The sequence below is a fragment of the Vombatus ursinus genome, unplaced genomic scaffold, assembly GCF_900497805.2.
Source record: "Vombatus ursinus unplaced genomic scaffold, bare-nosed wombat genome assembly UNPS02014818.1, whole genome shotgun sequence".
Classification (NCBI taxonomy): Eukaryota; Metazoa; Chordata; class Mammalia; order Diprotodontia; family Vombatidae; genus Vombatus; species Vombatus ursinus.
The window spans coordinates 33,622,598-33,694,686 of NW_020954596.1; the positions used below are offsets into that span (position 1 = coordinate 33,622,598).

At 39.9% G+C, this 72,089-nt stretch overlaps 1 protein-coding gene across 1 annotated transcript; it reads right to left on the reverse strand.

The window, feature by feature from the left end:
* Positions 1-19,452: 19,452 nt before the first annotated feature.
* On the reverse strand, positions 19,453-56,425 carry LGI2 (leucine rich repeat LGI family member 2). Its single transcript, XM_027836646.1, has 8 exons — positions 56,226-56,425; positions 53,858-53,929; positions 50,355-50,426; positions 45,776-45,847; positions 37,495-37,566; positions 36,600-36,769; positions 29,605-29,769; positions 19,453-20,270 (listed from the first exon to the last, which is right to left on the reverse strand). The coding sequence occupies exons 1-8, from the start codon at positions 56,423-56,425 to the stop codon at positions 19,453-19,455; spliced, it is 1,641 nt and encodes a 546-aa protein (XP_027692447.1).
* Between the last annotated feature and the right edge of the window lie 15,664 nt (positions 56,426-72,089).

Genomic DNA, 72,089 nt, shown 5'->3' on the forward strand with positions numbered 1-72,089 from the left:
TTGCTGAGTACTGATGACAAATCTCCTCCTGTATCAGGAGGACCTTCTAGGTCCTTGGGTGTGGCCCTTTGACTGAATCCAAACTTCACAGAACAAATCCCCTTAATGAAAGGATTTGTTCTATAAAACTTAGACTCAGTCAAAGGGCCACACCCAAGGACCTAGAAGGCCACATGTGGCCTTGAGGCCACAGGTTCCCCGCCCCTGTCTAGACCTTCATATACTTACATTATACTTCATATGACCATCACATGGAAGAGTTCTTGTCTCCAAAGGGCAGAATGAGGAGTATTGGGTAGAAGTTACCAATATAGAGATTTCAGCTCCATATAAGAAAGAATCTCATTATAACTATATCTAACTTAAAGCTGGATGGGCTCTTGAGATATGGTTGGTCCCTCTTCACTAGAGCTCTTTACATACAAAAGTCTGGATAAACATTTATAGAGTATTCTGTAGAGGAGATTTTTGTTCTGGTCCACACTTGACTCAAAGGACTTTAAGGTCCCTTCTAACTCAGGTTCCGTGATTTGTGAATGAATGAAAAGACACAGACACAGAGCACATAGGATGAGAAGACATGCATGGGGTGTGGTCTATATTGGGGAGGAAGTATTACTTCCAAAAGAAATCACAAATCACCTGAAGAATCCACATACACATGGAGAAATAAATTATGACAAAAGGGTTGTAATGAATCCTACCCATCTTTTTACTACATGAATAATGTACTGCTTCTATTATCCTAAGGGTCCGATATTTCTCAGCATAATGAGTTGGAAAAAGAACATATATGTACCTTCATTCAACAGATATTTGAGTGCCTACTATATGAGGAACAGCTGTGGAAGGTACAAAAAATGAGTAGCACATAGTCTCTGCCCTCAAGGAGCTTACATTCTAGTTTTTAGGTTTTAGAGCTGAAAGGAACTTTAAAGATCATCTAAAACAACCATCTCATTTCATAGATGAAGAATCTGAGGCTCAAAGAAATTAAGTGGCTTAACCAAGGTCGTAGCACTAATAAACAACAGAGTCCTCTGACTCCAAATCTGGTAATCATTCCACTATATCATAGGGAGAGTTGTGACAGGCATATAGGAAAAGATAATGAGTAATATATGCTATCTATATCTAGTTGGGAAATGAGACCTTTATGTATGAAGATAACTAAGGTTATATGCTATCTCCAATCTCTAATTCTGAACCCTCACTTCTACCCCTCTCCTAACTGTTTACTCCCTCCACCAAGCTATTTCTCACAGCTTTTCTATTGACTAATCTAGACTTCTGGCAGTTTTTTGATTTTGTTTTGTTTTATTTACTTTCCCATCCCGTGCTTCTATGAAGTAAGGCCTTCTTTTTTCTGTGTCCTAGGTCAATCCATTGGTGCTAGATCCAAGCTGTCACCCACATTGAGCAATTCTCTTGGATTCTGTCCATCAGTTTCCCCTAAATTAGACCTTCCTTTTCTTGGTCCACAACCCAGTACAAACCTCTAACAGAGACTTCTTTGTTTCCTTTAATCTTCCTCTTTTTGTTTTCTGAACCCAATTTCTTTAGAAGTCTCCAACTCCATCAAAATTCCATCTTTACCACATGTTACCAACCCACTGGAGTGGTACAACATTCCCATTGCCTTTTCCAAATCTCCCCATGAGCAAGTCACTTAACTTCTCTGGGCCCAAATAAAAAGAACACTATTCCCCGTCCTGCACTCTACAATCCAGTCAAATGAGGAAATGAGACTAAATAATCTCTAAAGATACTTTTTACCTCTAATATTATGCATTTCTATATTTACAAATGTTAATATGATCAAATCTCCATCGCATTTAGATTATTTCAGCCTAGGCAGACTCAAGTTCCTCTTAATACACGTATATAAGAGAAAATTTGTTCTATTGTGATGGTAGTTATGGTTTTGCCACAGATAGATATATACAGGCAAGAATGTTATGCTTTGAAGTTGCAGATTTCTAGCTTGCCATTTTCTATACAATCGGTAAATTCAGGGGATTTCTGGGAAGGGTGATACCACTGGACTTGTTTACTGGGCTATTACATGGAGAGTCATGGTCAGTTGCATATCTGCTTCTGGGGAGTATTTTTAGTGGCAAAATGGAAGGGTTTGCAAAGAAACAAGCATTTGGAACCAATCCTGAAGAGGAGAGCTCCAGTGTGAGACCCACTGTCAAACTAGGTCAGCCTCGGGCACAACTACTTTTGACAATTTGCTCCCAAAGGTGACCTGCATGTGTGCAATACTTTGCCCACAAATAAGCCATCTGTGATTTTAGAATCACAGGGCTCAAAGGAACCTTGAGAGGTCATCTAGTCCATCCCCCTGCCTGCAGGTAGGCCCATATCCAATCTAACACAGAAGAATGAAAATCTCTCCACTTTTGTAAAGATCTCCTGTAAAAGAGATTCAATGTTTCTTATTATTCATTTCAGTATGGGCTGAATTCATTTTGAAGTACTAAGTTTGCTCATTCAAGGTGGTTATGTGGAGAAAAAATAAACCCAAGTGCCCCTGTTTCCACCCAGACTCCTAAATGGGGGTTCTGATTCCCTCGCCTTTAGGGCTTAGGGTATCTCTGATTATTTAGGACTTTGGTTCATTGCTAGTAGCCTTGCCCTTGCCACCTGGATCAAAGACCATGCCCACAGACTGTTCCCCCATCATTCTTCTGCCCCCACCCCACAGTCTCCCCTCCTCTGTTCTATCCTTCGCTACCATGAAGTTAGCAGCTGCTAATCTTTGTTGTGGGGTCAGCGTTGCCTATAAGACAAGATATTGCACAGAGAAAATGGGTTAAAGAACTGTTTCTCAAACTTTTTGGTCTCAGGACCCCTTTACACTCTTAAAAATTGTAGAGGACTCCAAAGAACTTTTGTCTCTGTGGATTATTTCTATTATTAGTTACCATATTAGAAATTAAAAGTCTTAGTAGTACCATGAAAATAGTTTTGACCTCACAGACCAGATTCCCTGAAAGGGTCTCAAGGAGACTTTGAGAATTGCTGGTTTGAATACATAGCAAATGGGATAGAGCGGAAGTCTTAAGAAAATCAGAGGAAACATCCAGCCCCTATTATGAGGGAAAATCATAAATCTAGGAGCCCTACTCAGTCAGCTCAAGGTGATAAGCAGAAGTAATAACCAGAGAAAGACTTGTAACTTAAAGCAGAATTTTTTAAAAAATTCCCTAGACTAGTCAAGAAGACAAGCCCCTTGGAAGAGATGTGAGCCAGCCCAGGATGAAGGGAAAGAAGGCTTTGTCTTCTGTGGGCACTGTGTGAATTTCATTTCGGATTCTTTTGTCAATGTATATATTGTTGCTCTCCCATATCTTTCTCCCATTTAAGCAGCTTTATAATTCATGAGAATATCTGCAGAGGAAAAGATTCCTCTCAATTTTTTCATTCATTCCCCACTATCCTTAACCTTAATCTTACTTAATTTTGGGGACTCCACTAATTTTCACTTAGCTATTTAAAAGTCTGTTCTAACCATAGGAGAAGAATACTCATATGAAAAGAATTCACATCCCTGCTTAGGGGGGATAGCCCCTGAGACTTTATGTCTCTGAGGAATTCAGAGAAGGAAGTGACCAAAAGAAAACTTCTGCCCAAAAGAATTGTGTCTTTAGACTGTTGGTTCTGATTTTTGTTTTAAATGCTCTAAGCACAAAATACTTAACCACGAAATTGACCCCATCCTCTCCTCCCAGAACTAAATTTAAGTGGACAGTGCCTTCTTATTTAATCCTCAGTAGGAGGCAAAGCTGGGGTTTGATGTGGAGGAGTGATGAGACACTGAATACATCCCCACAGATACAGCATTCACTTTTCCTATAGTTTACTTGGCTCTGTACTTTGGCACAGAATCATACACCTGAAAAGCAATCCAATGGGCAAATCAGTAGGTTTAGTTTTTCCTTTCTGGAATTCCTGGGCAATGTGAACTTGTGCCACACAGCACCATGCCCCTACCATGCAAACAGAATGGACTTTCAAATGGATTCTAGTAATCTTGTGTGGATGCAAAATCTAAGATTCCCCATACTGTTTGGTCTCCCCACCCATAACCAGAACTTTTAAAATCTCTGCTCTAAATCCAATGATCTCTTAGGATCACTGACTATGGCTTTCAGGCTTACACATAAGAATTGCTGGCTCACTGGCTCGTCATCTTCTTTCTTTAAAATTGAGGTGCAAAGGTGAAACAGGGTGATCTACTTTGTACAGAAAAATTTAAAAATTAAATTAATTACAGTATGATTTGTCAAACACTAACTTCTGATACATGAGCCTTTTAAGCTAAATGCAGACCTGACATTGTTTAGGATGTACTCAAATCTCCCTAGGAAAACAAAACAAAACAAAATAAATCTCTGTTTTGAACTTAACTGTTTATGGTTATTGCCCTATTGCTTACTATTTGTCCAAAATGTATTTGTTATTGCAAAGCATCTTACTTTGAAGGGTAAAAGAAATTGGTTTTTGTTTTTTGACACCTCAGTAGATAAAGGAAGAAGGAAATAGCCGTAGAATAAATAGGATCATAGGATTTTGCACTGGGGGGATCTTAGAGACCAGCTAGTCCAAGCTCCTTATTTTTCAAATGAGGACACTGAGTCCCAGAGCTGGGAAGGGACTTGCCAGAGGTCACAGAGATTTAGAAAGAGAAACATCTTTTGAAATTCACATCTTTTCAAATAATCTCTGGCTTTGGATAATAACCTCAGGGTGCCAGACAATTTTTGAGTTCTTCTCAATCCCAAGTGCAGAAGGAAACAGATAGAAATTTGAGAGTTCTCAAAGTCCTGGATATTTTCCATACTAGGGATATACCAGTTCCTTCTGACTACTGATCACCAGGGTTTTGCTTGGGGGGAAAAAATCAAAAAGCAGGCTATTCACTTATAGAAATAGCCACAAGAGGGAGCTGCCAGGGTCCCATGCACTACAAAGGGAAGAAGGGGAAAAAAACCCCACTATATACACAGTACATTGAAGCTGACAAAGAAAACTTGATTTACAAGGCCCACTATTGTTAGTGGTGCCTCTTATCTGACCCATCGAAACTTGCTTCTGCACCATTAACTTGAATTCCTCTCTGGAATTGGAATTTCAGGTCTATCAGAGTGAGCTCATTGGTTTTTAGCATCAGTTTATCTGGGGGAACAGCTCCCCATTTCCTAAGGCAAAGAGAAGAGATTCAGAATAAACAAAATTAGAAATTCAGAAAGTGTGTAAAGTTAACAGGAACCTCAGACCCTCCTAAATGGAGGTGGGGACCTGGATGGCAACTGATTATTTCAAAGCACCAATCCTCATTTCACAACTGTTTCCAGAGAATGCTGTTATCTGTGTATTCCATGACATATGTCTGGGTCTTTTCAAGCTATGTTTGAATTGCTTCTTCGTTTTTTTTTTCTCCAAACATTTTGCTAGGGACTTTGGATCATTATGAGATTGTGGGTAATGATAGACTATAATTAAGCTTAAAGCAGATTTTCTTTAGGAGTAAAAAAACTCTGATCTAGTTGAGAATCCAGATTTTTCAGGCTATAATTTGTGGCTCTGTCACAAAATGGGTACTTTTTCAGCATGGAGCCCAGTGATGAGGAAGGAAGCATATTGGAGGGATGCAGAGCTCTCCCTGCACACAGTATTCCTTCCATGGGAGTGGAATGGACTCTTAAATAGCTAAGTACAGCTTGGGCTGATTACAGGCCAGATACTGCTATTGTACATCATCAGTTATCATTGTCAAGGCTGCAATTTCATTGGGGTGTTTCTCTTTGTCGACTACTCACAGCTCATTTGAGTACAGTAGTAAAGCTGTATGATAAGCCCAGGGCTCCTTTCTGATAAGACCCATGTCCCTATCATATCACCCAATGAGCTTTCAACCAGTCTATGGATTTGGAAAGCTTTTGCCTCTAAAATGTTGTTTCATTCATAAATCTTAACTCTAAAAGCCTAAAGTGCTGGCACTGTACTGAAGTTCAGGATAAAACTGAAGGAAGACCCAGAGACAACTAGTCAACTAGAAAAGGGTACGCTGAATAAATGGGGAGTGCTAGGAAGAAAGCTGGATATTTAGCTTGTTGACCCCAAGGATGAGGAACAATCTTAGCCATAAGTGGAATATGTTGTTTACACAATGAAATCTAAGTGGTGCTGAAAGGCCTTATCTCCCAACTGACCTACCATAGTATCTGAAATGGCATCAAAAAGCATTCTAAAATATGAATTCTAACCATGGAATCCTAGAGTTAGAGAGAAATTTACATGTTATCTAGTCCAAGCTCTTTTTACAGATGAGGTAACTGAGGACCAGAGAGGTAGGTTATGCAAGTTTACAAAAATGGAATGGCCTTTTAGAGATATATCTGGAGGTAGCAGATGTTTTCAAGCACTAGCTACATTGGCTTCTTGGAAAGGTCATCCAGTTTCATTTCTTTAAGTGGCACTGAAATTGTCCTGAGCTTGAGACTGGGAAGACAGTTTGTTCTCAGTTTTTCAAGGTAAATTGAGTGAGCTGGGGTGAGGGGATAGGATGAAGGCTGGATAGGGAAGGCTGGGGGGAGGCTGTAGAACTGGCTAGTTGGGCAACTAGCCTTTTTTATATAAATAGTATTTTTTCCCAATTTCATGTAAAGATAGTTTTCAACATTCTTTTTTTTATATAAGATTTTGAATTCCAAAGTTTTCTCCCTCTGGTTCCCCCTCCCTGAGAGGGCAAGCAAATATAACTTATACGTGTGCAATCATGTTAAACATATTTTCACAGTAATCATGCTGTGAGAGAAGAAACAGAACAAAAAGAAAAAAAACACGAAATAAAAGAAAGTTAAAGTAGTATACTTTGATCTGCATTCAGACTGCATGGGTTCTTTCTTTGGATGTGGATAGCATCTTCCGTCATGAGTCTTTTGGAACTGTCTTAGATCATTGTGTTACTGAGAAAAGCTAAGTCTATCACAGTTGATCATTGCACAATGTTGCTGTTAGTGTGTATCTCCTGGTTCTGCTCACTTACTTCACTCAGCATCAGTTCATATAGGTCTTTTCAGGTTTTTCTGAAATTTGCCTGCTCATCATTTCTTATAGCACAACAACATTTATATACCACAACTTGCAATTGGCATTTTGAGTAGCTACCTGTACCATTGCTTCCACCTGTTGGAACCCTGATGGGTGTGGCTGAACTCTTCCTCCAAAACCTCAAAATGCCAGGCTTTCTCCCGCTTCAGGCAAATACATATGGAGATAACCTCAATGTTTTGATTTTTATTAATAGTTCTTATGAAGTCCCCAATAGCTAAGGAAAATTAAGCCACATTAATCTGGATCCAAAATAACACAATGACCTAGGGATAACAGATTTAAGTAGTGGGAGGAGGCTCAGTAAAAAGTTCGATGGGGCAGTGGATATAGTGTCAGACCTAGAGTCCAGAAGACCTGAGTTCTAATCTGGTCTCAGATACTTACTAGCTGTGTGATCTTGGGCAAGTCCCTTAAGCCCATTTGCCTCAGTTTCCTCATTTGTAAAATGAGCTGGAGAAAGAAATGGTACACCATTTCAGTATCTTTGCCAAGAAAACCACAAAAGGGGTCACAAAGAGTCTGAAACAACTGAAAACAACCAAACAACAAAAACAACCTCCGATCAAGAGAGGTTCAGTGGCTTGCCTAGGGTAACAAAATCATGACATAAACCATGGTCTTCTTTAAAACCTACTTTTTTACTAGCTCAGTGTGTAACCTTGGGCAAATCTCTTCCCTTTTATAGTCCCAAATTTCCTTATTTGTAAAATTTGGACTTTTGACTAGATGATTCCTACCAATGCTAATCATCTATGGTTCAATTATTAATATAAACTAAAACCACATTAGATTATTCATTTTTTCTGATTAGTTTACCCTTTTAAGAGACTCCTATTAAAATCTAAACATGCCCAGGATAGATCACACCTTCATCTGTTATAATGCAGCTGCCGAATTTATATTCCTAAGGCACAGATCTAACCATGGGACTGACTCTTCCATTCAAGAAACTTTGGTGACCCCACCCCCAACCCTCCCCAGTTACCTCTAGGATAAAACACAATCTCCTCTACCCAGCATTTAAAGTTCTTCATAATCTGCCTCCTTTGCACAGATTGTCCTCCATGCCTAGAATGTCTTCCTTCCTCACCTGCATCTCTCGTACCCCTTATCTCCCATCATGGCTCATTGCAAGTACCATCTCCTCCACACAATCTTTCCTGGTTCTCCTTTGTTGGTACTTCTAACCCCTCACCCCAACTCCCCCCAATCATTTTGCATTTATTTTGCATGTGTGTTGTATTTCCTTATCTGTGAACCTTCTGTAGCCCTCTTCCACAGTAGACCAAAATATAAACTCCTTGAGGGCAAGAGCTATCCTGTTTTTGTATTTGTATCCCCAATGCCTAGTACAAAGCAGGTGCTTCACAAGTGCTTATATTGTGGTATAACAGAAAGGTTATTGCACCAAGAACCAGGAAACTTACATAAGGTTGTTTTGAGGATAAAATGAAATAGTGCTTTACAAATATAAAGGTGGTGTTGATGGACTCACCCAATCATATCATCCCACCCCACTCAAAGTAAGTGATAAAATACCCAATTGAACACTATCAATCCTAGACTTTAGACTAAGTAAGAAAAGTACATGGAATTAGAGTTAAGTTGCCTAAGAAGAAGGGTTCAGATAGATCAAGGAAATCTGGTCACACTCCAGCTATCATCTATAAACAAACAAGCTGGTTTAGGACTGGAGTCATTCAAGAGGTTGGAACAATAAAACTTAAGGATGAGCCACCTGGAGGATGAATGAGAGGTCACTGCTTCAGCCTTGCCCTAGATCTCCTTCCCTGCCACCTCTATTGGCTGGAGGAGGACTGGACAAGCTTCAAAGAGTCTTGCCATCAGCATCCCTATTCTAGAAGCATTCCCAGACCAGCTAGTGACACTGTCTGCGTGGGGAGCCAAGGAAAGACTGGGGTATAAATTCATAAGGAGCCAACAAAGAAACTACCCCGTGCCTAAGGGGGAACATTGTGACTACCCCAAAAATGGGGGGAAAGGGCATCCAGCAACCAGGAGTTACCCTTTGCCATATGGGTTCTCTAAGCTTGACGCCGACTTTTCCCTGGACTCTGCGTGTATTTGTTGGAGTCCGTATCACAGACTTTTGGGAGTATGTTTTATACCAGCTTCTTACTGTACAACCTTAGCAAATACTTGTTTATGAAAACTACTTCAAGCTAGTTGGCTTATAATCTTGGGGAGAAGCACCCTGATGGGGTCTGAAGCCGATCGTGTTAGAGTCCTTGCACTCCTCGGGGGTATCCCTAGGACCCTAAGGGCCAGATGTAACTTTGCTCTGGGACCTGAGATTCACCTAGGAGAGTGGGAGTTGGGATAAGGATCTTCAGAGCTTACATGGGTTACATAAACTTTAAAGCACTACATAAATGTGAATGTTTATTAGTTTTTGTCCTCACGACCCTTTATCATCCAGATTGTGGAGGCAAGCAGGATTTTCAAGGCCAGCAAGAGATCCTGCTAACCCTGGCCAGGGCTCTGTGACACGAAGATGTCCTGGGGCTTCTGGGCTCCCTGTGGCATCAGCAGGCAGACTGTTCTCTCATCTCTGTGTTGTTCCTCATCCCTTGCTGCCAATGCCTGGTGTGATCATGTTCTCTCTCATCCCAGCCTTGCTCCTATTTGGTACTGCAGTGACCCACATTGAGTAGAATCCTGCCAATGGATCCTGACAGCAAGTACCTTAGAGCCATTTGTTAATGAGCCAAGCTGTCTTCTCAGATTGCTAGACCTCATCCCAGGATTGTTTTGGTCCTGTGATTGAGAACATCCTCATGGCAGTCTCCACCTATGGGGTCCTTGGGACCTGAGCTCCAGGCTCAGTTCTGCCACTCTGTGGGGAAGTCACCTCCTTTCCCAATGTCTTGGTTTCCTCAAGTGTAAGATGAGAAGATTTGGCAAAGTCATCTCAAAAATCCCTTCTGGTTTTAAAATTTTGTGATTCTCCAAGCCAGTGAACTAAAGCAATTGTGTTATTGGTAACAGTGGGAGTCTGGCTGTGATTACAAGAGTTTTCAAGAAGAGTCCTGGATTTGAAAGCAAAAGCCTTGGGTTTGAATCCTAACTATACTACTAATTTAACTTCCCTCCTCCCTTAACTATAAAATGAAGAAGTGGGGCTAGCTGATCACTAAGGTTTTCTAGCGCTAAATCTATGTTCCTAGAATTCCTCTGAGGAGGTAAGTGTATGGGGATAGCAGAGTTGGCATCAGGAACTCTTGTGTTCAAATCCCCTTTCAAACACTTACTTGCTGTGTAACCCCGGGCAATTAACTTAGCCTCTCTAGTTTCCTTATCTGAGCCAGGAGATTATGAGGCCCCAAGGAGAAGTGCCTCTCTCACTGTCTTGTTGTGAGATTCAAATGAAATAATGTATATAAAGTACTTTGCAAACCTTAAAATGTTATCTGACTGTCAGATATTATTATTTATGAAGGAATTGAGCTGCGAGCCCTTCAGAAGGCTGCTGCAGGGAAGAAGGGTTGGCTCAGGCCACCTGATGAATAGTCCATTCACTTAGCATTGTCCCCTCTGAGCCATATTGCTAATGTGCCTGTTTCCCCTGCTCCCCGGCTCCAGCTGGCTCCTGTGGCCAGTTAGAGGAGCCATGCTTAGCAATAGGAACAGCTTGGATCAATATTTGGAGACCTTGTTTTTGTTTTGTTTTTTAATTTATTATTTACTTCATCCCTCATTATTTACTTTACCCACATGCCATAATCCATATACTCATTCTCTCCCCTGACTTGTTAAAGACGCCGGGCTACTTACTGGTTCTATTTGTTGAGTCTGCAAGCTGGTGAGGATGTTGAATGTTCAGAATAGCTGTGAAGGCTCTAATCACTGTGGCAGACTGTCACTGACCTTGCATCGGGTCAGTCTCCTAGGTGTGAACCTGTTCTGACTATGCACTACCCCTTCCCCCTCCCATATTCCAAGAAATGCCTCAGGTTAGAGCAGAGCTCAAAGGATTGCAGAACTGGAAGGGATCTTGGAAATCATGTAGCCTGGGAGGGGAGGCTGGGCTGAAAAATCAAGAAGCTCTGAATTTAAATTCTGACCCTGACATTCTCCAGCTGTGTGGCCCTGGACAAGTCACTTAACCCTTTTTAGCCTCAGTTTTCCCATTTCTAAAATGAGGGGGTTGTATTACATAGCTTCTAAGGTTCTTTCCACCTCTAAATCTAAGATCCTATGATTCCCAAGATCACACTTGCACTTAGTAACAGATTTGTGATGCAAACCCAGGACAGGACCTCTGAGTCCAAATCTTGTACTAAGACACTGATTCCTGGTACTCCAGATAGGAAAGAAGAAAGGAAGGAAGGAAGGAAGGTAGGTAGGTAGGTTGGTTCTTATATACCTACCTGTCTTTTAGTGGTTCAAGTTACATTTCCCTACTAGATGTACTTACTTTCTGTACCATTCATTTAACAACTCATCATTCACCACTTTGTGACATCTTTTCTGTTGTTAGATTGAACTGTTCTTTATATATTTTCCTGTTGTTTAATTTTTGACATGTTCATGCCTGTTTCCCTGAACAAACTTAATATCCTTAAGGTGTCTAAGCCCTGTTTTTATCCCCCACAATGCCTAGCTTCTTCATTTGATCTCAGAGCACTCTTAATCAAGCCAATCCAACAAGCATTTCAGTGCTGATTGCCCAGTGAGAGACAATTTCTGCTTCCACACAGCTTCCTGGAGGATGAGGATGTGATCTTTGATATGATTCTCCTATGGCTAAAAGGACTAAGAAAGCCCAAGTCTTACCATGTTTGCCAGGTTAGACTTGTAAGTCACACAAGGTGTTCCAGTTTTAAGTATATATTAACATGTGCTTAAGAGTTTTTGTTTGTTTGTTCTAACATTTTAAACTTTTCTTTTGTGTTCTCCAGCCTCTATTTCCGTCTGGAACTGACAGTCCCACCCCTGCAATCCTGAGCTCTGATCGGTGACCATTTCACCTTAACTTGATTGGTCGAAGGCCCATCATGCCACTTTCCTCACATTTCCATGCCGTGCCAGTAAGGGCATGCCCTTTTCCTCCCCCTACCACCATCCTTCTCCCCGCCCAAAAAAACCCAACTCCCTACCATTCCTAGCAAGAACATCTCAATCAATTGCCCTATTAATTCAAACACCATTCTGATTCCTCTCTCCAATACTCCTCCCTGGCTACCACACTCCTACACGTGATGTCTTCCCTATGAGGATATGAGTTCTTTGTGGGCAAGAACTATGTTGTTTGCTTGTATTTGATCGTCCCCTCCCCCTTCCACATTTAGCAGAGTGCTTGGCACATAGTAGATTAGACAGTAGGCCTCTGATTTCATTTGCAAGGTGAGTGTTCCCATGCTGCACCAAAGAAAGTCAGTAGCTTCTCTTCTAGCATTAAAGAATTGCCTAGAACAGAGGTGTCAAACTCAGGGGCTACAAAACTGCTGTGAGGAGGGAACAATATTAAAATGTAACTGGAAAAATCTTGAACAAAATAAAGAAAAACACAACTTAGATAAGATTAATTTGTGGTTTTCCAAGTCAAAAATATCTACAGGGATCCATTTCTATTTGCATTTGACCCCACTGGGCTCTAGCAGTGAAAGGTTAAGTGATTTGTCCATGCAGGGTCACACAGCTCATATGTGTCAGAGATAGGCCTTAAATCCAGATACTCCTGCCTTGGAGGCCTGCTCTGTATCTACCATATCATGAGTTTCTTGGTGGTACATAATAAGTGCTTCAGCTTTTTCATTAATTTGAGAAGGAAAAAATAGCCAACCTACACCTGATAGCAACTACTTTGTACAGAATGCCTTTCTAGAAGAAACTCTGGAAAAGTTAACAACCTTTAAACTGGTTTCCTCATCTGTAAAATGGTGATTATTATTTGCACCACCAATTTTACGGCGTTGTTGGGAGGAAAGCACATAGTAAATCTTAAGTATGAGTTTGTTAACCAGATGATGGATAAATAATTGCTATGTATTTCCCAGACTTTCCTTCGGGTAACTGACAAAACTAACCAAAAAGTATGCTAGATGCTAGAGCCTGAGACTCTTTCTTAACGAAAGTCCTACACATTGAGCTCCTGCATTCTACTGAGAGATACGACTGCAGGCAGAATCAAACCATCCAAACTGACTTTGTGCCTGTGACCATCTGCCAAGTCTGGAGTTCTCTTGCTCAGGAGACTTGAGAACTTTGAAAGGCACCCTCTACAGACTCAGCTCAGGAACTGCTTTAATTTGAAAACTCTTCAATGAGTTGACTGAAAATGAGTATCTGTTTCAGATATTGGAAGGATACTGATATTTATATAATACTTTATATTTGTATAGCACTGCATAGGTATTATTGAGCACCATAACAACCCTATGAAATAGGTACTACCAGTATCATTATAATCCCCATTTTACAGAGGAGGAAACTGAGGTTCAGAGTGGCTGAATCATTTGCCTTTGGTCACACAACTAATATATATCAGAGACAGAATTTGAACTAAAGTCTTCTTAACTCCAACCGCAGCACCCCATCCACCACGGTTCTGTCCAACATTCACTGTCAAAGCTACAAAGGAATGTTGAGAGGAGAGGAAAGGAACCAGATTAAAATGTAATTGGGAAATATTTAACAAACTGAAATAATTATAGAATAACACATGCAACAGAACACAGATACTGTTAATATGTAGCTTTTTAATGCAGCCCAGACATCTTTACGTGCGGTTTAGCTAGTGGCTCCATTTCTAGGTGAATTTGACACTCCTGCACTATAGCGAGCTGCTCAAGGTGACTCTAAAGAGACTCACCTCCTGATAGAAGAATGGCTAGGCTTCAAAGGCTAATGGGCTCCTGGACCAGTTTCATCATCAGCTGTTTCACTTTGGACAAATCACTTACCCTCTCTGAGCCTCAATGTCCTCACGTGCAGAATGAGGAGGCTACATTCCATGACCTCTACTCTCTCTCCCCAGTCTACCCCAGTCAGCCCTTGCAGATGGGAGGTGGATTTCAGTGGAAAGGCTTCCTTTATGTGTCACATCATCTCAGGGTGGGTCTTCAGCTCTACATTCAATTAGACTAGTAAGCAAACCAGATTAATCATGTGCTGCTTTTTATTCATATTTTTAAGGGTACATGGATTTAAGAAGCAGATAATTCATTGAATCTATTTACCAAAAAGAGCTAAATTTATACAACCTTAAAATGCATTCATTGTAGCCTGCATACTGTAAAATGTACTTTCATATATAAACTACTGTTATTATACCCAAGTTATGCATTTAAAATACATAAAATACATAAAAACTGTACCAAATGGCATATTGGCCTATTTTATCACAGTCCTGATACATTCCTGATAGTCAAAGGACATTGATAGGGGATGCATAGTTTACTACTAGAAAAGAGTTAGATTATACTCTAACAAGCCATAGAAACAGAATGGGGTTATTCTCGTGGACAGAAGGAAAAAGCTAAACTTCCATTTGGATTAGGACCTTTACAATGGAATCCCCCTTTTAACACTGTATCTTCTTGTTCTCACTTAGGCTGTTTCTCTACATTAATAACTGGGATGCTACTTTCTTGCTCAGCTCTCTCCTAGGCGATTCTGACAGTCTCAGGCAAAGGAAAACCTTTCAGTCTCTAATGCTGTGTGTTCTCCCTCTTTTCCTCTACCTCCTACCTTCCCCAAGCTCCCAGAGCTCCTCCTATCCCTGTTCTCCTTAATGTCCTCCCACACTCTGCACCATCGGGCTCCTTCCATTAACACCTCCATCTTGCCTTTGTACTGTTTGCCTGAAATCTCCAGTCAGCCATCTTTTAATGGAGGAATCATCCCAGAAGCTGCCAGTGTGTGTGTGTGGGCGGGGGGGGGGTTGCTAATCTTGCAACAGAAGAGTCTATTTCCCTTGCTAACATGATTTTCTTCAGAGGGTATGTAAATAAACTCCCCTCCTACAGACCTTCATTTCTCTTTCGTGATACCCACAGTGGAAGAAATTTCCATCGTGACTGCTCATAGCAGCCAAATTTCTAGCATCCCACGCTGATTTCTTTCCTAAAAATAAACAGTCTCTCACTCTGCAGGAGAATACCACGGTGTCTTTTCTACTGCCCTATTCCCCAAGAGTGACGACAGCCTGGGAGTCATTTTCTAGCATCCTCGGTACTCCTGAGTTTTTTTCCATTTTCCCCCCCAGAAAGCCTTTCCCATCTGCCTTGCATTGAGTGCCCCACCAGCCTTGACACTTAGTACTTTCTCCCTCCCTTCTTCCCCCTTTCAAGAAGAAGAATGGGTTGGGTGAGGCAGGACTGTTCTTTAGAAAGTAGAAGGAACTTCTTGAAGAGTTTGTCACTGCTCACTGCTTGGTAACAGTTCCTTCCATAACAGGGGGCTTCGTTGGTATGGGGTCCAGGGGCCAATGCTGCCTCCATGATAGGAGAAAACAAACATACAAAACCAGTCTGCTACAGAGGAAGGAAAAAGCACTGGCAAGAACCCAGGGGACTAGTTCCAGTTTGTCACCTTTCTGGTTCTTTGTTTCCTAATCTTAAAAATGAAGGGATAGACTAGGTGATCTCCAAAGGCATAGGAGAGATGGGAAGATTATCTAGTCCAATCCCCTCATTTGACAAATGAGAAAAATCGAGACCTTAAGTGGGGAAGTATTTTGTCCAAGATCACAAATGTCCCTTTACATTCTGGACTTGGGAGTCAAAAGACCTGGGTTCAAATCCCACCTCAGACATTTAGTAGCAGTTTGACCTTGGGAAAGTCACTTAACTTCTTTGTCCCTCAGTTTCCTCATTTGTAAAATAAGTTGGTTGGACTTTCTAAGGCCCCTTCTAGCTCTAAACCTATGATCTTATGAATTTATGATTCTAAGTCATCCCCATTCTTTATGTTTTTTCATCTGCAAAAAAGAGACAACAATACCTGCTTCCACCTAAACTGGAAAAAAAAAACCCTATGATGAATATCAAAGGAGAGAAACCAGGTAAAAGAGCTCTGACTGAGCAGGAGGTATTGTTGTAAAGGCATTATTATTATTTGCAGCCCCAGAAAACAATGAGGAACTCAAATAAATGGTTTGTACCTGACATCCATCCTCTACCCTGTGAGATTTTAAAGTCCCTCTGGGCTTTAAGGTAGGTAGACCAGTATACCTAACTGCTCAGAGGGTCTCAAAATAAGAAGCCAGGACCAAGAGAAAATTAAGGGATTGGATGTGAGCAAAGAGAAATATCAGAGGTCTTGGCCTAAAGACAGGAACAGCCACTAATAATGCTAACCTCCAACAGGGGATGGGCTCAAATATTTCGCTGGTCTGTTGGTGCTCTATAAGTTGCTTACAGAGAGTTTCCTGTGGCAAAAGTCATCCACAGTATGAGGTCTTAACCAGTTGCTGCTAGAATGTTTCCTGCTTCTTTAAAGATAATGACTAGACAAATTATTTCCCCAAGGGGTTCAATATATCAGAGGTCCACAGGATCTTGCTATCTCTTAAAAACAAAAAAGAGAAAAAAAACCCTCTCCCCCCAAACCCAAATGAGTTGGAGCTAAAGGGGAGTTTGCTTTTTCTATCTTTGATCACATTCTTTTAAAACAAAGATGATAATAATAGCCAACATTTATAGAACACTTTTGGGTTTGCAAAGCACTTTACACATTAGCTTATCAGATCCTCACAACTCTGTGAGGTAGGTCCTCTTATTATCCCCATTTTACATATAAGGAAACTGAGCCTGAGAGGTTAAGTGACTGGCCCAGGGTTACACAGCTAGGATGTATCTTAGGCAGGATTTTGAACTCATCTTCCTCTTCTTGATTCCAAGTCCAGCACTCTATTCACTGTCCCACCTAGGTGACTTACAATTATTTTCCCTTAGTCACTAAAGCCCACCTGTTCTCAAGAAAATCAGCATTTCTGTGCTTCCTGGTGATCCCCATTGTGTGCAAAATTTACACCCCTATTTTCTGCTATCAGAAAAGGAACTGGGGAACCAGTCAGTTGAGAGCTGGCGTACAGAATACTGGAGTGAACTGGGCTGGGGCATGGAGTGGTTTTTTTTAAAAACTTTGCCTATGCTACTTGTCCAGTTTGCAACATGAGTTGGACAGAGTGGTGTCCAGAGTTAAGAAGTGTTCACTAGCCATCTTCACAGCTAGTGAGAGAGCTGTAGGGTGGTCCAGGTACTCCTACCTCCCAGCGTCAGGGGAGATGTGGAAGCCTCTGGGGCTTGCATCATCATTTCAAATAAAGCACAGAAAATAAACCCTAAGCAGGAAAAAAAAAAGAAATCTAAAATATGCTTGGGGAAAAAATGAAAGCGGACTTCATCTTGTGCATCAATTTAGCGCTAGACTGGAAATAAATGTCAAAGTGGTAACACTTCTGGTTATATGTGGGCTGGTTCATTAGATCCACTCATCTTCTGGGCTAGAAACTCTTTGCCTGCAGTCTCATAGTGCACCCAAGGGTGCTGCTAGAACATCATGGCATCACCCTCCTAAGGGCTGCTGCCTACAGATCGTTCTGTTTATAAGCAGTAAACACTCATATTTGTAGCTAGGTTGCTACCTACCCATGACTTGGCAAATGGACTTTAAAAAAACCTGATGCAATAATATTGTGCTAACTTCACTGCTGGAACAGAGGTGGTTGGTTTCCCTTTATATAGGCAGTCTTAAAAAATCTTGCCTGACATATTTCAAAGAAAACTAGAGTCATAAACACTGTTAACCATGCAAAGCATCCAGTGAGAATCCTCCACAAAACTGAGGCCAGAGGACAGAAAAGAAAAACTTCATTATGAGTCAAAAAAAAAAAAAAGGCTTATTTTGATCAGGGACAACTTGGTCCTATGAATCATGGAACAGGTCTCTGTGACTCAGCTCATCTGGCTCGATATGCAGTCACTTGTGATAAGCCTAAGGGCCCCATGCTCCCTTCCTCCCTCACTGATCTGGAGGTGGATCAACCTGTGGGCACTCGCTAGCCCCAGAAGTTAGTTGTTGTTGGGTTGTGATTGTTAAGCATTGCTGTTACTAAACCAGGAAAGAACTCTGCTCCTTGAGGGGATCCAGGACTTTCACAGTCTGGCACCTGCAGTACTTTATGTCAGGGGCCAGTGGGGGTGGAGAGAAGCAGAAGAGATGAGTCAGCAGCTCACTGTGTTGCTAATAGCGGCATTACCAAACTCCAGGCAGAACTACAGATAAGTGGCAGATACATGTGGGTATGCATACATATATTATATAGGTACATTGTCTGGTAGGGGGAGAGAGAAGCATGCAAAAACCAAAGGACTGCCTGTGGCTTTCTAAGCAAACTGTCTTTCATGAAGGATCCCCTATGACTTTACAGGATTCTCTAAGGACAAATCTCTTTTAGAAAAAAATCTACAGAATGATCAACAGCAGTAGACGGAGGTACCTGCCTCCCCAGGACTCATCTCTCTGAGGGCCAAGTATATGGCATCATTCAATCTTTGGTCTGTCAACTGGGTTACCCAACAAACTCAAGGGATGATTTGGGGTAAGCAGATACTAGGAATTCAACAATTTTAGCTCACACAAACTACCATTAAACACTTATGGTCTCTATGTAGGCCAATTTTGAAGCTCTAATGAAAGGCAGAAAGACCCTTAATGCTGCTGCCAAGACTAACATATCCAGGACTCTAAGATGTTTATCATTTTTTTTTCTTGAGTAGTGGACAAAAAAATTTCAAATACTGTAGAGTTAATATCCCTAGCATGTCACATCAGTGTGAATTAAAACAATATCCTTCATTTTATTCAAAGAAGGACAAAAGAAGGCTGGACATCAATTTCATGAAATCAAGATGGCCCAAAATAGCTTTGCTGAGTGTTGACATTATAAGATTTTATACTAATCATCAGCAAATGTTTTTTAGCTGACTTTTGCTTTAAGCATTCTTACTGAAACAATCACTAAGGTAGAATGGATAGTTCCTAAATTTTAGTTATCAGAGCTGTCCCATATGATCCAATTTTCTCTTCCTTTATTTAAAAAAAAAACACATTTCCTTTCTTGATGGTAAGAGCTAATGCTGATAGGCTTCAAGCTTTTCTCAATAATTACAGGCTTTCAAATGTCTCTTAAAATGAGAGTGAACATGTCATGCAGTTAGCCAAGTAAATGCAATCCCTGATTAAAATGTGAGTTCTAAAAGTTCTGAAAACTTCTAACAACTTTCCCAGTCAGAGCTGTGGCTCTGTTCTCCTTTTCTCTTAAGAGCCAATGTCACTGTAATTCATTCCTTAAGCCTTTCACAAGCTCAAATCCACAATTATATGTTCAAATATTTGTGTTTTTCCTTTGAAGCTGGAGGCAAAAAAAAAATCTCTTCTGTCTGTGGATACAGCTGTGAATGAACGAGGTGCCTGCACATAGATCTCTTTAAACTTTCTGAAGGTCTGCTTCTCCTTATCCCACTGGTATATCTGGGAGAAGGTATAGTCACTTCCCAGTGCTAGGTAGTGATTATCCTTAAAGGAAAAAGGCTGAAGGGTCATAGCGCCCCGGGATGGGAGAGCCTGGATCTCCACAAACTGCTTACTATTCCATTTCATGACTCTGGAGTCCCCAATGAACCGTGTAAGGGAAATGTATAGGCTGTTCTGCATTCTAAAGCTTTTCACGGCCAATACATCTTCCATATTGGGAATGTCACCATGTGGGACAAACTTCTTAGAACTTTTATTCCATTGCAGTATGATGGGGACCTGTGAGCGACTGGAGAGGATTAAATGGGATTTTCCATCTATGTCAACAAACTCAGCATCTGTGTCCCTGAACCATTCATGCAGAGATTGGTAAGAGTAGAATCCTTTGCTATTCCATTTATAAACGGTTGACAAACCAGCTTTAGAGCTATCTGCGATGACAAAGAACCTTTCATCGTCGATCTGAAACAGCTCTATATCGTTGGGCTTTGAAATCCGGGAAACTTCAATGTCCTGGAATTTGACAAATTTGGTCCAGCTCTCATCATACTTGTATATGTGTGAGCCACCAAAAAGCTGTGCCACCACCACAAAGACCTGGTCCTCGATCAGGATTGCCTTACATCCCACTATGGACTGACCTGTTCCCCAAGACAAAAAGGAAGGAAGGGTGTTAGTGCAGCTACAATCCAACTCCATCACCTAAGATAGCCAAAGAAATTCTTTTTCAAGTACTTTGAGGTCCCTCAGAGAAAAAGAGCTCGTTAGTAAAACTTAGCAATTAAAACAAAACAAAACAAAACAAAACAAGTGGTTTTCACGTTGTTCCTTTGTCTTCACTCATAAAAAACTGTGGCAGTGAAAGAAGTCCCAGCTATATTCACTATGGGATAGGAGGGGAAGCACAGGATTTGTTTTCTGTAAAGATGCAGAAAGGAAAACAAAAGAACCAATAGCTTTAGAGATATTAGAGTCCTCAGTATAAGTCTCACCAGTCAAAAAAAATCCAAGTGGAAAATTGTGTTAACTATCCTGATAAATGAAAAAAAAAATCCCTCTCCCTCTCACACCCTCCCAAAAGCTGCTCTTAATGCCTTTTATTTAAAACTACTTTGGTCTTGACCCTTTGGTGCCATGATTATTGAATAAATGGATTGATGGATGACAAGAGATGAGTTATCTAGCACCTGTTATAAATGTTATAGCTTACAAAGGACTTTAGATATGTTCTCTCATTTGTTCCTTTCCTAAACTGTGTGAGGTAATTATGACTGGAATTCTTATCCCCACTTTATAGATGAGAATGTTGAGGGTGGCAAGAGACGTTCATGACTTTTTTATGTGGTCAGGCATAGCATAGAAGTGTTAAAGGTGGGATTCAAACCCAGGCCTCTATTGTCTGAAAAGAGATCTGGCCTTCTTTCTAGTAATCATGAGTGAGTGAGTGAATGACTGACTGACTGAATGAATGAATGAATGAATGAACAAATTATCTGAATTATTTATATCAAACACTGACAATCTACAGTGCAGCAGGATGGAACATGAGATGATTTTCCAAGGCAGACTTGGTGGTTGCCACATATTCTGGGCCACCACCGCCTCCTAATCATACCCCTCCTTCCATCCCATGGTTACTTCCACTTCTAGACCTCTGTTCAGTAAGCAAAGAAGCAACTGTCTTCTGAAAAGTTTTGAATTGTGTTGCATCTAATTAGGAGTATATCCTCTGAAGCCAAGCCAATAGCCCTTTCCTGGTTTGTGTTCCCATTTTCCCAGCTGACTTTGTGATGTTTCTAGAGATACAAGGTCAATTAGGGCAGGCCAGGAGTCATTTCTTTTGTTATCTAACTACTCTAGACAATCTTGATTGACTCTAGTTGATTCTAGAAACATAGAGAAAGCAGTGAAGAGAGGCAGACATGGAGATATTCCAGGGGTTCCAAGACACATTAGGGGGTAAGGAATGCACCATACTGGATTAATCCCATACTCTTCTGTGTCTTCCATCTTGGAGAATATCAGCACCCACTGAGCTAAAAATCTAAAAGATTTTTTAGATCAAAAGACTTTTGATCTAGGAAATTCAATGAGTATGTTTTCCTCAATTCCCTAGGCAATTTGGACGAAAGTGATCTTTGTTCTTGGAAGTTGCAGAAACTCTTCCTTGACTTTTCCTTTTGGCTTTCTGTTGGAAGCCCAGGCCTAGTGCTGTTACTTCCTAGGAGCACTCCTTCAAAGTCTTTTCTTTTACTCTTCTGCTTTGCTTCACCTTAATTCAACAGCCCGCTTCACCTAGGTCCCCATAGTTCAGAAGCAGCAGAGAGAAATGCCAGGCTCAGCTGATCAGAAGGACAGCCTGAGCCAGCACTTAACCAAGTGGAAAGCTGCTTTCTCCAGCTTCTCCCAGGAAAACACTACTTTTGTGGAGTCATTAGCAATCCCAGCTACTTTCACTTTAAGGAAGGAGTTCTTAACCATGAACTTGGTTTTTTAAACATATATATTTTGATAATTGCATTTCAACATAATTGTTTTCTTTGTAATACTGAGCATTTTATTTTACGTGCTAAAAACATTATTCTGAGAAGGGGTCCATAGGCTTTGCCAAGTTGCCAAAAAGGGCCACAGTACACCCACAAAAAAAGCTAAGAACCCTGTTTTAAAGCATTAAATGGAAGAAGGAAAAGAAATAGAACAACCTACCATGAGAAATCAAAGAAGGTGGAAGTGTGCACAGATATAGGGAAGATGAACTGATTTTTTTTTTTAAATCAGGATAGTTACTCCATTTATCCACTTAGCTTTGCTTTAGTTGAAGGGATTTGGACTGAGAACTCAGTTAACTAAATCCTATAATCCTCATTAGTATTTTCCTCTCTGCTTTTCTTGAAGCCTCTCCTGCCAATGGAAAGTGCTGCTGTTTTTCTGCAGAGGCTGGTTGGGCTGGGGGCAGGGGAAGTCAATAACTAAGGTGAACTTGAACATCTCTTCAAAATAAATCATTTTAAAAACATGAACAAAACTGTCACCAACTCAATAGGCAGAAAATGTGGGCACCACACAGGCAGACAGAGTAATGAGGGCAGAGAATGCACCATAAGTGAATAATGTCTAGGAATAATGTGGACATTATAGGTAAATAAGGTCTGAGAAAGATGCAAATTTGCCCTGCTTCACTTGAGTCCTATACAAAAGGAACTGAGAATCCCATCGGAGTCATGGAAGCTCAGCTTCAGCTCCTGTTGTCAGCACATCAAGTTGGGGGGGGAGGGTTGGGGACTCCCCGACACAGCCAGGGATCAACCCATAGTCATCGAGGTGATAATCAGGACAAGCACCGCTCAGGGAGGAGAGACTGGCCCACTTTCACCTCCTTTGTTTTCAGCAACTTATTAGTTGCTCCTTTTCTTTATTCATTTCTCATTGTCATCACTACTGCTGTTCTGCATTTTATCAACTGCAGTTTCTCTCCAGGGATGGAAGGCCATACTCTTCACCATCCATCATGCTGTCCCTATGACGCAGGTGATCCTTGGGTTTATTTATAAAACATTTGAAGAGACGTAGATAAAATCATAGAAAAGTCCAGACTTCCCGTTTGCACTAGGGAAAGCAGGCAGGACCCAGGACGGGGTCCTCTTGTCCATTCCCAGATCCTTCTCTTGGTTTCTTGTCAGAGTTATGTGACTTCCAGAGTATTTTCTGTTCTTTTGAAAACCAAGGGAACATCACATGAGGAATTCAAACGTTAAGTATAATTCTGAAAAATAAGTTGAAGCACTATCCACCCTATGGTCTAATCCCAGATTCCCATGAACACATAATAGAAGGAAAACTTATGAAGGAGACACTAGGCAAAAATAGGTGGGAAACTGATTTCTGCCTCCTCAAATAGAGAACAGCTGCAATGGTACAAACTGTACAGATTTTGCTTCATCAGAGGTGGTAAAGAAGGGATGGGTAACAATCAAAGTAATTAATGCAAAATCCTCTGATCCCTGCATGTTTAACAGAATTGAAAACAGGGAGGTGACAAACTCTGGCCACTTGTCCCTACTGCCTCTCCTTTTTTTTTTTTTTTTTTTTTTTTGCTGTTTGCACTTTTAAAATTTATTAGGTAAAGTTCTTAGGACAGCCAGGCTCTCTCATTAGATTCACCTGCCCTAGAGTGTGCTGAATTTGCATTTCCAGAGTGGAGCCGTTGTTTCCAGGAATGTTAGTTCAGCACTAAGAGACCAGATGGCCTGACAACAAACATAGAAGCCTTATTTGAAATGGCATCTTCGGAGCATCAGGATGTGTCTCTCGCAGACCTCTCAATATTGTGAGATTAGGCTAATTAGCAGCCCTTCTTCCTGAGGGGGTGAAATGACATTCTCTGGGAGCCCTGATGTCCCTGCATTTACTAGGAAGCCAGTTCATTCCTGAGAAATTCCTAGGAGTCTCCTATGCTGAAATGCTAGCAAGAAGGGTCTCTAATTGTAACTCTAAGGTCTTGCTCCTAAAGAAATCTGTTAAATGAGAGTTGGACTAGACCATTTTATGTCTCTTTCAGCTCCAGACCCGTGCATCTCTAAGCACCAACATGACATCACCACCTGGATGTCACACCAACACCTCTATTTCAACATACTCCAAACTAAGTTTACTGTGTTTCTCTGTAAACCTTTTCCTCATCTGACTTCACTTTTTTCTGACTATAGTAACCACCATTCAGCCCAAATTTTGTTGTTATCTTTGAGTCTTATCTCTCCCTCACTGCTCCACTGGCTAAACTAGTCATTCAATAAATTATCGAGTCCTGGAGAGACTTCCTCTATAAAAGCTTTCCAATTCACCCCCTCTGTATTCCCATTGTCACCCCCCTGCTACAGTCGCATTATCCACCTGAACTACCAAATTCCTTTTATGAAATGAATATGATATTGATACCTAAACCAGGAAGAGTAAAAACAGAAAAAGAAAATTATGAATTGCAGAATCCTAAGAAGTTTTCCTGACTTTACTCTCTGTCTCTCTTTCCAATCAGTCCTTTCTATGTTGACAGAACCATCTTCCTAATTCATAGTTCTGTTCATATCACTCCTCTGCTTAAAAAAAAAGTTCGGCAGTTTCTTACTACCTACCAGGTAAAGTTCAAGATTTCTCTGCCTGCCATTCAAAGATATTCAAAATCTGGTCCCATCCTCATTTTCCAGTTTTATCTTATGCTACTTAATTCCTTTAATTTATTCTATGCTCCAACCAAACTCCTGAACATGCTCTAAACTTTTTTCATCTCGGTTATCTTCACTCACACAATTCCCTACACTTGAAATAGTCTTCTTTGGCTTATATAATCCCTACCCAGCCAGGGGCAATGAATAAAGCAGTAGCCCTAGAGCCAGGAAGATTTGAGTTCCAATCCAACCTCAGACTCTTCCAGCTGCATGACCCAGGGCAAATTACCTAACCTTTGTCTGCCTTGATTTCTTCTTTTGTAAAATAGGATTAGAATAGCACCTACCTTCCAGAGTTGTTGTGAAGATAAAATGTGGTGTCTGTAAATTGCTTTACAAATCTTAAAGCACTATATAAATGCTAGCTATTATTTTTACTACTCAGCCTTTAAAACTCAACTAAAATGCCAAGTCCCTTATAAAGCCATCCTGTTTCCCTCCAGTTATCTACCTTAAGGGGTTTTGATAAGGATAAAATGAGATATTTGTAAAGTGCTTAGTCCAGTACCTAGGACACACATAGTAGGTGCTATATTAATTCGAATTCTCTTCTTCTTCCCTTTCCTTGGCCCTCAGATAGCACTCTGGCTTTAATGCACTTAGAATATATTCTTTCAAATTACAGTTATCTGTGGTTTTGTCATTTCCCCCATAAAACTCTAAGCTTCATGAGGGCAAGGAACATCTTTCCTTGGAATTAGCACAGTGCTTTGTTCACAATGGGCACTTAAATGATTGTTGAATTAAATGGACATTCAGCTCTAAAAGTCTATGTTTTTTATGAAATTATCCTCATAGGAAAATAGCCCATGCTTCTTTGCCTCTTCATAACATTAATGTTAGTAACAGTTTTCTTACTAATCATCAAGAAAGCTCATAAAATACAGTGATTGGACACCATCTCACTAATAAGAAACAAGGAAAAAAAAAACCAAGAAGACTGCTGGATTTTAAGAGAAACAAGACATCAAGATCCCATTCGGAATACTGGAAGAGATAAACTAGCAAATCTGGCTCCAGGGGCCTGAATGTTGTGATCCCCTTATTCCTATCTTACAATAGGATGGTTCTGATAACATATGAAAATAACCCAAAAGGCAGTTGAGCTCAGCTGAACTGTTCTAAAGAATAGATGATTAAATGTGTATTATATATGTATATGCAAATATATGTATGTATGTGCATACACACATATACACACATGCATGTAGGTACCCTCTTGGTAGAGATGTAGGGTGACCACGAGCATGGAGTGCTGGGCATATCATCATATGGAGTTGCTTTATCAGCTTTGCTCAATTCTTTTCTTTGTGGCAAAAGCAGAGTCATAATGTGTGTGTGTGTGTGTGTGTGTGTGTTTGTGTTATAGGGAGGGAAGGGATACTGAGAAATGACTGATGTAAATGAAGGCATTAATAATAGTCCTTGCAGAAGCAGCCGACTGAATAGAACAATCCTGCCCAGTCTATTCTTTTTTACAGCAAATAGCCTCAAGGTATATTTATCTGCAATTAGATAATTAGGTGTTTTTTTAAAATATCCTGCTTCATAAACAGGGATCCAAAATAAAATTAATGTAGCTATGGAACTCAGTGCCATAATCATAATATTACAATAACCATAATAGAATCATAGTGTTGAAATGAACCTCAAAGACCATTTAGTCCAACTTTCTACATCATAATAGCTTTGGAAAGGGCTTCATATATATGTATGTTTATACATACATATAGATGCACATATGCATACATGTGTTTTGTGTGATCATATATAAATATATGTATGCATATATAAGTATTGTAAATATATTATATATATATAATCTCCTTTGGCTATTATTAGTCCCATTTTATGGATGAAGAATCTGAAGATGGGAGAAGTTAAGTCACATGGATAGTTATCTAAAGTAGGATTCACATTCAGGTCTTGCTAGGTTCAAGACCAACACTCTACTTGACAATCTAACACAATAAGCTTAAATACCCCATTTAGAAAAGTTGGACTCCATGGGATTCAAATGTGTTATAAATAAATCATGTCAATACTCCATTCATGACTAGGATTAGTTAGTTCATTTGGTTAGAAATCTGTGCTATGGACTCCAAGGTCATAGGTTCAATCCCTATGTGGGCTAGTTGATTTCATTCCATTATATGACCATAGCTATATACCCTTAGCCTGTGTTTTTCTCCCAAAATACTTTCCCTTGGACATAACAATGTGTGAAGAGGCCAATGCAAATCCATCACACAACTTAGATAACAACATTAAGATGCCCTATTGATGCGAGATCTCTAAAATTATCTTTACAAGAGAGAAACTTCTTAATGGCCCTCAAAACTCAAAATTATATGGATTCAGTTGCTTTAAAATACGGGGGGGGGGAGCATAAACTGTCTTGGGGAGTAGGGAGAATTAAGTTCAGCCACCTTAGGGAGACTGATGGTGTGAAGAAACCTGTTTTCTCATGACTGTTAAATGACTAACTTTACATATAACATATGTTGTTGCCTTTTCAAAATCACTGCGTCCTTTTAAGAAGCCAGCATGCCAAATCATTCATCCAGCTTTAACTTGAAGGGTCTAATTGAAATCAGCTGAGCACAGTGACATCGCCACAGGCAATGTGAAAAAGAAAAAGGGGAAAAAAAAGGCAGTTCCACAGAAACTTGTCTCAGCTCAGGAGAGGGAACTCCTGAGGACAGTGGTTCCAAACTGGTTCTTGTTGCCTAAACAAGAGTAAATCCCCATTGCACGGAACCACTCAACAGACTGCCAAGAAATTTCATGAAGTCCAATTTAGGTGCTTAGGTCAGGGTCAGGTAGCCTGGATGCTAAGGGAACTGGCTCTATTACTAGACAGCTTAGGTTAACTGTAAGTAAGGTGAATTTTAGTGTGTGTAAAGTGGATTTTTTATTATTCTTTCTTAGAGTTTTCTTCCCAGGATCCATAGCCATAACAATCTCTACTTCCCAGGTGTTAGATATGAGTTCTCACGATCATGGTTTGAAACAGTTTCTACCATGCTTTCATAGTAGATATAGGGATGAAGTGATATAAAATTGTGAGGCTATTGCTGGCAATGTGCCTTCTTTGTCTATTGCCCTATAAAGCAAGTGGGCACTAGTCAGTAACTGGGGATCCCCACAGGAGTGAATGTGCAGACTGAATGCTGTGCATACCTTGATCAGCCCCTATCAAGGCTTGGGAGGGGGAAATCTGTGTGTTTGCCTCAACTGGCCCCCATTGAGGCTTGAGGGGATTTAGGGGAGAGCACAAGTTGTGCTGGTCTCAACTGACCCCATTGAGACGAGGGGTAGTTGCCCTCCCCTTCACGAAGGATTGTTAGAGAATGCTGTAGGAGTTGGTGTTCCCAATATCAGCAAACTCTCTTTGAGAAGACCAGAATAAAGTAAGCTTATTTAACCTCTTACTATGACTCCATTCCTCTCTTCCTGTCTGACCGAATCAAAGTGAACCTGCTAGTGAGATAGGTGCTAGAAGACCTCCTGTGTCTCTTTCCTAAGAAATGGCATAGTCGGTGTGTTTATTTGTTCAACAGTAACCTTTCACAATTTTATTAGGGTAAAGAGGATCTCCATTTTTCCACAGAAAAAAAAAGCTATGGGGTAAAGTGGTAATCGAATCACATTTAGAATCAAAAGAAGTAGCCCTGCCATTCGCTGCTGAGTGATCTTTGTACAGTAGGGGGTTGGGGAGAAGGGGGAGGAATGCTGGACCTGGAGTCAGTGAACATCTGAGACTAGGTGTTCTCGAAGGTCCTTTTCACCTCTAGTATTCTACAACTACGAGGATGTCTGTGTGATGGCATAACCAAACCATCAATGTGGAAAAGGAGGTGGGTCTACATCAGGAGTTGGAAAAAGAAGAGTTTTAAGTGGGCTGATTTTTCCCAGAAGCAATAATACTAATAATACCAAAAAACAATGGCTACAGTTTAGATTAGCTATATGATCAGAAAACTGTGACTGCTGGAATAATAAAAGCTCAGTGGGTGCTGATATTCTCCAAGATGGAAGACACAGAAGAGTATGGGATTAATCCAGTATGGTGCATTCCTTACCCCCTAATGTGTCTTGGAACCCCTGGAATATCTCCATGTCTGCCTCTCTTCACTGCTTTCTCTATGTTTCTAGAATCAACTAGAGTCAATCAAGATTGTCTAGAGTAGTTAGATAACAAAAGAAATGACTCCTGGCCTGCCCTAATTGACCTTGTATCTCTAGAAACATCACAAAGTCAGCTGGGAAAATGGGGACACAAACCAGGAAAGGGCTATTGGCTTGGCTTCAGAGGATATACTCCTAATTAGATGCAACACAATTAGGCATTGCCCAGTTAGCCAAAACCTGGAACCAAAACTTCAAGGACAAGGAGGAAGATCAAGGCAAGAGACTTCGGATGATTTTATCACCTATTACTGCTCCTGGAAATTTAATTTAAACACATATCCTACCAATAGCAGTTGGTAATATTTTTTAAAATGATACATTTCCTTTTCTTCTCTCCCCAAGCTCATTTGATTAGAGTCACCAGAGAATATCTTCGTCATTCCAGGCAGAAAGGACAACATGAAGCAAAAGCAAGAGAGAAAATGTGTGCTGTGTGTACGCTAGGATGCACAGTCTAGCACCCAAGATGTCCCTTTATGACCGAGAACATTTCTTCTTTCATAGGCCTTAGACAATGCTGAATGTTGGTAGATAAAACCGATTAGGACCATAAACGTACCTGTAATGTTGTCATAGCTTCTGAAATTCATTTCAATGTGGTCCCACTCCAAGACCATACAGTTTTCCATACTGGGTTGTGCAATGGCCACAAAAACATCATTCTTAGAGTTGAATGTATCCACAGAAACAGACTGGTAGGGCAAAGTCTGATGCACCACAAAATCTAAAACCAGAAATTAAAAAAACAAATAAACAATGACCATAAAAATCACCAGCTGGAAATACCCACAGTCACTTATTTCCCGCCTCATTTATCAATAGTACTGCCAGAATGGGGGGAAAACAAGGGAAAGAGAACATGTTTAGACTCATTAAAAGCATCAAAATATAATTCACGGTAGGGGATCCTGGAAAGATCATGGTCTGCACAGGATTTGCAGCCTATATTACCCCTCCTATTAAGTTTCCCTCCAGGTGAGTGGCTTCAGAAGTAAGTTAAGGGATTTCAAATCTTTCTAATAAAATTGGCAGGAACAGCTTTTAAAGTTGTGGGAAAGAGGCTACATGCCACAGAGGCCGCACGTCAAAAAACTCAACTGGAGAAGCGGATGCAAACCTTGTGCCTTCAGATTTTGAAATGGAATCACGTCCTCAAGCCTCAGGTGTAGTCTATTGTTTTTGTTCAACAGATGAATTTCTGTGAAGTCAAGAACTAAGAAAGGCAGCCTGACATACCTGTTCTCTCAGATCCTGGGCTTCTGACGGGAAAACTGTGGCTAATTAGTGGAAAACAATAGTACAGAAAATACTGAAAAGGGAGGCTGTCAAGCTTAGGCTGCAAAACCTGACCTGTCTTATAAGAATCAGGCAATAGCAGTGACTATGGCATCTCAGAGGCATTTCTTTTCTATTTAGGCCTCTTCAAGAGCCATTCTAGTGACCTGCAGTTTAATCTATGATGAGGAGTGGGGAAATAACCTGAATTTGGTTACTAACTGACTCCCTGATTCTATAGAGAAGGTGGAGGGTTACTGTGGGATTTGGGTAGCCACAGATGATTATTTCTCATTAGCAAATTCTTAGTGCATTTGGTGGCAACTCAATCTTCCTCCTTATAGTCCTCTACAAAAGATACTTAGCATGGCACTGAAAAGCTGGCATGCCTGTCTAACTGTGTGAGGATTAAGTGAATATTTTCTAAGAAGTGATGCTGGATAGTAGTTATGTGACCTAGAGAAATCTGGGGCTGGGAGAATCTCCAAAAAGCTATCAAATAATAAATACTAGTGATTAGCCTACAAAATAAATGGACAAAATTTACCCAGATACTTTCAGGGGATAGGGATTATTTATTTTAATTATTTGTATTTATTTGTATATATAATATATAAAAATTATATATTTAATTATTAGAATAATTTCATTTATTTAGAAATTCCCAGGTAAAGAAACTCCCTCTACCAATGAAGATTGGTTTCTCTGCAACCTTTGGTCTTAGAGAACTATCTGGGGGCACTAGTGACTTGCCCAGTGTCAGGCAACCAGTTAGTATCAGAGATGGAACTTGAGCCCAGGACTTCTTGGATTTAAAGTCAATTCTCTATCCACTATGCCACACTGCCTTGCTGCTGTCAATAGGGCCCAGGTTAAATATTGGCTCACTTCTAAGCATTATAGATTGGTGGCATAATGGTAAGTGATTTATGCCAGGAATGGACCTCTTTCCTGTCTCCTATACTTCTCCATAAATCAGAATCATATTGATTTTTTAAGATCTGGCACAAGAACCGAATCTTCCACAAAGCTTTCTGTGACCACCGTAATCAAGCATTCTCTCACTTCAAAACTCCTGGAACTTACTGTCTGTACTACTTGTTGAGTGTGTATTATATACTCTCTTTGTTTTAAGCTATTACATCGGTTACTAATTTTTGTATGTTTATGCCTTATCTCCTCCAGTAGATAGGGAGATATTTGAAGGAATTACTCAGTTTTATGCTTTTATTCCCCTTACTGCTCTTGCATACAGTAGGCATTCAATAAAACACTTGTTAATTTTATTTTTGCTTGGATTGCCTCACTAAAGTCACTTCAGTTGATAAGGGACAAGTTGGAGGGAAGGAAGAGGAAGGTATTTAGGGAAGAGTTAGGGAAACTGGGAGGGAGATGGGGGGAGAGAGACAGAGAAAAACAGAGAGAGGCAGAGACAGAGAGAGACAGAGAGTGAGAGAGAGAGACAGAGAGAGAGATGAGACTGAGGGATTGCACCTGACGAAAAAAGGTAAAGGAAAGATGAAAGAAGTGGCATAGAAAATGAGGGAGAAGTTAACTAGATGAGAAAAGAAGTGTTGAAGAGGGCAGGAAATGGGAAATAAGCAGCTGAAGAGATATGGTTGGGCTGAGTAGAATAGGAGTTCCAGGCAAGGAGGCAGAGGTAAGGGATGAAAAGAGCAGGAGACTCTTCATCAAATGGAAAAAATGAAGGCATGAGTCTAAGAAAGGATGCTCACTTCACTTGTCACCCCCTTTGTTTCAGTCACAATTAAACTCACATTCTGCTGGTAGTGATAGTTTTAAAATGCTAGCCCTTTTTGCCAACCACACTTTTTTGAGTGTGTGGACAATACCTTCTTCCTTTCTACCCTCCATGCTCCTAGCACTAGGACCACAGGACATATTCAATAAATCAAGTTTCAGTCTCTTTGTGACACCATTTGGGGTTTTCTTGGTAGAGATACTGTGTGGTTTGCTGTTTCCTTCTTTTTACAGATGAGGAAACTGAGGCAAACTGGGTTAAGTGACTTGCCCCAGGGTCACACAGTTAGTAAGTGTCTGAGGCCAGATTTGAACTCAGGAAGATGACTCTTCCAGACTCCAAGCCCAGTGCTCTATGCACTATGGCGCCACCTAGTGGCCCACTCAATAAATTCTTGTTGGCTTAATGAGTGTTGACTCCTTATTGCATAGATTTCTCAGTAAAACTTGGGCATCTCAGAAAAAAAAAACAGTAGAGGCTCCTGTCATCACTTTAGTCCGTCGAAAGCTATCGCTGTCAATAGGCCCCAGGTGAATGAATTGATGCTGGCAGGGAAGAGAATGGCTGAAGCAGAAAGGATATTGCTTCAATCTATGATAGACAGGAGATGATTGTGATGGTCTAGGCACAGGAGGTGGGAAGAAACAAAAAAAAGGGATCAGGGTGATGGTAGAGTAAGTTGTCCATCAACAGAAAGGAAGACAACACTAATAAAATTTGGAATTGAGATAATTAGGCTTTGCTACAGCTACCCAGCAATGAGTAAAACCAGGCTTCCTCAACCTGGGTTGGTCTTGCTTTTGCTGACACTCATGAAAAAAGAAGAACAAGGCTTTGCCAATTTTCTTGTAAATATAAAGATGACAAATGAAAAAGGGGGAGGGAGGGGGAGTTGGTGACAGTTACATGTTCACTGTTATAAGGATGTGTAGAAGGATACAAAGAATGCAGCTGTGTTCTTCTAATTACAAAAGAGATGACTTTCAACTTTCTTTATTGGGTTTCCTGTTTTATAAGTATAACCCAAATCTGCCAAGAGTGTCAAACAAGTCCCATCTTACTCATAACTCACAACTCTTCCTAGTTCACATTAGTCTCCTAACTGCACCCTTAATTCTCAGATACATTAATGTTCCATTAAATATGTGACTCTTTTAAATTGTCAAGTTTTGTAATTCAGCAGCAGTTTTAGTCTTTAAAGAGTCATGAAATGAGCAGTTATAACTGCAAAAAGAGGAAGATAATTCAAAAAACAAATTCTAGAAACTCTATCCTTTACTGGTTCCATTAAGCCCTCCTGTTGCTGAATCCTTTTTGTAAAAGTGTTTGCATATACTTTATATATACTGAATATCTGGCATATCAAAATCAGTTAATGGCTGGAACCAGGAGTCTAATTCTTAATGGGAGACATTTAGACAAAAGGGAAGGATGAAAGGAAAAGGTGTGTGGGGGATTGAAGACATTTACATAAAATCCCTCATTTACCATTAAATAGCAGTTAGCAGAAGCATAATCATCCTGAAACCCTCTCAAAGACTGCATATATTGGCATGACATCAACGCGTAAGTGATAAAGTATTAATAGGATTCTCTGGAATCAGAGCTGCCACTTCTGTTCTTGTTGGATCAAGTTCATGATGTCAGTGGGGCTGTTGCAATTTAAATCTGACTCCCATTGGAATCAACAGAATTTCATGTGACTATTTATAGCACACTTACTAAATAAATTATACATGATACAAATCCTATTGGGAGAGAAACTGCACATTAATGCATCACTTCTGTTTGCATTTTCATTAGCCCCTGAAACAAGGGAGATAACGGGGCAATTATGATGCAAAATTCACTCCCGCAAGGAATCTGGTGACTTCACCTTACACAGGTAATACTATAAGATAGCTAAAATTAGGCTGAAGCTGGGGGAGGGAGAGGAAGGGGAAATGGAGCTGTGAGCTCAATATGCATGGGTGAAACTTCACAGCAGTGACTTGTGCTGTTAATGGCTTCTGTGGCTTTGCTATAGGACAGTAGAAACAACAGCCCACCTCTCCTCCATAGGGGCAAACAGGGATGGCATGCTTAAATGCTCCATTTCTGAAAGTGTGACTTGGGAGGAACATTACATACTACAAAAGAGATCCCTTTTCAAATACTTAGCATAGGCTCTAGCTTTGGGCTTTCTGTTTTTCTTGGTATTGTTCCTCAAGATAGCTTGAGCCTTTATTAAAGCAGCAGAGGGGACAAAGTAGGGTCTGAGCAAAAAAGGGAAAGCCAATAACTCATAATTTCTTGACCTAGTTTTTGCAATGCAGTGTTTCTATGGTCTAGGCAGGTCATAATTTTTCTGTGCCAATTTCATTGCAAGGGAAGAAACCGATGACTAGGTGGTTGGTTCCTGTTACAGGAGGGGAAAAAACAAAGCCGAAGATTGCTATTTTTTCCTTTTGTCAGGAAGTTTTATGACAACATGCTCCCAAAACCAGTCAAGTGCTGACTAATTCATGTTAACTAATGAAAAGCCACTGATTGTGCATGGTTTAAAATCCATTATCAGGCCTCAGTTACCCCATGCATTCCAGGTTTACAGCAGTTTTCAGGTGCTGACCACTTTGCATCAAGCCACTTCCTCATTCCCATGCCACTTCAATGATAATAGCTATCACTTATATAGTTTCTACTATGTGTCAGGCACTATGCTAAGTGCTATATAAATGTTATCTCATTTGAGTCTCAAAAAAGCCCTGAAAGGGAAGTGCTATTAATATCCCCATTTTATAGCTGAGGAAAATGAGGTAAACAGAAGTTAAGTGAGTTGCTCAAGATGACATGGCTAGTAAGTGTCTGAAGGCAGATTTGAATTCAGATCCTGTACTTTTTTAGGTGATGCTTCATGGGATTCTACTTCAGGAACATCCCCTAATATAGATTCTTTTCAGGCACCCAGATCTCCCCTCTGCCCCAAGGAGTCAGGAAGACATCATCCTTCCAGACCATTAGAACATTAGAACCCTAATGTTCTAAAGTTGACAAGTTGTTCATATTCCAGGACACACGGAGAGAAAAAGAAGTGAATAGGGAAGAAGGATGGGGTGCACCAGGCCAAGTTAATTACTCAGAGCATATCTCTCTACTGAAGAGCAGAGATGGGGAAAGGAGAGAGGATGAAAAACTGGAGGTCAGACAAAAGGTCCAGTGGAGGGGCGGGGGAATATTTGGCATAAATATCAATGGTTGATGGGTTTCTCATAGATAAAAATGCTAGTAGTTGGCAAAGGATTAAAGCACATTCACATTTAATCTCAAAGGATCTAGGCACACAAAGAAGTCCCTGTTCAGACATGAATAACAAGATGGGGACAGAATTTCAGGGTCTTCCTGAAATTCCAGGTTTTCCATTAGACCAAAACATTGCTTGCATGGCCACCTATTTACAAAGGTCAAATTCTAAAAAAAAAAATCATTTTCACCTTGTGGTTGGTTTGTTTTTTTTTTTTTTTTCATTGAATGGACCCTGAAATAACAAATGCCAGAATATGGTACAGTGGAAAAAGCTCTGACTGGGTATGAATCTAGAAAATGGGTCCGAGTACTGGCTCTGCCTCTCACTATGTGAATCTGGGCAAATCACCTTCCCTTTTCTGAGCCTCAGTCTCCTCCTGTGCATAATTTCCAGATGATCCCCAGGGAAGTCTCTAACATTCTGTTGTATGATTTTGGCTCTGACTACCTAGTTTCACTTTTTTTCCCCTTGAATTTGCATTCCTCATTCTCATGGCTTCTCCTTTAGCATGCCCTGGGGCTTTGGAGATATCAACTATCATTCTGAATGATTATTTTTACATATTTGGTAAGCAACTTTCATAGCATTCCTTTATTGATTCACTTTATCTTTAAAGCTTGCCTTAAAAGAGGCAAAAACTCAGATCTTTTCATCTTGAAGACATATAACTGATATTTTGTTGTGTTATTCCATGCAGTTAATATTTTAATTTTGTTATCTGACAGCCTTCAAAAAAACATAAACTGGAACCTTGAGGCTGTTCTCAGGATATTACTTTTGGGGAAAAAATCAAATTGTCATTTAAAAAAAAATTTCCCCCTGGATATACAAACATTCATTGTTGATCTACTTTCTATTTTAACACTCATTGCAATTTACCTAGCCATACCCTTTCACAAAGAGCTGCCTTATTGATTTATTGAGTTAAAGGGCTGACTAATGAAATAGGAATCATAGGGCAGATCATGATTAGACCTAGTGGAATTTTAATTCCCTGGCTCTTTTAATATTCTTTCAGAATAAAAATTCACCTCCAATTCTTTTTCCTTACCCTATTGTGTTAACTTCATCTAGAATTGTGAATTCTTCCTAAATAGTTTTAATAGAACGTCTCCCCTTTGAAGCTTCTCTTCCACTCCCCATAGACATTCTAGCAGAGAATAAAAAAAGAAATGGTTCTAAATATGAATCTTCAATCATTTATGGTGTGGTTAAAAAGATACATTCTGAATACCTGTAGTGGTGCATTCATAATCAAAACTGGCCACATCATTTAACTTCTTTTCCTGATATTCTGGTGGACCAATACATAGGACATCAGAAACAGTGGAATTTGTCATCTTTAACCACAAATACAACCACTTGGCTTTGCAGTCACACTCAAACTTATTGCCCCTTAAATCTCTAAAAAAACACACAGAAATAGACATGTTTGAAATGGTTGGTAGTAATGCAAAACAGTAGCACTGTTAGTACCCTAATATATTTAATTCCCCAAGACATTGGACCTGGTTTTTGAAATTTCCCAATCATTGCAACCTACTTCTTTTCACTTGTCACAACAATTTTATTTAAAGGTCTTCTGGGCTCAGGATTTTAGTTTTATGGTAAAGAGAGAGCACTTGTTGCTCACTGAAAAACTCAATCGGGATGATGTATCACTCTCTCTTCAAACACTGTTGAAATCGTCACTGTTCCATGCAAAACAAGTTTGGTATAAGAATCCTATTGACACAGGTTCTTACCCACTCAAACAGGACATAACAGGAAAATATTTCACAAGCACAACTGAAACATTGAGTTGTCTAAACCAAACCTGGCCAAAAACAAAAACTGACAAACACCATAAAATAGATAATAGCCAATAACCGTAGCGGTGGGGAGTTAGAGAAGAAGGGCCCACCTTTAGAGTCTAACTTAATCTTCATAAAAAATGCATTTGAAAACTACAAAAGCTAACACAATGTACACTGTACTCACAATATACATACGAGTAACACAATATACTCTAGTTTTATTACAGATTTCAGCAAGAATGCAAACAAAAGAGTAGAGGGGAAAACATTTAAAGTGCACAATTAAATGGACCATAATGGCAAGCAAATATAAATGTGGTTTGCATTACTTACAGTTCAATCAATGAATCTAAATCACTGAAGACATCCCTTGGAAGTGTTTTTATGTGGTTATTGGCCAAAGAACTGGAAGAAGAAAGTTACATTTCAATATGGTTATTAACTTTATTCTTCTTCATTCTAAAGTCACTTAAATAAAGCTAATGATGTAAAATAAAGACCTAATGCCTTCAACTCAGAAATATTCATCTTTGTCAGTGGATGCTGGGGTTAGGAAATTAGTTAGTTACACACAGACAAAGCACATACATACAGACCGTATTTTAGAGTCTGGATTCTTAGGACAATAATTCACAATTATATGATAATATATGACTGAAATCTTTAAGCAATATCAGACATCTGCCTCTTTCATTCAAGAACAATGTATAAAGTATTTCATCTGTTAAAAAAAATCTATAAAATGACAGACTGGAATACATAACCTCTAAGGTCCTTTCCAACACTAATATTCTATGATTATATGACATCATTCCATCCTTCAAGGAATTATACATGGTCCATCCATAATCATTTTAATACTTGAGAATAGATACAAGAAAGGACTTTGAGAAAGGACTCAGTAAGGTACCTGGTTGCAAAGTCAATTTTATGTCTTGGTTTCTAAGGTTTGCATGTGTAAAGAAACTAAATCTTAGTAGACACCCAATGACCTGGGCTCTTCAGAGAATGGCCTGTTGTAGGCAATTATTTTCTCATTAACCAAAAGTTGATTCTTAGCATGGGAAATAGAAGGAATCTGGGAAGTTGTACAGTGCTTTTACTAACCCCAAGCTTCTCTCTGAAACAAAAATTTATCTTTTCAACACCAAAAAGTGAGTCCTCCAGTAAGACTATAGGACTACAAATAATCTTTGAAGAATCAAAACTGGGTGTGACCCAAAGGACAGTGGAAAGATAAGTGGACTATAACTTATAACCAACAATGGTTTGCGTAGAAGAAGAGATATCATCCAAAAGTCATCCAGTCATTCCGTGACTGGAAAAGGAAATGGGTCAGTCATGTAGTGAGAGTGAAGTACACCAAATGGACAGCCTGAGGACTGCACTGATACCTGTGTGAAGGAGTTCCAGCCCCCCGTCCACCCAGCACACTTGGTGGACCCTTTTCTGAAGATTTATGGGAGGGCATGGAAAAAAGTCAATCAGAACAAAAAAGATGTGAAGGTGTAGGTTAGATCCCACATTGGTGGGATCATGGAACCTTTGAAAAATTGAAGTAGCCAGGATTAAATGGATATCCTTTCTTTTTCAACTCATTGTTTAAAAAAAAAATCTTCTAGACACCGCCCCTCATTACTAAGGTGAGAGGGAGGGTCCACAATGTGGAACATTGTATATATTGTCATTTTTTTTTATGTATTGACCATTTTGCTGATTTTTTTCTTCTTCATCTTGTTTTTTCTTTTTTTTTTAAATTTGTTATATGGGATAGCTCTCTGGAATGGGGGAAGTTTTTACATTGCCTAAATTTCTCCTTATATTACTGCATCCTTGTAAGGATATAGGATAAAATTTAGGCAACATCAAAAAAAAGATATCAATAAAAGTTTATTTTTTTAAAAATCTTTCTAAACTATGCTAATGTACTCACTTCAGGCAGGGCTATGAATTGATCCAAACTTTTTTTTGGGGGGGGAATGAAATTATGAAAAAAGTTACTAAATGGTTTGTATTTGATAAACCCTCTATTGGGGTTGTACCTCCAAGGAGGTCACTGACAGTAAGAAAAGACCCATTTGTATGAAAATATTCATAGCAGCACTATTTGTTAATATCAAAAAAGCAAGAAACAAATCATGAGTATGAATATTAGAGGCTAACTGAACCAAGTGTAGGCTCTATGAATATAATGGGATAATTCTGGGCCATGGGGAACAAGAAATATGTAAAAGTCAATGAAATGTGAGAACCCTTAGATGAAGTGAGTAAAGAAAGCAAAACCAAATGCAGAATACATACAATGATAACAATGTAAATGAAGACTTGACCCAACAGCCACAAAACTCAAGTTGAACAATGGATGATGCTGGCATCAAATTATTAAAGCTGAAGCAGGCATCCTTCCTTTCTGCTACGTAAATTACAAAAGTGGAAATCCACATATGCTGTCGATTTCAATCATTCTTTTTGGGTGGTTTCCACTTAATACTTTTCAAAGAATGTACTTTGCCTGGGGTAGGGGTTCATAGGTTTGCTAGGATATAGCTACTGTATCAACACCAAAAGTATTAAAATTTTAAAATATAAACAAATTGAAATTTATTACTTCATTTTCCAACCTGAGTAAATAATCTGTAACAGCCAGAGCTGGTTCTTTTTCTCATGATTCAGGATCTCTAAGCAACTCAGTATCATTCTGAACACAAAAGACTAGCCCTATAGGTAGAAAGTAGAAAGTTTAGGAGACTATGATAAACACAAGGAAAAGAGAAGAATAGGAAGGGTACCTGGACTGGGAACCTAAAAACAAGTTATTGGTGTTCCCATCTTCTCTTCTCTTCCTGTTCCTTCTTCCCCATTAGAATATAAGCTATCTGGGGACAGGGACTGTCTTATTTCATCTTCACTCCTCAGCTCATCTAACTCTACCTGTCCTTCAGACCCAGCTAAAGTCCCACTTCTTCCATAAAGCTCTAATCTAACCTTCACTGAGCTCTCTCTTCCCTGAATTCCTCTATCACACATACAGTCTAAACCACACCATTAGTTGCCAATTACAGACTGCCTTGCAGTTTTTTGTTTTTTGTTTTTTGTTTTTTGTTTTCTCTCTTTCATGTGTGTTAGCCTTGCCCATTACCTAGGAAGTAAATTCTTTAAGGATGAGGACCGTGTCTAATTATATTTCTTTATCTTTCACTGTGTCTAGCAAAGTGATGAGCATGTGCTCAATAAATTCATGTTGGTTCATTGATTGTTGAACGAAGTATCCCCAGTTGCAAACTATTCCCTGGGGAAGTTAGGTGCCCTTGGAAGCTATGTTTTCTATGCTGGAAACTACACTTAGTAAAGAAAGAATTTAGTGCATCCTTTGTGAAGTACCTAACCAACCCCCAGTTAAACACTGGAAAATTATAGGAGCATGGACGCCAAAGAGACAACAAGCTTCTCTCTGTTTCACACATACACACAAACACACACACACACACAAATGCATGTATGCACGCACACTTTCTCTACAGGCTCATTTCACACTGTCTAAACACCAGAACTTGTACTTACAGGCCATATAAGTGAGTCAATAGGTAACTGGGTCAACTAGACTTTTCAGTCTGGCCCAAACACCCAAAAGATGCTTTTTAAACACCTAAATCCCTTATATGGACAACTTTCCCAGGGTGGTAATTGCTCTCTCTCTCTTGAAAGTAAAAGTACTCAGGGCTTGGGAAATTCAGCTGACTGAAGGTAGGGCTAAGTTGGGTTCCAGTTGAGGTTTCATAGCCCTACGATAATAAGAACATTCTGAGAAGCTAAGGTCAAACCAAAACAGCAACTACCCCATGTATCTGGTAATATAACCAGCCCTATTGCCAATCCAATTGCCTACCTCGATCAAATCCAAAGCTAGAGGAGACCTCAGAAATCACTTAATTCACATTAAAGGTTAGAAAGGAAAAAACAATTTGTCCAGTAAGTCACTGGCTCTCCATTTCAACTGAAAATCATGTTGTTTATTTTATTTCTGAAGTGAAATAACTGTTTAAGATTTTGTGTCCTTCAGGATTATTAAATTTAAGAGAAAGCAAATGCCCTAAATGAGAGTCACAGAGCAGCAATGTCCTTTCATACTTTAAAACATGATTTGTATTTCTCTGTGTACCCTGCAAGTTTCAGGTCAAAGTGTGTGGATGCTGTTGAGGTTCGCTAAGGTGAAATATGGAACTGACTGGTACCGAACAAAGTCCAGACAATGAGCACTGTTGGTCAGAGGAATGGAGTCCTTTAAGACATCTGGGAATCTCCTCAGCATTAAAGAGTTCAAAGGGACTTTAGATGTTACTTAGTACAACCCCTGCCTAGAGTAAAAGTTCCTTTAAAAACTAGGCTCCAATGAGGTTGTGATATCTGTGTGTCTGTGATTGTGAGTGTGTGTGTGCATATATATATATAGATAGACATGGAAAACATATGACTATAAGAAAATGGGACTCAGAAGGAAAAGATATCAGGAAGGGATGTGGAAGAAAATGAGGGTTCATTTGATTCTTACTTTGCCAAATTTAATATACACTTAAAAATTATAATTTTTGCAGGTTATGGCTTTCATCTCATTTTAAACTCTCCTTACTGATTTGAACATTTTATTCCTTGATAGTCACTAAACTTAGAATACAAAATTTATCCAAAAAAAAGAAATGTGACTTTAAAAAAAACCATATGGACCCAAAGTTACTTATCCAAATGAGTCTTAGTACTTTCAAAATAGTCACTTAGGGTGGCTTTATGCTTGTTCTTATTTTGAAGAAGCCAGCGAGTATATTGGACAAAGAGCTAGACTTGGAGGCAGGAAGGCCCAAGTTCAAATATAACCTTAGATATTTACTGGTTGTGTAACCTTGGGTAAGTCACCTAATCTCTCAGCCTCAGCTTCCTCACCTATAAAATGGGGACAACAGTAGCACCTACCTCGAAGAATTGTTGTCTCAAATGAGATAATATGCAGGTAGTGCTTTGCAATCTCAAAGGACTATATAAATGGTAGCTATTATTATTATTCATGATATAGTAGAACAAGCTTATGGTTTAGAGTCAGGAGACCTGGGTCTAAGTGCCAGTTTTAACATTTAAGATCCCTTCACAAGTATGGGCATCTGTATCCTCATCCACAAAATGGGAACAATACTCACACTTCCTACATGTTGACTGTTGTGAGGAAAACACTTTATAAACCTCATAGCACTACAGAAATGTGAGTTAATGCTATTATTGTTACTGCTAATTTTAACCACACTGCCATTGAACAAAACATTTTTTGAATTCTTCATTAAGAAATACCCTCAAGCCTATAGTATATTCTACTGAGTATCATCATGGGACAGTGCAGGGGAAAGCAGGGGAGGGTATCACAATATTTAACCTTTGAGGATGGATTTGATTCTTGGAAACAGGCAGAAGTCATTTGGAACCAAATTTTATGAATGGGGAGGGGGGGAATCAAACTTCTATATAGCCATTGGGGGTTAGACAAAATGTAATTGTAACATTAGAAATAAAGTCATGAGATGTTGGATTTGTTGTTGTTGTTGTTGCTGTTGTTGTTGTTTGCATGCTTCATAAATGACCTTTGAAGGCAACTCCAAAAGAGGAACCAGAAAAATTCTTTCTGCAATGACAACGTTACTGGAATAAATGTATAATCTCCCAGGGTACTACTTAGAATGATGATACCCATCTAAAATCATAACTCCATTTGTTTTATTTTTAGTCCCATCACTTTATATACCACATGTTGTATATACATACATAGAGCATCAAAGGTGTGGCTACAGCTCATCACTTTTAGTGCCCCTCACACCTGCCACAGTATCTTACATCTTCCCTTACATTTTCTATTGTCCTATGTGTCTGGTGACAAGTATGATCATCTGTACATGGCCTTGCCCAGGGCCAGGGATACGTTAGTGACTGGAGCTTCCCAACCTTTTCTATCCCAAGGTTTGTCTACAAATTTCCGCATTTTCTGTTCCCCCCACACCAGAGCAAAGAGATGTTCCATCTGCACTGATGAAAATCTGTGCATAAATGGCAGCTGGAATTGGAATTCTTTGAATGAGTTGTTCTTGACTATGATAAACACAAAGAAAAGAGAATAGGAAGGGTACCTGGACCGAGAACCTAAAAACAAGTTATTGGTGGTCCTATCTTCTCTTCTCTTCCTGTTCCTTCTTCCTCATTAGAATATAAGTTACTTGGGGACAGGGACTGTCTTATTTCATCTTCACTCCTCAGCTCATCTAACTCTACCTGTCCTTCAGACCCAGCTGAAGTCCCACTTCTTCCATAAAGCTCTAATTTAACCTTCATGAGCTCTCTCTTCCCTGAATTCCTCTATCGCACATACAGTCTAAACTACACCATTCAGTTGTCAATTACAGACCCCTGCATTTTTTTTTTACTCTTTCATGTGTATTAGCCTTGCCCCTTAACTAGGAAGTAAATTCTTTAAGGATGAGGACCGTTTCTAATTGCATTTCTTTATCTTTCAGTGTGTCTAGCAAAGTGATGAGCATGTGCTCAAAAAATACATGTTGGTTCACTGACTGTTGAACTAGGTATCCCCAGTTGCAAACTATTCCCTGGGGAAGTTAGGTGCCCTTGGAAGTTATGTCTTCTATGCTGGAAACTACACTTAGTAAAGAAAGAATTTAGTGCATCCTTTGTGAAGTACCTAACCAACCCCCAGTTAAACACTGGAAAATTATAGGAGCATGGACCCCAAAGAGACAACAAACTTCTCTCTGTTTCATACACACACACACACACACACACACACACACACAAATGCACGTATGCATGCACACTTTCTCTACAGGCTCAATTCACTTCTGTTTACCTTGTACTCCAAGGCCACATTAGCGAGTAAATAGGTAACTGGGTCAACCAGGCTTTTCAGTCTGGCCCAAATCAGCCAGTCAAATAGCCATAACCTTCATTAATGATCTATCTATAGCCAGAGCAAAAGCAAAAACAAAAACAAAACTTTTTTTCATTTGTAAAATGAGAAAATGGGATTAGGTAATCTCTAAGACCCCTTCTAGCTCAACCATTCCATGATCGATAGTTATCTAGCTTCCACTTGAAGACTACCTTCTTCCTCATTTAAGGGCACCAGGACTGTCTGTTCATAACTGCTGTTTGCCAGCTATTCAGAATTGTTTGCTTACCAAAACCTGTTCTTGCCAACAAAATTGCTTTGGCTGAGCATGCTTATTTCAGATTGCAATTCCATGGAGGAGATCCAAACTTCTTTATGGGATAAGGAGGGCAATAGGACATAGGAACTTGACAAGGAGTTGACTCTGAAAAGATTCAGACCCCTGGAAGAAGGAAGGTCATCTGGGAAAAATTATATCAACCCAACTGAGACCTCCAGAGCACTCTCTAGGTTCAATTACTGTGTTCATAAAGATGTTTTTCCTAACTTTCAGTTCACTCTTTCATCCTCTCATTCCCTCAGTATTCTTTTACCCTAGGCAGTCCTCTAAAGTTGCTTATCTAAAAGTACTCAACAATGAGTACAATCTATTCATGCTAATGGACTTAGCTGGAACCAATTTCTGTTAAGATAGCTATATATTTTTAGAGTATTTTCTCCACAACATCTCCCCCCTTTAAATTTTCTTTTCATTACATACAGTTGGTTATAGCTGGGCAATGTTACTCTCTTTAAATGTCACAGGATGTTTTTTTTATACGGACATGTGCTGGTTTCTAACTAACCAAAGACAATGGGATATTTTTGCACTTTCAGAAATGCATGATCATTTTGAGTTTTCATGAATTTCTGACAAAAAAGAGGAGTTTTTGCCTCATTCTGAAGTATCAAGTCAAATCAATCTGCAATTTTTTTTAAAGGAAAAAGGTCAGTAAAGAAGCTATAACTCAAGTCACAGATTAATTCCACATTAAAAAAAATTTTTTTTGCACTCAAATTAAAGAAATCATTAAAATGTACCAAAAAAAACATACCATGGTATGAGAGAAAAGAGTTCAGGGTGGAAAGTTATAAAAGACCTACTCATTCTTCGACGTTGGGGAAGTCATAACTTTAAAAGGCCTTTGTTTTCTCATCAGTCTAAAGAAGGGAATGGGCTGGATCATCTTTAAGGTCCCTTTCAGTTGTAAAATTCTACTAATTTGGCTAAATTAAAAATTATTCATTGAACTGGTTCAGGGTTCTATTTCCACTGAAAAGGGAAACCTTCCAGTTCTTACCCCCTTCACTTAGAAACAGGCTACCTCCCTCCCCAAAGTTCACTTTGACTTTGCAGGAATGTTGGTGCACAAAAGTGATCAATCACAATGAAAAAAAAAAAAAAGAACAGGCACAACAGTGGTAAAAACTGGAAATCAGAGAATGATGGAAATGGGAGAATGATACAAATTAGCAGGCATATCATAAACGATTGAGGAATGCCTCTGACTGAGTGAAAACTGGATTCTTTGAGGGAGTACTGCCACACAGTAATAACTGACCGAGTGAACAAAGAAATGCCCAGCAAGATGCATCTCACTCAGCACATCAATGGTCCCCAACACAGTTTAAAGGACTTACAGGTGAGTCAGGTCACGGAGCCCACGGAATGCATTTCTTGAAATGGTTTCAATTTTGTTTCCTTCAATGAATCTACAAAGAAAAGCAAGCATCATTAACTGCATTCTGTCATCTTAATATTTTAAAAATTATTTTTCACAGTGGTCCCTGACCAATCTCAGAAAGCACAACTGAATAAAAAACATCTTTGAAGAATGCCAATTTATGTACCAGGAATTCTCAATGCAGGGTAGGAGAGTATGAGTATAAGTTAACGTGCTTTTGTGTGTGTGTGTGTGTGTGTGTGTGTGTACACACTCCTTTTAATAGTGGCATTAAAGCACTGAGAGCTGGAGACAATGTAAATAAGAATGCTTTGAAAATAACAATGCTCCTTATATATGTGAGAATCATTACAACAATATTAGAACATTTCTAGGTACCCACCCTGCCTTGCCTCCCACCCCGACTCCCCATCCCCCTGCAAAATCCACTTATGTTTCAGTATCTCTGACTGTTAAGACAATTCAGTGATTTCGTACAGGTTCTCATAGCCCTAGTCCAGACCCTCATCTTTTCATACCTAGACTATTATAATTGCCTCCTAATTGGTTCTCCAGCTTCAGTCTCTTCCTTATCCAATCCATCCACACTGCAGCACCTGAGTCATCTTCTTAATGCATTATGGCTCCATCATCTCTCTACTTAAAACCTTCAGTGGATTGCTAAATAAAGGCTAAACTCCTGGCTAGCATTCAATGCCCTTTGCCTCAAGCTTTAACTAAGTCCTCCCACCTTCTCTCATACTACTTTCCTTCACATAGTTTTTATTCTGGTTAAATTAGACTACTTACCATTGTCTACCTTTCTCATCATGTCCTGTTCTATCAAACCTAACTGATGATCTAGTAGGAAGCCCCACATGGTATGGAACTCACTGTCCACAAAGAGATTATGATCTAATAGAAAATCCCCTTTGGTATGTAAGACACTATTCCTGCCTACAAGGAGCTTATGATCTTCTAGGAGGTATCCTTTGGTCCATGTCACTTGTCTAGCTTGCTAAGCAGAACAGCAGCTATGCCAGTGCCTAAAAAAGGAAGCAGCTCCCTGCTATTGCTAGCACAGTAACATAAGAACTTGATTCTTCTCTTCCTAGTTATACAAAAACTCAATATGAAGAACTTTTCCTATATGGAATATGATTCAGGGAACAGATTCTGTATCCAAGTCTCCTGTAGTCATACCAGTAACTCAGAAATCCCTTAAGGCAGATTTTCTCAAGTTCCACGGTTGAGAAGCAGGATGATGTAGTGGAAGAAAAAAAAAATGCTGAATTTGAGCCAAAAGATCTGGCTAGTAAAGGGCAATGTAATCGTAGGCAAGTCACTTACTTCTCTTTGTGTTTCAGTTTCTTCTCCTCTTAAAGAACATAATAATATCTATCCTACCTAGCTCATAGGTGCCAGTAGCATCAAGTAAAATAACATTCATAAAGTGCTTCATAAACTATGAAGCATATAGCTGTCACCTACTCTTGTTATAAAAAGCTCATTTCCCAATTTACCAACTGTATAGTAAGAAAAATCCACAGAGTGAGTAGGTTTTCACTGAGGAGTACTAGTAACAGCTGTGTACAACTCAAATCACAAAATCTGATTCATCTTCTGAACATAAATAACACACATACAGAATTTTAATTTGGTTCTATCTGTGGCTCTGAATTCACCCAATGTTAGCAACAATATAACATGACTACTCGGCCTAATGTTGCAATTGCTTAGAAACTTGGTTAAAGACAAAGCATCTAGAGTATTGGGTGTGGTTCTAACTACCACCTTTAAATAAGGTGAACAGCAGGAGTGCCTCCAGGAGAGGGTCACCAGAATGGACAAAGGGCTGCACACCACCCATGCCTGTTCTGAAGGGGAAGAGAAGACTGGGGAGAGTTGTAGGGGAAATTGAGAGCTGCCATCAAGTATCTGAGAGGCTGGTCAGTGCGAAAGGGGATAGGCTTGTTCTACTGGAATTAAGATCAATGGCATATTTTAATCCACTCTGAAGGGAAAACTCTCCCAATTAGAGCTGTCCAAAAGTGAAATAGGCTGCCGCATGAGGAATCCGGCTTCACTGGAGCTTTTCCTGCCAAACCTGGATGACCATTTGTCAAGCAGAGCACAGAAAGGATTCCTCAGCTGCAACAGATATGCTCTGAGGTCCCTTTCAACTCTGTGGTCCAGGGGGCTACCTTTTCATTGCCTGACCCAATCACTAGCTCATGTACTTCTGAGCAAGTAGACCACATGAAGTTGCTCTCAAGGCCAAAAATCCAACAGGAAAAAAAATAAAGGAGGAGCCAAACATCTTCATACACCTATGCGAAAAGTGATTTAGCCTAGAAATGTTTGACTGTATTAAACTTTTGACTCTATGGAACAAAGGTGCTATGAGGCTTATGAAGGTTATTATAGCTTCCTTCTCTACCTTACAGGACTGTTCAGGGAAAAGTGCTATATAAATATAAATTACCATTATTATTGGTTACCATTATCATTATTTTTTGGATGGGAAGGGATATGGATCTGTGATTTCATAAGTTTGAGAATCCCCTTAACCAAGACAGGTCAGTGACTCATCTTTGACTGTACCAAAGGCAGATTTTGAACCCAAGGCTTTGTGAACTCTGAGTGAGACCTCTCTACTATGCCACACAGGGTCTCCATTAACATTATTATGTTGTCCATGGAGCTGTTGAGGAACACATGGGATTTGTATTCTAACACTGAAATTTTAGTCCATGGCACTTACTTGCCATATTACTTTGTCTTGAACAAGACTACTGTCTTGGAACAAGTACTGAACGCAAAAGAATGTTACCATGCTACCCCATCACTATTTACATAGAGAGCTTGGCTTATAAAATCATAGATTTGTGATGTCAAAAATTTCAACTTTCATTAGTAATAATAATAATACTGGAAAATTTTATAATGATCTGCAGTATGGGCTATTTGAAATTCTGCAAGGTTCTAGTTTCTCATTCTAATTCTGTCCCCAAAGTGCCCCTTGTATGATGTGAAATTAGTAGTTTTGCATACACACACATCCACACTCACATTCACACTCACACTCACTGGCTTTCACAGACTCTGATGAAGCTTTGAATTCATGTTACGCCACATCTCTGATGCTGAAAAGAGAATGAGGGAAATTATTTCTTGCAGAGTCATTCCTTCCTTCCACGCTGAAAATTAATACAGAGGGATTTATCTTGTACCCAGCATGTGTTTCGAATTTTAAAACATACCTGTTGATTTCAGATAAGAAAATAGGCAAGGCTTTCAAAATCCCTTTGAATGCTAAGTAGGGAAACCAACCCCATAACAGGATTATTAAAATGTTTAAAAGATTGCAGGATGAAAGGACTTGAGGGGAAAAGACATGAAAGTGGAAAGAAGAAACAGGAATTTGGTGGAAAAGTAGAAAACAGACAGGAGGACATAAATCTGAAAAGGGAGAAGAAAATGAGCAGATCCAGAAAAGAAGAGCACAGGAGAAACAGTAAACAGGATGACAAGGGACAATCAAAACGAGGACTGTGAAGTTTTCCACAAAGATGGGACTAATGGACTCTGGAAGAGGCAGCCTTGCAAATCTTTTGTCTCTATGTCTAGCTGATATCAGCAAATCATTGAGTAGTTACAGAGAGCTAAAAATAGCCAACGTAGGAAGTTTCATTTGGGCTTACTGTACACTTACCTACAAACTAAATGCCAGAACTGGGTGAGGATCCCCCCTTCTCTGCTCACTTCTTGCCTTCCTTCTTTGCTCTCTCCATTCACTACTCCTTCAAGGACCAGCAAAGGTGCCATGTCCTTCATGAAACTTTCCCTGATCCCCACCCCACCCAACCACCCAGCCACCTAAAAGGGTTCTGCCTCCTCACCTATTCTTAGAGTATTTACCTTGGAGTAAGGAATTTTAACCTGGGCTCCATTGAGACACCTTGCCCCCATATACCATCCCCTCCCTCAAGAGGACTGTGGGTAGATTTCATGGGGTTTGTAAACTTGGATGGGAAAAAATTATACCTTTATTTTCACTAAAAATTTCACTGAAATTTAGAGTTTCCTTCAATTATTTAAAAACATCATTCTCAGTAGGGGTCATTTAGGCTTCACCAGACTGTCAAAAAGGGGTCCAAGACATGCCAAAAAAAAGCATATTTATAAAAGAATATTTTAACAGAATCTCTCCTTTCCCCCCTATCACATTCTACTTTGTATTAGAGAGATTTATCTTAACTACACACCTGTCTTTAGACCATAAGCTCCTTGAGGGCAAGAACTATGTCATTTTTCATTACACATCATGTAGGTCCTTAATAAATATTTGTTGAAAGAAATTGAATTAAAATAGTAACTACAGTACTGTTATTTGAAAAGACAAGTAGGAGCTAATAAAGCATTGAAATGAGAAGGTAAAGTTTTTTTTCATCTTCCCCATTCCTATGCTTCCCAGAAGACAATTCCCCTAAAGGACAGACCCCAGCAATCCTCCAGGGTATCTTGAATTTTCCAAACACCAAATTGGAACTTACAGGTACTCCAGGTGAAAGAGGCCAGCAAAGGCATCATCTCGTATGACTGTGAATGAGTTAGAATTCAGCAAGCTGAAAGGAAAACCGAACACAGTTATGTCCTTTCTGCTTACTACTGGACCAATCAGTTGAATTCTTGTGTCGCCTCATAATTGGTAGCAAGAGATACTATTTTCCTGGGAATGGCAGGATAATCCCAACACTCAAAGATCAATGACTGAAAATAATTCCTCGGATTCTTTTATCATCCTTTCTTCTAGTAATGCTAATCATAGAATGTTTTCACCCTGTAGTTGTTTATTGAATATTATTTGATATTCCTCAACATAATTTAAAATCACCGTAGAACCATATTCAACTAAATTGTAGGGGAAAGAGTTCGGGATGAGGAGTGATATGACATGGACACTAATTCCCATTACACTACTTACTATGTGACCTCAGGGAACATATCTCTTTAGGTCTCAGTTTTCTCATATACAAATTCAGGACAATATAACTCCTGCCCACTTCACTAGGTCATTGTATAGCTCAAAGGAGATCCACAGAATCAGGGACTTTAGAGCTGGGATTTTAAAGATCATCTACTCTAAGCTAATGGATGTATATGGGTACAAAACAACAAAGTACTTAAAAATGTAGGTGGAGCAGTTCTGGGGCTGGAGTCAGGAAAATTCATCTCCCTGAGTTCAAATCTAGCCTCAGACACTTAATAGTTGTGTGACCCTGGGCAAGTCAATTAACACTTTTTGCCTCGATTTCTTCATCTGTAAAATGAACAGGAGAAGGAAATGGAAAACCACTCCAGTATCTTTGCCAAGAAAACCTCAAATAGGGTGAATTTAGTTCTCAGTGTAACTACTTTGGATACAGCCTGAAAAATATGGTAATTATCCTTATTAAAGAAAAGCTTTTTAAAAAATTCTACACAAAATTGAAGTTGTAATTAATTTTTTAAATGGCATATTTAATTATTTCTACACATAAAGTCTATATTCTTGTCAGGAAGATACATGCTTTTCTTTTACATTTCAACATGAAGATTAGTATGTATTCATTCTTTTCCTAGTTTCCTTTAATACTTCACAGAGTTTTAGTTTCCTTCAAGACCCACAACAGTAACTAAAGAGAGTATGGTATGGCATAAAGATCACACATTTAGGGTCCCTCACTCTCATATTAACTGTATAATCTTGGGTAAAGCACTTAACAGTCTCTGTGACTCAAGTTACTAGCTATGTGACTTTAAAAAAAAACCCATTTAATCTCTCTGGGCCTCAGTTTTCCTCATCTGCAAAATAGGGATAGTAGATAATGTTTACCCTATCTACCACACAGGGATCAAATGAGATATGGCTATAAATAATAATACCTAATATTTATAAAGTGTTTCATATACATTGGTCCTTATGGGACTCAGGACAATTTTTCTCACATTGGAAATACCATCCACTCCAGCAACTTCTCCCTCTAATCAGCCAGATTCTCTCAGAACCCCCATTTTAAGGAGGATGATCAGTCCAAACACACCTTCATTCCTCTCCAGGACGAACTGCTGACTTACCTCCTAAGGACTTTCTCTACCATGCCATAAATCAAGCTCACTCCAGCCTGCAACGATTTCTCATTGGAAGTACCCTCCACCCCTAAGACTTTTCCCTCTGGTTGCCTTCTTCCTTCCAGAATCTACATTTTAAAGAGAATGCCTAGGCCAACCAGGTCTTCATTCCTCTCCTAGGCACTCGGGACTCCCTGGACTTTCTCTCCAATCTACCCCACCCCCCACCCCTTGCAGCAGGTACCTTCATCTCTGTTCCTCCCCCACCCTTTTCAGCTTCTTTTTATGTGTTGGTTTCCTTTATTAGAAAGTAAGCTCCTCGAAGGCAGTGACTGTCTTTCCTTCTGTTCATTTTTGTGTTCCCTGCACTTAGCATAGTGCCTGCCTGGCACCAGGTAAAGGCTCAATAAATGCTTGTTTATTTGGTTTGCTAACTTATTAAGTGCTTACTATGTGATAAGCTAAGTCCATCTAGTCACATCTCCTTCATTTTAAAGATGAGAAAACTGAGGTCCAGAGGGGGTAAGTGATTTTCCTCAGGTCACACAGGTAAAAAATGGGATTTGAACTCAGGCCTTCTTCCGGACCTCAGACTTCAAAGCCAATGCACTTTCTGCTGTACACTCTTTACTTAAGCTCCTCTCAAGTTAATTAATAGCTGACGTTCATACAGCTTTGTATATAAGATGTCATCCGAGCCTCACATGTTCATATTGGAGATGTTATTATTCATATTTTTCATAGGGAAACTGGACTAATATGTTAAGTGGTGAGATCCAGGTCATTTAGTCAGTGGCAGAGTTCAGGATTTAAATATGTATCTTCTGACTCCAAACTCAGTGTTCTCCACACAGCTGCTTTGCAAACTATGAAGCATTTTACAAATGTGTATATATACCTAGATAAGGTATGATGACTAGTGACTATCAAATTAAGTATTTATGACCAAAGAAAATGAATAAAAATTAGAATGTAACATTAAATCACTAACTTATACTCATTCATGATTAATGCCTTTGTTCTATTTCTTAAGATCTGGCCATTTTAATATCAAGTAGAGTACGTAAAACACTTTGTGAAATGTTAAGTAATCTATAAAGATAAGACATTTTCATTAGAATTATCAATAGTAAGATGCCAGCTTCATTATTTTAGTTTTCTTTCCTTCTCAATTTTTAAGCTACTGACCACAACAAACACGTATGTACCAGTGATTATGTTTTTATTTAATGTACTCTTGAAAGTTATCCTAGTTGTTTTAAAAAGTTTTCATCACCAAATAACATAAAGTGAGTACCAGAGCACAGTATTGGGTATAATGTGTAGTCCCTAGATAAGCATTGGCCAGGCCCATAAACAGTTTTGCACTAGTTATAGGTATATAACAATGTAAGGGAGCCCAAGAGGTTGGGAAGGGGGAGTGGTGAGAGGCATGAGAGAGCAAGGCAGGAGATTTACAGCTGGGCCTCCAGGAATACTCAAATAAGGCTGATCCCCCAGACTGGATATGACTGCACCATTTACAGAAGGCTCTCAGAGATGGCCTTTCAGCCCACTCCAACACAGAGATCTAAAAAATAAAGTTAGGGAGTAAGGAAACCATATTTGTAGATCACACTAAAGCCTCCTTTTGACTTTCCCATCTCAGTGTGCACATTACTGCTAGAGGCATTTGGGAGCAGATTAAGGAAGAAAACATTGGAGTAAAGATCTATAACGAAGGAGGGAGGGCCAAAAAAAAACAGTTCTAAACAAATTTATGTGGCCCCAAGGAAGGAAGGAATGAAAGAGATCATAGTGGACATGCTGTACACAGACTCTACTTGTCAAGTTAAGCCTGTTTGATTGATGGGTGCTGAACACCAGAGGAGAGAGGGAGAGGCTAACACAGGGGCAGGGATTGAAGAGGGAACAATAAATGTATTTGGGACATTTCCATACTTACAGCAATTGCAAGGAAGGCAGATGAGAAAACATTCGGTCCTTGATTTCAGAAAATGTTCCATTTACCAGGCTCCTAAAAGGAGGAAGAAAAAGGCCAACAAACCCCAAGAACAAATTCTAGCATTCCCCAAAAACATGCTGGGCAGTATAGGCAGTTTGTTCCACCCTCACCACCACCACCCCCAGCTGCTACCTCCTTTGCCTCATTTCCTTCTGCTTTACAGTGAGGACATTCTTGCCATTCCCTTAGAGAGGGTGGGCTACACAGGAGTGGCCTATGTCTCCTCAGATGCAGCAGGAAAATGAAAAAGCAAGCCAGGAGCTGGCAAAAAGCTTAGAAAACCAAATTTTGGATAATTCAAGTCAACTTCCCAATCTTCTAGAGCTGAGCTGAAATGATCTAGATAACTACTTCAATTTTGCCCTTGAATTTCTTTGTATAGCTACAAACTTTCAGTGGGGGACCTGTGATTCCTATAGCGCAGGAAAATACTGGCACGTGAACTCCCTCTATTTAAGCCCACTGGCAATTCCTAAGAGAGGCAGAGAAGTGAAGTGGACAGCACACCATTATGAGTCAGGAACTGAACTCAGGTTTTCCAGACTCCCAGTCAGGCATGCTATTTTGGCAGGCTCCCTTTCATATATCAGACAAGAGATAGAGACTGAACCCATGTTAACACTGAGTACGAGGATCTCCTGAGTAAGGACACTCTTATTACCAAGGCATGTCAGAATCTCTGCAACCTATAGTCTTAGAAAGTCTCCTAGGACAGTGAGAGGTTAAATGACTTGCCCAAGGTCACACAGCCAGTATGTGTCAGAGGTAAGACTTGAATCCAGGTCTTCCTGGCTCCTAGGCCAGTTCTCTAACCATTACAACATGCTGCCTCTCCATTCAATCTTAATGTTAGTAAATAGCAAAACTCCAGAGTCAGAGCAAGTACCACTTCTTGGGAAAAGATTTGAAGAATGCTGAAAGTACAGTTAATTAAATGAAGAAACATGGTCAAACTAAGCCATGAAAGCTTGGAAAGGGCTAAGGTCTCCTGAACTGGAGTGTGTTGTGGGTGGCAAAACTATCTGTTAGGTAAAATAGCCCATGTTAAGTCCAGAGACCATTTTGATCACCTGGTGACCTTGACTTAGTCCCTTATCTACCCTACTGCATCCTTCCTCACCTGCAGTTTGGAGAAGCTGTTAAGAACCTGACAATATGAAGAACTCAAAGTGACACAGTCAGGGGTCACAGTCAACTTTAAAGAAGTTGGTCAAGGTTGCCCATCATAACAGGCCTCTGCTCTCACTGGCCCAACACTGGTCAGAGGAAGAAACACCTTAGCTGACATATTATCCAAACTTGAAAAACTTTAGCTCTCAGTTTCATGCTGGGGACCTCTTCCAAGAGCAAGAGAAGGGATACTGTACATTGATAGCCTGGCATCCCTAGAATCCTCTATCTCTCTGATTCAGGCCCTATCCAAGGTTCACTGCCCCTTTGTCAAGTAAGCTATTTGAGCAGGAAATTATCCTCAGTCCTCAGGGGATACTTGTTCATAACCATTGGACACTGCTATCTATGGGACTTGATATCATTGAATTCAGGTGACTGAATGAAACCCTGCCAAGGAGGTGCCACCAAGTTTCTCTAGCCCAGGAAAGGCAGTCAACTTCAAGAGCTGGGTTGAAGAAATGGACAAACCTTGGTAAAGGCTGCCAGTCAGGACTCCACCTGGACACTTGGCCGCTTACTACTCCACGTTCCCCTGCCCCTTCAGGTGTCCCCCACCCTGACGTGAAAGAATCTACTTCAGGGCACTCTGAGGGCTTTCTAACCAATCTTTGGCATCTGAAGGCTGATAAAAAGCAGCCCCAAATTTGGGTGCCCGGGAACAACACATGAAGACGCTCACCTTTAGGCTTCCACACAAGCACTAAGAGCTACTCACCACACACACACACACACAGGCGCACACACACACACACACACACACACACACACACACACACACACAAAAATGTAGGCACACTACTTAGCAACTTAGTGTCCGGTAGCCAGGTTCTATGGTGCCGCAAGCTCCCGCCTGGGGGCCTTCCCACCCCAGCGTCCTTGTTCTTCCTCCCTCCTTCCACACGCCCTCTCCCCAGTCAATCTCCAGAGTACCCCCCCGATCCACGCCCCACTGCCCCCACAGAAAGTAAAGGAAGACACAAAGGCAATGGGGGTGGGGAGAGGAGAAAAGGGGGAAGAAAGAGGGGAGAGGTTGGGGGGGTCTGGTCCCGAGGCACCCTCGCGCAGGAGGCAAGTCCCCGAGGAGGGAGTGGGGGTTACTAGAGGGAGGAGGGAGTTGAGAGGAGGTTCCACTCACAAGGAGCTGATGTCACCCGGGACGATCCTGGGCACCCAGGAGGAGCCGACGCAGATGATGGACTCCTTGGTGCAGCTGCAAGTGGCCGGGCAGCGGACCAGCCGCCTCACCTGGGCGCGCTGCAGCAGACACGCGGCGGCCAGCAGCAGCAGCAGCAGCGACCCGCCGCTGCCGCCGCCGCAGCCCCTCAGCACAACCATAGCCCGGTCGCTGGCCCCTGCGCCCGGCCGCTGCCGCCGCTCAGGAGGCTTCCGACGACGCAGCCGCGCCCGCTCACGCTGTCTCTGCTGCTGCCGCCGCCGCGGCTGCCGCTCGAGGGATGGAAGCGGCGGGTATAGGAGCCGGAGCCGCAGCCGAGCAGCATGCTGGCCCCCGACCCCCCACCCCGACGCTGGCTCTTTCTCCCAGCTATGCTCCCGCGATGGCCAGGACTCTGGCTGCAGCTGGGAGGGAGGCGGCTGCCGCTGCTGCTGCTGCTGCTACTGCTGCTGCTGCCGCCGCCGCTGGGGCTGCTGCTGCTGATCTTGCTTGCTGAACTGACTCCTTCCTGACATCAGCACTTTGGCTGCAGCCTGTTTCTGGCCAATGAATAATGTATTAAGGGCTCCTTTCTAAAAGTGGGGGTGGGGTGAAGGTGTTTTGTCTTTTTTTTTTTTTTAATCCCCTAAGAGTAAGAGTTCAGAGTTAGCTTCGTCTCCTGGCCTCTTCTCTCCAACTCATTCCATCTTCACCATCTCATACTCCAACCAGTCCCTCCAACCTACTTCTCCTGGAGCTCCAGGAGGTGGAAAGAGAAGAGTGGCTGACCTTGGGAAAGAAGAACTGTGTACCTTTTGGGGAGTGGAAAGAGGGCTGTAGTCCCTTCCTTACCTTCCCGTTGCCACTCAGACCTGGCTCAGGATTTAGAGCTGAAAGGGACCTCAAAGGTCTTCTAGTCCAAACCCCTCATTTTACAGATGAAGAAAATGAGGCTCAGAGAGGTTAAAGGACTTGTCCAGGGTCACTTCGTAGGTCGGGCTTCCCCCCTTCCCCCACAGTCAGCCAAAGGAAGTTAGGAGACACCTGTTACGATTCAGGGGATGGTAAATTTTTAGAATTGGAAGGGACTTAAGGGGTCATCATTGTGTAATAACATAGTAAATATTAAGTTGCTCTAGAAGCTTAAATAATTATCCAGGCCAAATCTTTCACTTAACAAATAAGGAAGCTGAGGCCCAGAAAATTGAAGTGACTAGTTCTCTAAAGTCTAAAGGAAGATAACCTGTTAGAGTTCAAAGTATCATTGGATTTTAGAATTGGAAGGGACTTCGAAAATAATCTAGTCCATAATAATAATAATAATAACTAGCATTTATATAGCCCTTTAAAGTTTGCAAAGGACTTGACAAATAATTTAGTCAATAATAATAATAGCTAGCATTTATATGGCTCATTAAAGTTTGCAAAGCACTTAAATTTTACTTATTTGATCCTCACAAGATCCCTGGGGTGTATGTCCCATTATTATGCCCGTTTTATAGAAAAGGAAACCGAAGCAGACAGAGATTAAGTGATTCACTCAGGATCACATAACTAGGAAGTATCAGAGGCAGGATTTGAACTCAGATCTTCCTGACTCCCAAGTCCAGCACTCCATCAGCTGGGCCACCTAGCTGCCTCAACATTAATATACTAACCTAGGAAAAACCTCAAGTTGCTATAAAAATGTGAGTAATTATCTAGCCTGGTTCCCTCATTTGACAGATAAGGAATCTGAGGTTTAGAAAAGTAAAATTACTTGACCAAGGTCACCTAGATAATACTTATCAGTTCTAAAATTTAAACCCAAGTTTTCTGACTCCAAATCCAGGGCTTTCTCCACTACATCACTGGTCAAAATATCAAGTCTCCAAAACCCCAATAGTATTTGCTGGTCAAACTAAAGTACCAATGGTAGAGCCCTCAGTATTCAGAGATTTTGTACTGGGGCTGTGGGGGAAGAGGAGAGATAATTATAAGGTACCCACAAATGAAAATATATGTAGGACTAGAAGGCATTTGCAGCTACTCTCAAAGTATACTGTATCAAATACCCCTATGTAGTTATGGCCCTGGTCAGGGAAAGGAAATTATAGGCACCATATTTTGAGAAGAATTTTTTTAAGGTTTCTTTAAGCAGGAAGAAATGTGAATGCCACCATTGTGGCCCTGAGCACCTGATTTTTTTCTTGGTCTTCTTGGAGTAGGGCCCTGGAGAATAGTGAAGGTTTTAAAAGCACACTGGAGCTATTGATAGAAAAACTCTATCCCCATAATTTGTTGGGGGGAAAATGCTTAATTCAGACATTGATACCTAAGTACATACACTGTTGTCCATAGAGTCATACAGGATTTGACATGTGATTCCCAAGAGAAACTGTGGGGGGAAAAAAAACCCAGCACATCCAGTTTTATCTAACTATGATATAGCTGTTAGTGGGGAAAACCCCACGGAATGAACTGCAACATAACCAGAATGGTGAACAATAGAAATAATTGGTCCACACCATCCAGAATACTGGAGATAAGATAGTGATAATCACCACCCTGATGGTAGTTCAAGGCAAATAGATTTACATTTTGATATCAGATAGAAAGTCCTTTAAGAGGCAAAGCTTTATTGCCATAGGAACAACTTATAATCATCTCTAGAGCAATCACTTGATCAAGTGGGACAGATATTTACTGATGTGGGGCACTTCATCCTCTAAAGGCTGGGAGAGATATGACAAGGTATTAGGGTGGCATCTGAATCCTGGGGCAGCTCAATTTGATTCCATTTAGTAAGCCTTTATTACATGCACCTCCACGGTAGTAGGTGCTAAGGAGTATAGAAAATATAGAAAAGGAGACAGTCCTTACCCTCATAGAGGTTATCTTCTTTTGACAAGGATATAACACGCTCAAAAGTAACTTCAAAATATTAACAAGATCATTGTAAGAGGAAAAGTGCTAATAACTGGGAGGATTAGGAAAGGCTTCACACAGAAGGTAGAACTTTAGCTGCATTTCAAAAGAAAGCTAGGGACTCTACCAGACAGAAGTGCATTCCAGATACAGGAGGCCATTTGTACAAAGATACAGAGGCTGGTGATGGAATGTTATGGGTGAGAAACAGCTGATAGCTCAGACTGGAGGGTAAGTGAAAAGAGAATCACATTTTTTAATTGGAAAAAAATTAAGTAGGAACAACATTGTAGTGAGCTTTAAATGTCAAGTTGAAGAATTTGTATTTTATTCTAGACACAACTTGAACCTACTTAAGATTTTTTGGAATAAAGAGGTAGTCAGACCATACATGGTTGGATCTATATTTAGGAAAATAAACTTGATAAGGTATGTCAAATTGATAAATTGGGGAGGAACTGAATTTTGCTCAGAATGACCTAGATTGTTATGTCAAACACCTAGAGTTCACAGTTAGCCTACATCTTTGTTTCTTGGGTCAAATCCCTGTGATCTCGAATGGCATTCGTTTTGGTTGGAAAGTCATCTAATCTCTTATCTTATGTTCTTCTCATATGAGAGGGTATTATTGTTGTTCAGTCATTTCAGTCATGCCCCACACTGCATGACCCCATTCAAGGTTTTCTTGTTTGCCTTTTCTTTCTCCAGCTCATTTTACAGATGAGGAAACTGAGGCTAACAAGGTTAAGTGACTTGCCCAGGGTCACACAGCTAGTAAGTGTCTGAGGTTGGATTTGAACTCAGGTAGTAGGAGTTAATTTAAAAAAAAACAACAACATTGATTTGGAGTCAGAGTAAATGACTTCCAATCCCAGCTCTGCTATCTACTAGTTCTATGACCTTGGACAGGTCCCTTAACATCTCTTGGACTCAGAAACCTCATCTTTAAAATAAGGAAGTTGAGCAAGGTATTCTCAAAGATCCCTTCCAGCTACTGTTTTTCAATCTCTGCTTTACTGCTGGCTATAATGATTAGTAACTGCCTAAAAAGAAACTAGGGGCTTTCAAGAAGTAGTAGGGCATTATATAAAGTAGGAATTATGCCCTACCCCCAGGACCTAAATTTATCAGACTTGGGGGGAGGGGGGGGGAACTGGACCATGGCATTCCATGACCTTCATTAGATAAACAAAAGTTTAGGGTAATAGGACAAAAAAAAGATCATCTTATGTAAGGGACATACTGACCTGGGCATAGCTGCAGAAATGTAGGCAGCTCCAGCCTGCCCCTCCCATGTTCCTAATTAAAACTCCAGGGTAATTTGGAAGGCCTTGGAACTAGCTGCCAGTGGCATTATAAGAGTTGACATATATACTCACCTCAATATAAATATCAAGTCAGTCTTGGGGAGTTCATGCTGAGGAGGAGTAAGGTGATTTTTTTTTTTAAAGAAAAAGAAAAACTTTCATCTAAGGGGCTCTCTTCTGTGTTGACTGTGAATAGCTACGGTCTCATCTGATAAAAGTGCTTGAACAGTCTGAGTCATGGGCTATTTCACAAAAGAACAGCAGCCCTCTCTGTGGGGGAAGAAGTCCAGCAGTAGATGAGAGCAGAAGCTCAGCAGAAAAGTCCAACAGCAGAATCCAGCAGCAGCTCAATGAGGGAACAGAGGGAGTGAAATACAACTCCCAGAAGAAAGAGCAGGGGAGCAGCACTAAGTTGTCTTGGAGAGTATACAGTGAAGGTCCATGGGGGATGATGACCATTTTGGTGTGTGGAGGAGAATAATTCATAGCTGATACCTTCCCATTCAGTGCTGATTAAATGTATTTTTATTTTAAGTGGCCTTACTGAGATCACATTAATTAACTAATATGATCACATTAATTAATTAATGTCAGAGATGGGATTTAAGCCCAAGTCTTTCGACTCTCTATTCTGTGTTTTTTCTTTATAACATCTACTAAACTGAGGATTTTATACTATATGTGTACTTATTAGGAAAACCCTAGAATGGCATTTATTGTGAGTTATTTGAATGGAAAATAGTAAAAAAAAAAAATTGAGTTCTCTAATGTGTTGAAATCAGTGATCCTTCTGTAACTTTCTTTGCATGCAAGTCCTGGAGAAGAGCCCTAGGTTATAATTCATAGATAGATAGATAGATAGATTTATTTATCCTTCATTACATGTTAAAACAATTTTTAAACATTTGGAGTTTTTTTGTTTTGAGTTCCAAATTCTAACCCTCCTTCCCTCCCCTCCCCTCCCCTCTCCCTGAGATGATAAGTAATCAGATATAGGTTATACATGTACAATCATGCAAAACATTTCCATTTTAGCCATTTTGTACAAGAAGACTTGAATAAAAGAAACAGAATGAAAGAAAGAACATGAAAATAACATGCTATGGAATATTTATTAAACCATCACTTTAAGGCATGAGGCCCACCAAAATGAATCTTTCCCATTTTATGGACAGAAGAACTTCTCTCCTAGGAGAACAGTTCTAGAAAGAAGTGATTGCTATAACTCAATTCTATTTAATTCAACAAATATTGCATCTACTACGTGTCAGGCTCTGGGAATACAGAGAAAGTCTTGACAGAAGCCCAATTTTCAATGTGATTATGAGCTGATTTAAGGTAGAGGGCTAGGTAGAAAGATGCATTTATGAAAAGTTATGAGACAAAAGGAGAATGTAAGAAGTACAAGAAAAAGGAGGAAATCAAGTGGAGTTTTAGTGCGCTACAAGTTCAATATGAGTCAACATGGAAACTAAATAAGCTAATAAAATCTTGGACTGAATTAAGAGAGATCAAACTTCCAGGAATGAGAAGGTGATAGTCCTATAATTTATCTGAGTACTAGAAACGCTGTCAGGTAGAAGTCTCAGACTTGTCCCATTTGGCCACAAGGGCATTCCGCCAATGAACGAAAGCTGCAAAGAAGCACATTTAGACTTGATTTAAGGAAAACTTCCCAGCAATTAGACTTATCCAAAATGAATCCCACTCACTGAAAAGGTTTTCAAGCAAAGGCTGGTTGACCATCTGTTGGTTATATTGTAGCAGGGATACTTTAGGGCATATGGGTTGGACCAGAGAGCAGCTAAGGTCCCTTCTATCTCTGAAATCCTGTGGTTCTGTGACATCCTTCAACATCCTTTGAGATATCTGAAGAGAGATAGATCACTTTCGGTGAGGAGACACGTCAGGGAAGGTTTTATAGATTAGACAGCTCCTGAGGTGGGCCTGGGGAGGAAGTGAGTTACTTCAACAAGCAAAGATGGTGTGAGGGAGACCATTTCAAGTATTTTGTGTCAGCAAAAGCATGGCGATGAGCCAGGGTGGACATTAGACAAATTTGCTGGGGGTGGACATTAGACAAATTTGCCTAAGCTTCTCCTGTTTTCGTGTCTCCCCTCATCCTAAAAAACAAGCAACAATAACAAAAAATAACTTTACCTTGATCCCACAGTTTCCTTAAACTTTCATCCTATATAGCTCTTCTCCCCTCTCCTTCCTCAAAACTCCTAGAAAGAATAATCATTGCTACCTCCACTAAAGAAAGAGTAATACTTGTGACTTCCACTCCTTCACCACTCTCTGACTCCTTATCCTCTTTCATGATGGTTTCTGCCCTGTAACTCTGTTGGAATTACTTTCTCAAAAGTTTCCAATGATCTCTGTTAGCCACTGAATACCACAGATATGGCCGCAGTACTCCAGGATGCATGGACACTATACCCCAAGACTTGGCAACATTCCCCTCTTAACTAGCCTCTTATGGGATTGGCACAATTAGACTTACATTACATTTCATTAACCTAATTCTCCTTCTACCTATTGACTATGCTTTCTCTGGTTCATCATCTTCCCAGCACCTAAATATAAATGTCTCCTTTTCTTGCCTCCAGGCCTTGTTCCTGGCCTTTAATGATTCCATCCTCTCCTATGGGTTTAACTGTTATCTCTAGGGTATTAACTCTCAGATCTATATATCCAACCCTATTCTCTCCCCTGACTTCCAATCTTGTATCTTCAATTTTATTATTTTTTCTTTTTTTGGTAAGGCAATTGGGGTTAAGTGACTTGCCCAGGGTCACACAGCTAGTAAGTGTCAAGTGTCTGAGGCCAGATTTGAACTCAGGTCCTCCTGACTCCAAAGCCAGAGCTCTATCTACTGCTCCACTTAACTGTCCCTTATATCTTCAATCTTAAACATGTTTGTTTGGTCATCCCACTGGCACCTCAAACTCAATGCATTCAAAATTGAACTCACCATTTTTGCTCTTAAACATGTACCTGCTTCCAAATTCCTTCTCTCTGTTAATGGCATCACCACATTCTCAGTCACCCAGGTTGAAAACCAGGGTTGTCTTTGATTCCTCATTCTCTTTCATATTTCTGCAATATCTCTTTTACATATCTTTTTTTTCTGCTCACACTGTCATTGTGTTGGCTTTGGTCCCGTTTCCCCTCTCACCAACGAAAGATGGTTGTAATAGCTTCCTAACTTGTTTTCCTACCTCCAGTCTTTCTCACCCTCCAATTAATCCTTTACTTCACTGAAAAAAAATATTTTTAATATATGGGCTTGATCATGTCATTTAGTTTCTCAAAAAGTCTTCAATGATTTCCTATTGCTTTTCAAATAAAATGTAAGCTCTTCAATCTGACATTTAAAGTTTTCTAGAATCTGCCTCCAACCTGCCTTTCTAGGTTTAGTTCACATTGCTCCCCATCTCCACTCTATGTTGTAGACTAGTAACTGGACTGTACTTCCTCCTCATCTCTTCTTTTTTTTTAGTTATTTTTTTTTATTTTATGGAATAAACAAGCATTTCTATAACAAAGTGCAACAAAAAAGATGATTGCATAAGAAACCACAAATTCACTATGTACAACTTGCTATTCCTTTTAAGTACATAGCAAAGTTATCATGTAAATTTCCTTTCCCCCTTTTTTTCTTCTCTCCCTCCCCCTTACCCCACCTCAGTGATGGCTATCATTAGACACAAATAGGTATAGATACTAGATATATGATAAATTATATATAATATATAATTATTCTATGCATATTTCTATTTATCAGTTCTTTTTCTGGATGCAGATAGTATTTCTTCATATGTCCTTTATAGTTAATTTGGGGATTTGTAATATTGTATTTACTTATAAACTGTATTTATATTACTATACCACTTCTTAATCTTTTTTTAATGAAATTCTTTTCTTCCTTCAAGGTAATATCTCCACCTTAAAGTCTTCCTTCCTTTCTCCTTTACTCCTGTCTATGGACTCCAAGATCTCAAGACGCTGGACCCACCTTTTTGCTTTTTCAACATGACACCCCATATCCTAATTCTAATCATTTTCACTGACCATTCTCACAGCCTGGAGCTCTCCCTCTCTGCATCTCTGTCTGCTGGCTTCCCTGACTGCCTTCAAGTCTCAGCTGATGTCCCACCTTCTTCAAGAAGCTTTTCCCATTCTTCCTTATTTTGTGCCTTCCATCTGAAATTACCCCCAATTTGTCCTTCTTTGTACATAATTGTTTGCATACTATCTCCTCCATTACATTGTGAACTCCTTGAGAGTAGGAACTATTTTTTACCTTTCTTTGTAGCCTTAGCGCTTAGAATGATGCCTTCCACCTAGTAGGCATTTAACAAATACTAGCTAACATGATGATTGACTGATTATTTTTATCCCCATACCCCCATTCCACTGGATGAAAGCAATCTTTCCCTCCTCAAATTTCCCTTGACAACTTTGTCTGTGCCTCTCCTTTACCCTGTAACACTTAATTCTGTATTATGGTTATTTGTTTGTATGTTGTATACTACTGAATAGAGTGTAGGAGTATAAGCTCCTGAAGGGTATAGAAATAGAATTTGGGTCTCAAACTTTTCAAATGACCATTTAAGAAAGGTTTTAGTGGAATTTAATAGGTCTCTTGTTGTTTGATATTAATTGTCTATGTGTCAATATTGTCATATACTATAAGGTATCAGGAGATACTAACATTTGTTATGTGACTAGAGACAGTTGGGCTTGTACTCATAATTTACTACTTCTTGAATCTTTGTCATTTGGACAAAGATTCATCTTATACTTGAAGCAAAGTGAATAGAGCATTGGACCTGAAGTCAGGAAGATCTGAGTTCAAATTTGACCTCAGATGAGTCCTAGCTATGTGATCCTGGGCAAGTCATTTAACTTCTATCTGTTTTGGTTTCCACATTCATAAAATGGGGATAATAACAGCCACACACACACACACACACACACACACACACACACACAACTTCCCAGGGTTGCTGTGAGGATCAGATAAGATACTATTTGTAAAGCATTTTGCAAACCTTAAAGTGCTATATGAATACTAGCAATTACTATTATCATTGTGAAATATCTCTCTGATTGGTTTTTCCTTTCTATTAGAGAAATGCCCTATTCTTGTTTAGTAACTTTAACTCAAGCCTTGTAATCTAAAGTTGTTGCTCAGAGGTCTCTGAAAACCCTTGGAAGTTTAAACCAAAGACTTCTTGTTCAAACAAGGAAACTTGGTTAACAGAGTTGTCTAGATGCTTAGTATAACTAGCAAAAATCATTTCTAAGAGAGCTGATCACTAAACGTAAGACAGAGTGGTTCTATTTTTTTCGTTCAATAAGAGTGAGGTCAATCCTTTTCATCTTTGTATGCCCAGCAACCAGTATAGTGCTTTCCACATAGTAGGCTCTAAATACGTGTTTGTGGAATTGTAATTGAATTGATTTGAAGTAGTATAAGGTCGCTTGTGAAGGTGGATTAGAGCTACTGTGGATATGAGCGTCAAGAATGTATTCCGTATTTGCTAGTCAGTTGGAAACCACTGAAAGTTCTTTAGCCGTGTCTCAGTATTGTAATGTTATCAGGGAACATTTCATATTAGTGGTCAAAGGGCTGTGTAATGAAGGCTACCAATGACCCATTGTGAATCCCTTCCCTGTTCATGGGCCTCTGCCAAGTGCTAGGGCTATAGTCAGGGCTCAATAAGGCCTTAGTGCCTATGGAGGTAATATGAGAGTAGGGGAAGTGGAGAGTTTGTGTTAAATGATGAGAACAGACCCTTCCCATGTTTCTTATTGCTCTGTTCCTGTCCTGATATATCCATTTAGAATCATTGACTCATAGAATTTCAGAGCTAGAAGAGACCTTTGAGGTCACCTAACCCAACTCTTTCATTTTACAGATGAAGAGATTGAGGCCCAAGAGATTAGATGACTTATTTGCCCAATGTCCCATACATAGCTAAGTGATGAAATTAGTATTGGAATCCAAGTCTCCTTTCAATATTCTCTCCACTGCATTACACATTCCAATATCCACATTTATATTTCCACTATATCCACATTCCAATCACTTGGCAAGGAACAAAGAGTTATGATTTAAGGAAGTTACCTTGTGTTAGATAGCATTAGAACACAGTAAAGAACTAATAAATCCCCCCCTTTTGGGACTGGGAAGTTGAGGTAGGTTTCAAAGGGCTTCAAGAATGTTCTCTAAAACTTTGAATTGTCTCTTTAAATATGTAATACTTTTTTTAATTTTTAAATTTAAATTTTAAATTTTAAAAATTTTTTCAAAAATTTAAATTTTCAAATACTCTAGTTTAATCAGTGCCAAATTCCTAATTAAAGAGTGGTAGAATATGCACTGACCTGATGTCAAAAGACCTGGCCACTAGTCACAGTTCTGTCACAACTAACTGTTGTGACCTCAAGTAAATCATTTAATTTCTTTTGGGCCTTTGTGTTCTCATCTGAAAAATGGATATAGTAATAACTGCCCTTCTAACCTCAAAGGATTGTTGTGTGACAAGCACTTTGCAAAATTGGGAACTATTACAAAAATGTCAGATTTTATTCTTGTGATTACCACCATTGCCCACCCACCTACTGGTTACTCTCACACCACCCACTCTGACACCAGGAATCTGAGCTCCGCTGACCAGAAGAGGGGCAGAGAGAACCTTTAGGCAGCATGGCTAACAGAGCAGATGGATTGGTGATGGGGCTAACAGAAAGAGACTCAGTTAATAGTGAATGAGTGCTTGCAAATTATAAAGTATAGTTCATAAATTAGGCAAAAAATGGGAATGTAGATTACATTGGTTTGATTCCAAGTTCTTAAGCCATTAAAAAAAAAAAAACCCACAATAGACAATCAGGGAGGCACAGTCTGTTTCCAGGAAACAACTAGAGTTTTTGAAAAATTTAAAAGCCAATTATTACAGATTTACACTTAGCCTGTGTATGACAGTAAACAAACATTTGGGCCAGGATTAAAATAGTGCAAGCAGGTGTGGATGGCAGTGTCTTAAGCCCCAAACCAGTTCTGCCATGTTTTTCCACCTGTGTTTGCTTCTCAAAGCCCTCTGGATGATCCTCAGTGAGCCAGCTTTATAGGCACCCAGATTTGAAGCGAGAAAGTATCTTAGAAGTTGCCTAGTGGATGCTCTCTGCTTTTAGAGGCAGTGAGGTGGTATAGTGGGTAGAATACTGGGCCCGGAATCAGGAAGATATGAGTTCACATGGGGTCTCAATTATTTACTAGCTGTGTGATCCTGAGTAAGTCACTTAACCTCAGTTTCCTCAATTGTAAAGTGGGAGTGACAATAGAATCTTCATCCCAGAATTGTTGTGAGGTAAGAGCTGTAAAAGGCTTTAGCACAGTGCCTGGCAAATAATAGGTACTGCTTTTTACAGATAAGAGAACTGAGTCACAAAAGGATGAATGGATTCAGAGATTAGAAGACAACATGGTATAGTGGATAAAGTATTAGCCCTGCCTGGAGTTAGGAAGATCTAGGTGCAAATCCTAGAGGCAGCTGGTGGTGAAGTAGATAGAGCACTAGGCCTGGAGTCAGGAAAATCTGAGTTCAAATCCAGCTTCAGACACTTAGTAGCTGTGTGACCCTAGAAGAGTCACTTAACACCTGTTTGCCTCATTTTCCTTAACTATAAAAAGGAAATAATAATAACACCTACCTTAAAGGGTTGTTGTGAGAATTATATTGTAATATTTATAAAAAGGGCTTAGCACAGTGCTTGGCACATAGTAGGAAATATATAAATGCTTACTTCCTTTCCTCCCCTTCTCTTCTATCTCCCAAATCCTACCTCTGATATTTACTGTTCGATTGTGGGCAATTTGCTTTATCTCTATGAACCTCAGCTGGATCATCTGTAAAATGGGTCATTTTAATGATACATATAAAACCTACCTCACAGGGTTGCCATGGGGCTAAAATAAGACTATATATGTAAGATATATATGTAAAATAAGATTGTATATTATATGTATCTACAAATTTATATATATAGATATATGTCTAGCAAACCTTAAAGCATCCTATAAATATTAGTGATTGTTAAGTAGAAGAAAGGGGATTTTAACTTGGGTCTACCAACCCAAACCCGCCACTCTATCAATTAAACTAAACTGCCCCCTACTTCACCTGGGGGGGGGGCAACTAGGTGGCTCAGTGAATAGTGTGCTGGGCCTGGAGTTGGAAAAATTCATCTTCCTGTGTTCAAATCTGGCCTCAGACAATTGCTAACTGTGTGATCCTGGACAAGTCACTTAACCCTATTTGCCTCATCTGTAAAATGAACTGGAAAAAGAAATGACAAGCCATTTAGTATCTTTGCCAAGAAAACCCCAAATGGGGTCATAAAGAGTCAGACACAACTGAACAACCCTAACCCTTATTTTTTCTATGGTATAAATAAAGCAGGAGTTCTCATTCTCTTTTGTATTATGGACCCCTTTGACAGTTTGGTGAAGTCTACGGGCCCCTTCTCAGGATAAATGTTTGTTGCCCACCTGCATATTTGAGGGAAATGCTACATTTCAGTTAGGGGTTAATGAAAATAAAGAAGTAATTTTTCCCATCCAAATCCATGGACCCCCAGAACTATTTCTGGGCATCTGCAAACCCCACATTAATAATCTCTAATCTAGAGAAAGGTAAATAATGCAGAGATGGGAGAAATATTTGGGGCCTTATGTTTGAAAACTTCCACTCTTGGTACTGTAAGGAGTGAAGAATTGATATCTTGGAAAGGAATAAGAACCAAAGAATGTTCTAGTTTTTAGGCTAATGCTACAAACCAAATTGGAAATCTTACAAAAATGAGGGATTAGATTCACACTTCTTATTTATTTTTTTTAAAAAAACATATAGGAAACTATTTCTGTGTCTCCATACTATCTTGATAATCCACAGGGTCCTCTGCCTCATTAGATACTGATTTATTTTCCTTAATCTTACAATATTTATTCATAAATGTCTGGATTCTTTTAGTTGATCTGGAGGCCATATTCCCTTCTGTTATTAATCTTCCCTGTTGGTTTAGCCTTATGTTTAGTGTCTTTAATTAAGTTTACTTCCTCGTGAGATGTTTGGTGATTAGTCTTTTTTAAAAAAAATCTTATATTATCCTATTGCTCACTTTCTGATTCTTTTCCCTTTGATGGTTGTTTTCCTGGGCCCTAAAGCTCAAAGCCCTCCATAGCCTCCTCCCACACCGAGCAATTCACGTTTCACAGGCCTCACTCTATGCCCCAGATGACTTCTGGGATGACAAAACTGGCCCCAGCTGGATGCTGGGTTCTCTCTCAAGCTTAGTAGAGTGCCACAAGGCCCCCCACCCATGTTCTGTCCCAGTTTGCTCTGTTCTCAGACCTCTGGCTGAGTTATGTCTGTTGTAGCCCAGAGTGCCATCAAGCTGCTATTCAATCCTTAGTAAGGTTTTGCATTTTGAATTTCAGAGGCACTGGGAAGAGAGTAGGGCAAAAGGATCTAGAGTTTAATTCTCTTTTTTTTTCAGCCAAAGACAAGGTTTATTAGAACATCGGTTATATTGGGCAAACTCTTAAGGAATATGAGCAGTGGCTAGATTATAAGAATCTGAGCAGTGGCTAGATTATAAGAATCTAAGTGAGTTTAATTCTCTTACAAGCCTGTGGGTCAGTCTGTGCAGACCTGATGCTGTAATATGATGGATGGTGGGGGAGCAGGGTTCTGAGTGAGCACATTGCTAGGGATTATTAGCTGTCTCTATTGTCAGCGTATTAAATTCTTACCTCATTTGAGATCTTGGTGTCCGAGACCATGATAGCAGCTGAAATTGATTTATCTCCTGTGCATAATTTTGAGAAGTTATGAGAATCAGAGAAAATTATGTCTAGTCCTCATCTTGTTGGTCATGTGACTAGGTCTCTGAAGGATTCCGTTCAAATCAGTGCAGCAAACTTTAATGATGCTCTTACTATATAAATGCAAGGCATTGTGCTAAGCACAGATGACAATAAAAGGATGAATAAAGCCTTACTCCCCAAAGAGCTTGCATTCTAGTAAGAAATATAAGTTATATACCCAAATAAAGGGGTAGCTAGGTGGCACAGTGATTAGAGTGCCAGACTTAGAGTCAGGAAGATGCATCTTCCTGAGTTCAAATCTAACCTCAGACACTTCTTAGCTGTGTGACCCTGGGCAAGTCACTTAACCCTGTTTGCCTCACTTTCTTTGTCTGTAAAATGAGCTGGAGAAGGAATGGCAAACTGTTCCAGTATCTTTGCCAAGAAAATCCCAAATGGGGCCGTGAAGAGTCAGACGTGACTGAAAAAACTGAATAACATCCAAATGAATATATTCCAAAATGGTGGTATACAAGCCTCAAGAGGAGTCTTGGGAGACATGACTCGTGACCACATATCGGACCATATACTTGGGGATAAAGAATGCAAATAGCCACAATGAAAAAAAGACCCAAGTTTTGGCAAGTTAGGTTGAGTCAGATAGGCAGCAGGTCAGAAACCCTTGCATTATGGTAGCACGAAACAATGGAAAAAATACTGACTGAAAAGTCAGAGGTTCAGGGTTCAAATACTGATTCTGGTACTTACTACTATAATCATGGGCAAGAAACTTAACTTTCTTGGGTCCCAGTACCCTCACATTTTATATGAGCAGGTTGAACTGTGACTGTTCAGGTTTCCTATACCTAATCTTAGCATCTTAGAGATTAGTCCTCTTTAGACAACCTGGCTTTTGGGTTTATGCTTGCTTTCTGCAAGGTTGGACTCAGTTTCCTCCTCCCTGACTAGGGATTGCCTTCTCCCACATGGGGATCTGCCCAACCATTGAAACATGTTGGCACTGCCCTAAGTTTGACACACTACGTGGCATATATAACTACAAAAGTCACATTGGATCAACTTCAGTGGGAGGGGGAGTGGAGAGAACACTTTAATGCTGAGCTACCAAGTTCTGACTCTATTCAGTAGGTAATTGGAAGTTAGCACTCCCAACCTCTACTCCTTCCCCCTATCGTCTGACCAGCACTCATGCTGAAGGATTCAGAAGAACTTCAGGAGGATTCATCGCTTCTAGTTTTAGTACTTGAAACCACTGGAGAAATAGTATTCATCCAAACCTCAAAATACATTTGATTTAAGTGGCTGCAAATTAGATTCTCTGGGGATAGGACAAAGGTTATGTTTCCCTCAGTGGTTTGCCAAGCCCAAGCTGACCACATTACCTCAATATGCCATCTCTCTGTGGGCTGCTGATCAAATTCAAGATACCATTCATGGTTTGTTTTCCTTTTTCCTTCTTTCATGAGTCCTGTGTGGTAGTGGATATCTTTAAACCTGGGATTCACTCTAAACTTGTCACTAATTTACCTTGTGTAATTTATCTTAGATCCTGTCCTTATAGGACTCTGGAGAGATTTCCTGATGACTGTAAAGTTACCTCTTCAAACTGTCCAGAGACAGTGGGTGGAAGAAGGTTTCTGTTGCTCCTTTTCTTCCTGTTTACTTCTACTCTACCTTTAACGCTCCACCCTGCCCACCCACCCATAGGCTCATGGAATCATAGAATCT

Coding starts and splice junctions, on each gene's coding strand:
- LGI2 (XM_027836646.1), bottom strand. CDS start 56,425: ATGGTTGTGCTGAGGGGCTGCGGCGGCGGCAGCGGCGGGTCGCTGCTG. Junction 36,770..37,494: donor TTAGATTCATTGATTGAACT/GTAAGTAATGCA, acceptor GTGTTTTTTTAG/AGATTTAAGGGGCAATAAGT. Junction 29,770..36,599: donor TTATGAATGCACCACTACAG/GTATTCAGAATG, acceptor TTCTGGTTTTAG/ATTTTGTGGTGCATCAGACT.